Source organism: Plecotus auritus, assembly GCF_963455305.1.
Source record: "Plecotus auritus genome assembly, chromosome: X".
Classification (NCBI taxonomy): domain Eukaryota; kingdom Metazoa; phylum Chordata; class Mammalia; order Chiroptera; family Vespertilionidae; genus Plecotus; species Plecotus auritus.
The window spans coordinates 114,228,761-114,300,849 of NC_137784.1; the positions used below are offsets into that span (position 1 = coordinate 114,228,761).

At 42.0% G+C, this 72,089-nt stretch overlaps 3 protein-coding genes across 4 annotated transcripts in view; 1 reads left to right on the forward strand and 2 right to left on the reverse strand.

Annotated features, from left to right (window-relative positions):
* Positions 1-898: 898 nt before the first annotated feature.
* On the reverse strand, positions 899-1,420 carry LOC308240606 (small integral membrane protein 10-like protein 2A). The gene has a single exon (XM_080653912.1). The coding sequence runs from the start codon at positions 1,267-1,269 to the stop codon at positions 1,033-1,035; it is 237 nt and encodes a 78-aa protein (XP_080510038.1). The 5' UTR covers positions 1,270-1,420; the 3' UTR covers positions 899-1,032.
* A 12,605-nt stretch (positions 1,421-14,025) lies between these two features.
* ZNF449 (zinc finger protein 449) lies at positions 14,026-33,211 on the reverse strand. 2 transcript variants are annotated; one of them, XM_080653324.1, is made up of 5 exons: positions 33,156-33,211; positions 30,654-31,089; positions 28,566-28,758; positions 17,301-17,414; positions 14,026-17,112 (listed from the first exon to the last, which is right to left on the reverse strand). In XM_080653324.1, exons 2-5 carry the CDS (start codon positions 31,005-31,007, stop codon positions 16,229-16,231), a joined length of 1,545 nt encoding a protein of 514 aa, XP_080509450.1. In that variant the 5' UTR covers positions 31,008-31,089; positions 33,156-33,211; the 3' UTR covers positions 14,026-16,228. The 2 variants fall into 2 exon arrangements, with proteins under 2 accessions (XP_080509450.1, XP_080509451.1); XM_080653325.1 differs by having other exon boundaries at positions 33,146-33,207.
* A 35,178-nt stretch (positions 33,212-68,389) lies between these two features.
* Positions 68,390-72,089, forward strand: part of LOC308240393 (zinc finger protein 449-like) — a gene marked incomplete at both ends in the record, with an annotated part of 9,108 nt that continues 5,408 nt past the window's right edge. Inside the window, 2 exons of the mRNA XM_080653326.1 lie at positions 68,390-68,743; positions 70,707-70,902. Of these exons, the coding sequence (XP_080509452.1) occupies positions 68,390-68,743; positions 70,707-70,902 (550 nt within the window). The remainder of the gene's footprint in view (positions 68,744-70,706; positions 70,903-72,089) is intronic.

Here is a 72,089-nt window from a genome sequence, read left to right on the forward strand (position 1 = left end):
GCTCAAGGAAATCCACATTTTCCCAGATGCTTTCGTTTCACAGCGCACTCCTGGACGTTGTCTGGGGCAAAGGATAGCATTCTGTGGCAAGGGGAGGGCTGGAGATGGCAGAAGAGCAAAACTGGGGGACTGCTAGGGAGGAAGGCATCTTTCCACTCTTCCTCAAAGAGGAAGGAGGGGAGCAAAAGGGAGAGCAGGGGCAGGATTCAGGGGGCTGCAGAGAGCCCGGGGGCCTGAGTGCTGAGAAGGGGGCAGACCTGGGGTTCCAGGCTACCTATCCAGGAGGGTGAAGTGTGGTACCATGGGCCACCCCAGCCCATTCCCCTCCATTGCCTCTTGCTCAGGTGACACCTCCTGGGCCTCTGTGGATAGGGGCGGGGGCTGGCTGTGAGCGGGAGGGGACACCCAGGTCTCCATGGGTGGTGGGCTGAACCGCTGAGATGCAAGATGCCTAAGCTACAGCCACCCCTCACCCCCAATTTGGAATCATGGCAAGGGACTCCAAGAGCCTGTAACTCTGTCAGCCTCCGCTCCGCAGCTCTCTGGGCTGGCTTCCTTGGGTCCTTCCATATCCCCCCCCCCCAACAACCCCAGGGGCCTAGACGTTTAGGTGCCATGGCAACCGCCTCCCTCCAGCCTGCAGGTGCAACCTCTCTCTGGCAGCCTACCTTTTTGGTTGAGACCAGTCAAAGCAAGTCCCCGCAGCAGCATTTCTTTCTGGTTTCCCACTTTGGCCAATGTGAGGCAACAAGTCGGCCGTACTTAGATAATTTTCTGGAGCCCTACGGAAAGGGTCCGTTTTGTCAGTGTCTGTGCAATGCTGCACTGGCCGCAACGCGTGTGCGCAGGTCACGCCTGGGTCCGGGGTTCGGTGGCCCTGGTGGCTCAGTGACCAGCGTCCTCTCGTGGAGCTCTAGGGTCCAGGGGCCCGGGCCACCCCTCCTCCTTTCCGCGCCGCGTCCCGGCTGTCCTCCATGTGGGCGGGCGGGTGGGAGCGGCACCCTCCTGCGGGGCCGCTGTGGCCACAGGCGCTCACTCGATCCGCACCTGCAGGCGGACGTTGAACATCACGGAGGCCACGATGTAGAAGTAGGGGAAGTTCATGCGCAGCCGCCAGGCCAGGTCAAAGAAGGTGAGCAGCGTGCGCGTGAGCCCCTTGCAGAAGGCGCTGTAAGAGCCGCGGGCCGCGGCCAATCGCGAAAGTCGCAATGTCAGGCTGGATAGGGCCGCTGCTGCTGCCGCAGCGGACAGAGCCGCGGATACCGCCATGGGCCCAGCAGGCTCAGGCCCTGCGCACCCGCAGGAACAGGAGCCAAGGGCAGGTGTTCAGGAGGCCTGGAGCGACCCGCCAGTCCTGGAAGCCCTCCTGCCGGGCTCCGCACTCAGCCTCCTCCCTAGCAGCTCTCGGGAGGACGCTGCAGCAGCTCCTGCCCCTCCTCTGAGACCCACAGACAGCCCCGCCCCTTTGCCGGCTCCCAGAGGTGTGGCCACCAGCATAGCCCCGCCCTCCATTTTTATCAGCCTTTCTTGCCTGCAGCCACAGAGCCTCTGCAGGGAATATAGCCCAGACCAATGGCACCAGCCCTGTTGGCAAGGCCTCCTCAGGACACAGCCCAGTTGGCAAGGCCTCCTCAGGACACAGCCCAGTTGGCAAGCCCAGGTTTTTAAGAGCACAGCCTGAGGGCTTGAGCTAATTAGAAAGCGGTGCTCCCCAGGGATTACTTTTGTGGAAAGCCGTAGAGCAGAGTGGAGGGCAGAAGTTCTGGACTGGTATACCGAGTCCTTATGGAAGGCCCACCATTCACTGTCTCCACAGAAAATCTGGCCACCCAACCCGTCGTACCTTTGTTTAATTCATATTTCTCTAGTACCAATGCACTATGGCGTTCCAACAAACCCATAAAATATCCTTTCTGGTACATTTGCTGGGTCATGTGTGTTTTTCTTTATTCATGAATTGCGTCGTTGCTCTTACCTTTCACTCCATAGTGATTTCTAAGGATTCCTCTTAGTCTATCTTTGCCCTGGATATTGCAGGTCTTCTCAGATTTTCATTTGCCCTTTTCATGACTTTTTCTTGCTGGTGGGCTTAAAAGCCCTTTCATGGTTTCATCTCATCTTTATTCTAAACCAAATCCAACCCAAACTCGACCATGTTTTCACACTTCATTATAGTTATAACTTTTAAAAATCTATCTGCAAGCAGTGGATTTAGGAAGAACTCATCCAAGTTTTCAAGAGGAGGGCTGGCCTGAGTATTAAGGGCCTCTCAAAATGCCTTTCACTGTCACAAGTGAACATCCCTATGGCATCCATGTAACTATTTATAGAACTCAGCAGATTCATGTACACCGATTGAGCAATTGTCATACCTACATGGTCAAGGAAAAACAAGTTTCAGAGACACTAGATTATTGTGTGGCATCATGATTTTATCAATAACATAATATGCATGGGTATGAATGCATAAAAAACACCAGGGCAGATATATCAAATTAGTCAACATTGTTTAACTCTGGTTAAGGCAGTAGGAAGGACGGCATAACACTTTTTACTGTGTATATGTATGCATATCTACATGTATATAAGTATTACTTGTGTAATTCAATGAAAATACTAATTATTTGAAAAAAGGGGCCACAGAAATATAGACTTGTGCCACATAGAAACCCTTTGTTCTAGACTGGATTCAGCTTAATTCATTTGCAGTGCCTGTTTTCTCCAATTATTTGTGAAACCTCTCCTTAGCCTAATCTCATGTATTTTTAACATTTGATTTTGAAACAAGTAGGGACAGGAAGTTGCAAAAATAATACAAATAATACCTTGTGCCTTTCACCTAGCTTCCCCAATGGTAACATTTTCCATAGATGCAGTATAGGATCAAAACTTGGAAATTGACTTTGGTACATTACTGTTAACTAGATCACAGCCTAATTCAGCATTCACCATTTTTCTAGCCTGCATTAATTTGTGTGTGTGCGCATATGTATTACTCTAGTGATTTTTCTCATGTCAGGATTTGTGTAATCACCACTACAATCAAAATACAAAAATATTTCATCACCACATAAGAACTCCTTTGGGCTCTTTGTTCTCACTCAGTCACCCTGTACATATTTTGTTAGAGTTATATCTATTTCATTTTCTTTGGAGTGGCTGCACAAGATAGTATGTGTGTAATTTTGGTTTGCACATGTCCATTGTTAGTATATAGAACTGCAATTGATTTTTCAAAATATATTTTATTGATTTCAGAGAGGAAAGGAGATGGAGAGAGAGACAGAAACATCAATGATGATAGAGATTCATTGATCGGCTGCCTCCTGCATGCCCCACACTGGGGATCAAGTCCACAACCCAGGCATAGGCCCTGACTGGGAATCGAACTGTGGCCTCCTGGTTCATAGGTCGGTGCTCAACCACTGAACCACACTGTCTGGGCTGCAATTGATTTTTTAATTAAACTTTTTATTTTGAGATAATTGTAGGTTTACATGTGGTTGTAAGAAAAAATACAGAGAGATCCCATATATTTTTTATCCAGTTATCCACAGTGGTAGCATCTTTCAAAACTACAGTACAGTATCAAAATCAGAATATTGACATAACCAATCCAACTTGTCCAGATTTCCCCAATTTACTTGTTTTCATGTGTGTGTATTTAGCTCTATGGAATTTTATCACATGCTTAGGTTCATGCATCTGCCGCCACAGTCAAGATACAGAATAGTTCCATCACCATAAGTATCCCTCATGTTGCCTTTTTTGAACACACCCATTTCCATCTCATTCTCTTTTCTTAATGCCTGGCAACCACTACTCTGTTGTATATTACTATAACTATGTCTTTTCAAGATGTTATAGAAATGTAATCATACACTGTATATCCTTTTGGGATTGGCTTTTTTCATTGAGCATCATTCTCTGGAGAGTCATCCAAGTTTTTGGGAATGTCCAACACTAATAGTTAATTTCTTTTAATTGTCATATTCCTTGATATGGTTGTTCCATAGTTTTTGTACTATTCATTCATGAAGGACATCAGGATTGTTTCCAGCTTGAGGCTATTAGGCATAAAACTACTGTGAATATTGGTTTACAGGTTGTACAAACAAAAAATTCCATTTATCTGGGATAAATGCCCAAAAGTATGATTGCTGGATTGTATGGTTTGTTTTTTAAGACTCTCATAAAGCCCTAGCTGGTTTGGCTCAGTGGATAGAGCATCAGCCTGCGTACTGAAGGGTCCAGGTTCAATTCTGGTAAAGGGCACATACCTAGGTTGTGGGCTTGATCCCCAGTAGGGGGATGTGCAGAAGGCAGCCAATCGATTCTCTCTCATCATTGATGTTTCTATCTCTCCCTCTCCCTTCCTTTCTGAAATCAATAAAGATATATTTTAAAAAAAAGACTCTCATAAACTGTTTTCCAGAGTGGCTGTAACATTTACATTCGCATCAGCAATTTGTGAATATATCCAGTTTTTCTGCATCCTCCTTAGTATTTGGTGTTTTTAAATTGATTTTAGCCATCTGACAGATATATAGTGATATTAACTTGTTTTAATTTGTATTTCCCTAATGGTACTGATGGTGAAAATCTTTTTATGTGCTTATTTTCTATCTCTATATCCTCTTTAGTGAAATGTATTTTCTCATTTTTAATTGAACTGTTTTGATTAAGCTTTGTGAATTCTTTATATATTCTAGATATGAGTCCTTTGTCAGATATGTGACTTGCAAATAATTTCCTCCCAGTTTGTAGCTTGTCTTTTCATTCTGTTGACAAGGGCTTTCTCAGCACAAAAGTTTTTAATTGTGATGAAGTCCAATTTATTTATGGATTGTGGTTTTGGCATCATATGTAAGAACTTTTTATGAACCCTTAGATTTTCTCCTATGTTCTCTTTTAAAAGTTTTGAAGATCAATTTCACATTTAAGTCTGTGGTCAATTTTGAGTTAATTTTTGGTAAGTTTCAGAGGTTAAAGTCCAGGTTCAAATTTTGACTATGAATGTCCAATTGCTAGATCACAATTTGTTATAAAGGCTAGCCTTCCTCCTTTGAATTTATTTTTTATATTTGTCATATTTGAGCATATTGGTGTCCTCTATTATGTTGCACTGACTTAGATATCTATTCTTTCTCCAATATCACACTGTCTTGATTACTGTAGTTATATAGTATATGTAAATATTGAGAACGATTCCTCACATTTTTTTGTTTGTTTTTCAACATTTCTTTAGCTATCCCAGGACTTGTGTTTGTCTGCTTAGTTTTGGAATAAGTTTGTCTATGGGTACAAAATTCTTGCTTAAAATAGTATTAAACTTACAGACCAATTTGGGGGAGAATTGACATCATTTTTATGTTTAGTCTTCCAATGCATGAACATACTATGTGTCTTTATTTAGATCTTTGATTTCTTTCATCAAAATTTGTATAATTTTCTGTATTCAGATCCTGTACATGTTTAATAAATGTATTCCTAAGTACTCATTTTCTTTAAAGCAATTATAAATGATATTGTATTTTTAGTTTGAGTTTCCACATGCTTGTTATTATTATGTAGAAATTCTATAAATTAATTAGAATTGTGTTGCTTATTTCTCACATGTTGGGAGATTTTTTCAATCCTCACCCAAGAGCATGCTTAGAGAGAGGAAGGGGGGGGGGCGAGAAATATCGATCAGTTGCCTTCCATACGTGTGCCCAGATCAGGTATAGAACCTGCAACCCAGGTATGTGCCCTGACAGGGAATCGAACCGGCAACCTTTTGGTACACAGGATGATAATCAGCCAAGACACTCTAGATATCTGGAGATTTTCTTATCTTTCTACTAGAGGCCCAGTGCATAAAATTCGTGTATTTGGGGGGTCCCCTCAGCCCCCTTCACCCTCTCACAGTCCCAGAGCCCTCCAGGGATGTCCAACTGACAGCTTAGGCGGGGAGCAGGCCTAAGCCGTCAGTCGGACATCTTTAGTGCTGCTGTGGAGGTGGGAGAGGCTCCCGCCACTGCCACTGTGCTCACCAGCCATGAGCTCGGCTTTCAGAGAGGAAGAGTGAGGGAGAGAGAGATAGAAACATCAATGATGAGAGAGAATCATTGATCTGCTGCTTCCTGCACGCCCCACACTAGGGATGGAGCCCGCAACCTGGGCATCAGGAATCAAACCATGACCTTCTGTTTCATAGGTTGATGCTCAAACACTAAGCCACACCAGATGGGCAGTATGCTTCCCATTCTTTTAGATATTTTTAGATTTGTTTTATGACTTTACACATATGTAATACCTTAATCAATAAAGAAAAAACTCAATATAAAATTGCATGTTAAAAAATCTTTACCAATTGACTTCTATCATGTCACACACACACACAAAAAAGAGCATTCCTCTGGAGTCACTCCAGAGGAAAGGAATGTGGGTGATGACAGAACTGGATCCATGCCTTGTGATGAATGTTTGAAATGTTTGTAGTTTAGAGAACAAAACCATAAAAGAGATATGAGATTTCCTTCAAGTACTTGAAGGCCTACTATGCTGGAGAGGGATTAAACTACCACAGTACTATTCTGTGGTTTGGAATTTAGGCCAGTCGGCTGAAACTGTCTTTGGCCAATTTAAGGAATGGACAACCTTGAGAAGCAATAAGGCTCCTGTCATTTGCAGTATCTTAGCACCACTTGGAAATTATTGGTCAGGGATATTGTTAAATTAAGTTTTCCATGATGGGGTCATTAAACTAGATGGCTTGAACGAACCTTTACAATTCCAGGCTCTTTTGCTTCCAAGTTCACTAATATTTGTGTTCATTATAAAATTAAGTAATTTTATTTTGTAATATATTTGGAAAAATCTTTTTTATTTTATTTAATTATTGTTTAAAGTATTACAAATAGTAGTACATATGTCTCCTTCCCCCCCCCCCCATTAACCTCCCCCCCCTGGAAAAATGTGTTTTTTTTTAATAAGAAGCATAAAACTATGCTTAAAATGACACCCTGGCCAGTGTGGCTCAGTTGATTTCAGCATCATCTCATGCACCAAAAAGTTGTGGGGTCGATTCCTGGTCAGGGCACATACCTAGGTTGCGGGTTCCATCCCTGGTCGCTACTTAATGTTTCTCACATCGATGTTTATCTTTCTCTCTCTCTCTCTCTCTCTCTCTCTCTCTCTCCCCCTCCCCCTTTCTTCTCTCTCTACAATCAGTAAAAATATATCCTCCAGTGAGGATAAAAAAGAAAAAAAACTATGTTAAAAATAAATAAATCTTTAAAATCACATTAAAAATTAAAATGAGGTTCTTGTAGGCAGCATAGAGATGTGTTTTTAAAAATCTACTCTGCCAATTTCTGTTCTGTTATTATAATTTTTTTTTTTTGGTTAATCCTCATCTGAGGATATTTTTCCATTGTTTTTTTTTTTTTTAAGAGAGAGAGGGAGGGGGAGAGACAGAGAGAGAAACATCGATGTGATAGAGCCTGCAACTGAGTTACATGCCCTTGACTGGAATTAAACCCGGGACCTTTCAGTCCACAGGCCGATGCTCTAACCACTGAGCAAAAGAGGATAGGGTGATTTTCTTTCTTCTTGTTGCATACCAAACCTAACCTCATTCAGCAGTCAGTTTGAGACTTTTTTGTTTCACACTGATAAATAAATTCACTCTGGCATTCATCGTATGCTTGTTGTGTTAAACTGAAGCATAATCTTATTTGAGCAGCCATCTAATTGCTTGTGTTGTCCAATGAAACTTAACCTCATTCCAACAGTCATATTCAGGATTGTTTCTCACACTGAGAATAGCCTTATTCCAGCAGTCTTCATGCATGGTGTCTCACACTGAACCATAAAATTTCCTGGTTTTGTCTCACACTAACAAGTGGTTGTCTTTGTGCTTGTGGTTTCAAAATGAATCTAAACTTTGATCCAGTGTGTTGTTTCATGCTTGAATCTAAAATTATTCCATAGTCAGATCTACCTGTTTGTTATCAAACATTGAACCCTAACTTTATTCCAAGTGCCATTCATGCTTGTTGTCTCACTCTGAACCTTAATATAATTCATGTAAGTCATTTAAAAAAGTAAATGTGACTGCTTTTGTTTAGTGACTAATATTTTAAATAAATTGATCTGTCTGATTGGTATGGTAAAAAAATCTTTTTCCCATTTTTTAGGGAAAAACTGCAACACAAATGAACTTAGTAGAGAGTAGTGAAAACAGAATTACATTTAAAACATAATTTAGAAAACAAATGTACTTCCTTTAGATTAGTAACTATGATATATAATTTTTGGTACCAAAAACCAATAAGAATCAAATACAAACATTTGTGTCTTATCATGTTTGAATGCATTATAAAGACAACAAAAATAAGTTTTAAACTTTTACAAGACATAAATATGAACATAGAAATAGAAAAACTGTTCCTTGTTTATTTTAACCTCAAATTGTCTTCTATATTCAGTAACAAAAATTTTACTTTTCAAAAGTATATGACAGCTATCACTAAAAATTTCTCACTTTAATAAAAAATTCATTTTTCATTTTATAATACACAAGTTAGGTATTAATGATACACTTTTAAGTGAAACAATTTAATGCAAAACCTGTGTTGCTTTACTATAAATAGAGAAGACAAAGCTACTACTGTACATATCTTACTGCAGCATATATACCATATTGCCCTGTGCTAGTCTGATGTACTGTATACTAATCGGTATTGCCATGGTAACAATGTTAGATGGCATTTCTCATTCCTCTGATTTTTCTTCTTCAATCTTGAAAACACCAGTCACATCAGCAGAGGGAAGTTCATTCAGTACTTTTTAATAAAGTGTCTTCATAAAATGATTTCTCTACCTTTATGAGATTTGATTACACTTTCTGATTCTGCAGATTCATCTCTCTCTCCAATTGCTGCTACCTGAACAATTTGTATTTGTGGCAACTGAATAACCAATGTTTGTGGTGTCTCAATTACTCTTTGGGCATGTAGTGTTTGGCCTGAGGGCAATTACACTAGAGTTACAGCTGGGGAGCTGTTTCTGCTACCGGATCTAGCTACAGAAACCTGAGCTAAATCAGAGATTGAATTTTGACCAGTCTAAGTTTGCATATGTGCAGATTTGCTCTCTGTCACAGAATGTTACATAGAATCTGTTCTACCCTGCTGGGATTCAATTGTTTGCATGGTCATTTTACTTAATATATTTTTCCTGCCATATTTGCTCATTATTAAGACATTTGTAGTCAATGCTTTGCTCCTTCCCCTTTTCCTCCTTCATATAACCCTCTGTGATGTCATTTCTGTAATGGACCACCCTACTGATTATAGATGGGAAGGGCTGGAGATGATGAGCCCACCACCCAGCATCTTACTGCAATTGGCCCTGCGTGGCCCCTAGTCACCTCTGTTGTGCATCTGTCTTCTCTGCCTAGACGGGACCTGTAGCAGTCATTTTTTGTGCCACACACTTGGCACTAACATTATTTGTGTGTTTTTTAATCTTTATTGTTGAAGCACTAACATTATTTGAGTTTTCATCTTAATGCTTCTTGTCTCCTTTAAGAAAGGACAACGATCTCAAGGTTGGTTCTTACTAAATACTACTCTTGCTAAAATGTAATAATTTTGAAGATGCAGCTGAAACCAATGTGCTTGACTGGGATTGCAACTGGGTAAGTTTAGCTAACTGCAAAGAAGAAATCAACATGTAATTAACCAAATAGTGTATATAAGCAATGACTAAGCATCCCTTCAGGGAGACAGAGCTTTGGATGTGAATCCTCTGTCTTCTTTACCTATTATAAGTAAATAAAACTACCTAACAATAGCCATATCTGGTTCTTGAATAGACCACCCCAAGTGTCAAACCCCTTGAAATGAGTAACATCCTGATCAATAACAGTTCCAGGTATTATCATTCTTGTTGTCTCACAATAGACCTTAAAGTTACTCCACTGAACATCAGGTGCCTTTAAAGAGGTAAATCAGAATATAGTGCTGTGAGAAAATTAAGATAATGCCCTCTAAGGGGAAACTAGGCTCCAAAGCTTGGAGAGTCTATTGTTCAGAACTCAGTGTGTCAAGGAGGAGGTCTACATGGACCTGCAGATCGTTGAGCTAAATAGAGAGAGCATCCGGGTTTGAATTCATCACTTTCATGCAAGGTGTTGTAGGCACAACAAAGATTTTTTTTCAACTTCCATAGTTCTTCAGCAGCTGGAGCAGTTGAGGGATAAGGCCAAAGATGCATTCAGAAGGGTGGTTTGCTTTCTTTATTTCACGCTTTTCAATTTTCTAGAAGCATGAAATCTGGGTCAGTTTTTATGTAGGAGTCCGAGCAGGGGTTTTGGTACGGCTGAAGAGTGAAGGTATTTTGTTTTGAAAGACATTGTTACAGGATTCCATGGCAGAAGGAATAGGGAAACTGAGACAGGAAAGTTAAAACAAGGCCAAACAGTGTGGGCAATTTGCAGCCAGCTTGTAACTAACAAACCATTATCTTCCCCAGCCAAGGACACTTGAGATCAAATGGTTAAAACCACCCCCCCCCCCAATGAGAGAATACAGAAAGGGACAGTACCGGGGAAAGGAAAAAGGGGAGTTTTACTCCCTAAGCAGAGAAGCCAGCAGTCTCAAGGCTTGGCAAGATAGTTGCCAGGTGCTTCTCATGAATTCTGGGAAGGCCACAACAAAGTAAAAAGGGACCTTGGGAATTAATCTGTACCAAAATATTCAGCAGAAGAATTCTGAAACTTATAGACAGGAGGGTATATAACGCCTTGGACCCCCACCCAACTCACTCTTAAGATATGCTGAGAGCCTGTCTGCACATCATAAGCCAGATGTATATGTTTGTTTGCTTTGCTTTTTCAGTAAAGGTGCATGCTTTAATTACTTTAATAAATTGGCTTTTCACAACACAGTTAAGGTCTTGTATAAATTTGTTTATATGAGAAGACAAGGATCAAGGTTGGGAATGGCCCTCTCCCACTGACTCAGGGGGCTGTTTGGTAATACCACTCTGGTATCTGTGAGAGATACCTCTAACAGGAGTATGAAGAAGCAAGTAGTTTAAGAAATATGAGTCTGACATTCTCCCCCTTAGAATATAGCACTTCAAAATGTAGGCCATATTGAAAGGTAAAGATGGTGGTAGGAGTGTCCAGGAGGGAAGAACATGGATGGAATATGTCATTGCTCTGTTGAAAGAAAATTCTGAGTGCAGCAGTAAGAGGCAAGGTGCAGTCAAAACGGACTACTGACATTGCTTATTTCAAATAAAAATCTGAAGAAATTCTTCAGTGACTCAGTAGTTATATATCTTTTGAATGTAAACTGGTTCTCTAATATAGGAATCAAGTTTCTAGGTAATCCCTTGGTGATAAAACTTTGTTTTTGAAAATCATGTCTGTTGGGGATTGAGATGCGTTTCACTCATTCAGAAGGAAGATATACAGTTTTTAAAATATCTTTGGACTCTTAAAAATGTGAACTTAGGCCTTGCTTGCTAGATGTCTGAGATGTCCTTTCTAACAATGCAAGCTGGAAAAGGCTAGATAAAGACTAACCTATACATCATTCTGGTGAGAAAAGGATCTACCACCACACCCAACCCCAAGAGTTAAAATTCCAGTATCGGGGGCTGAGTAAACAGATTACTAATACTGAGGAAAGACTAAGGGATGAGCTGCCTTTCCATCTGTTCTATATCTGTCAAATAGGACTAGAGAAGCAGGGGCTGCTCAAGTTTTAAGTGTGAGCTTTGGTTCTTTAAAAGAATGTTCAGCCCATATGACTAGGCTAGAAATGAGAGAGGGTATCAGGAACAAAGATCATGTAGCTTCTTGGAGGTGCCCAGAATGTTTCTCTTCAGAATGTCATGATGACTGCAGATGCAAGAGGGCAGAGTGTAATGTCTTTGCTCCCAACCTGATGGTGAGCCACTTGGGGGCTGATTCACCTGTATGTTCCCTGATTACCTTGACTTTAGCCTAGACCAGTGGTCGGCAAACCGCGGCTCGCGAGCCACATGCGTCTCTTTGGCCCCTTGAGTGTGGCTCTTCCACAAAATACCACAGCTTGGGCGAGTCTATTTTGAAGAAGTGGCGTTAGAAGAAGTTTAAATTTAAAAAATTTGGCTCTCAAAAGAAATTTCAATCGTTGTACTGTTGATATTTGGCTCTGTTGACTAATGAGTTTGCTGACCACTGGCCTAGACAACGTCCTCAGCACACTGTGAAACAATCCCTGCTGATTCAGGAGGACCACTGCTGCAGAGTTGAACTATCTCACTGCTTTTAGGACAAACCACTGTGGAATCTCAAGGGAGAGCTTCCTCATCCTGATATGGAGAGGCTAGGTCTCTCCTAGGTCCTTTAGCTTCCAGCTTTAACTGCCAGCTTTGATAGCTGGGAAGCTATTAGTAATTGCTATAAGACATCCATAAAATGGGTCAAAAATATAAAACTCTTAAGAGGGGAATGGAGAATACCAGGATTCTGGTTTTCAGAATGGGGAGCAAGGTAAACTATTCTGTGTCACTTTCCCTTCATAAGCACCAAGGACACTCCTAAAGACATTAACTTAATTGAGAGGTCCAATACTGTATTCTGAACCTGTGCCTTACAGATAGAATCCTTATTTTCTAGGGTCTTTAGGATACTTACCAAATTTTATCAAATATGTCTTTAAAAAAACTAAATGAACTTTAAAAGCAGAAATAGAATGAACCATATTTTCTAATCACAATATAGCAAAACCAAAAATTAAGTGGAAAATGGCAATATTGTATAGCTCTTGGGTCAGAGGGAATATTAATGAATACAGTAATATCAATTTTTAAATTATCAATAATAACACCGTGATGAATAATCCTATATACCAACTTGACTGGGCTAAGAGAAGCCCAGAAAGCTGGTAAAATATTTCTGGGTGTGTCTGGGAAGGTGCTCCTCAAAGAGATTAACGTTTGAGTAGAGTGAGTACAGAGATCTGCCCTCACCAATGTGTGTGTGTGGGGTATCATCCAAACCGTTGAGAACCAGAATAGAACAAAAAGACAGAGAAGGGTGAATTCCATCACTTCTTATGCTGGGACCTACATCTTTTGTTGCCCTCAGATAGAGATCCTAGTTCTTTGGCTTTCAGATTTCATGATTTACATCCCCCTGCCCAGGTCTCAGGACTTTGGCTCAGTTACACCATTGGATCCCCTGGTTCTCAGGTCTTTAGCCTCTACTGAAGGACACCATTACCTTTCCTTTTTCTTCAGCTTGCAGATGGCAGATTATGGGACTTTTCAATCTTCATAACAACATGAGTCAATTCCTGTAACAAACCTCTTCCTCTCTATATATATTTTTTATTGGCTTCTGTTTCTCTGGAGAATCCTGATTAATACAAACATTATATATAAAAACTATGGAATGTGACCAAAGCCATATTAATAGGAAAGTCCATAGCCTTAAATGCTTTTATCATTAAGCAACAAAAAATAAAACACAATATGCTGTATATTCATTGAAAGCTTACACTGTGTAGGGCCTGAACAAAATATATTTCTTTTAATCTTCATAGTACTTATAAGGTGGGTACTGTTTTTGCTCCTTATACTAATTACAAGATAGGTAGGTACTGTATTTTTTGTACTGTATTTTGCCCTTACTTTTGTGAAGTAAAATTAGGGACACTCATAAAATGTTCTATGATCTCTTTTTCCAATAACTATTTCACGTATTTCTTGATTCAGTGCCTCAAAATAAATAATGGATGTTGTCTACCCTGTAAAATCCAGTTAGGTGTGTTTATGATATAGATGAGGGGGAGGATGTAGCTCACATTATGACTACAATTAACCCTACTAGCTAAAATTGACTGTATTAAATGCAGAGAGTAAAGTGATTCCAGCTTAGGGGCAGGAGTCAATTGTGGTGCCTGTTGCCACTGCTCATGGAAGCAGCTCTAAGTTGTGCAAACAATTAGTTAATGTGATTGAAGCAGAAAGAGCATATATATATTTCCACTTTATTAAAATATTGCATAGATACAGAGCAGTTGGGCACATCCACTCTAAGGCACTATTCTGGTTGGAATGCAATTCCACAAGAGAGAAAAGAGAAGCCATTACATTCAGTGTTTTTCATCTCTACATTCAGACTCCTCCCATGTTACATTTTATTGCTACTAGGATCTCAATTTTTAATCCCACATTTATAGCAGCGTCATACAGGGACTGGGGTGACAATAATTAAAGACACATCCTAGCTTTAGCACTTGGTATGATTTGGCACTTAATACAAACTCTCTTGCATTGTTCTCCGTTTCCCAACTCTTGTTTAATTAAAGATATTATAAACTCTTTATGAACCTGATCCATGAATTAATTTCTTTCCTAGTTTCCATTAAGCCTAGAACAGGACTAGTTAGGCACAAAGTAGATACCCCCAAAATACTTAAATATGACTTCTAAGAAGTTCAGTGGAATAAAAAATATATACTTTCCCTAATTCTAGTTTAAGGAAAGGATGACTGGTATCTTCATAAAGGGAAAATACTTGAATGTCCTATTTTTTGTATTTTATAACAAGGAACTAGGCTGAATATTTTCATGTATTAACAGCTTTAACTGACAAAGAATTCTTCCCTTGCTACAGGAGTTTGAGTCATTACTATGAGTATATGAGAACATTTATATAAGTAGCAATGTGTGTGTATGTGATTATAAGTAAAATTCAAAGAGATTGAGAATCACTGAGCAACTTATAAAGTATCTGAGTGAGCCTCAACTCCTTAAAATGTGTGTATGTTTATGTGTGTATTACATAAAAACGTATGTGTAAAGAATTTTTCATAACACCCTTCAAATGACTGGAGATAACTAGGCTTGGGAGTAATAAGACTATATTGATAACTATAGAAATATATGTTAAAGGCATGTGTTCCAAGAGATATTTGCAGAATACTAGTTCTGTGGGTTATTGCTTGGGTGTACATGAAAAAGGGTTCTAGGGTCAAAACATTGAGCCAACATAGTTGCTTTTTCTGCCTTTACTGAAGAACCTGTCAGAGATTCTCATATGCTGATGTGCACTATGAATCTAGAAAGGGGAAACAGCAGGGATTCCCAACCTTATTTGCAAAATATCTTACAGAACTAAGTGTTCTATGACACACACTTAGGGAGACATTGAATTAAAGAATGACTAATGTTTGAATACGAAAGGATAGTAAAACGCAATGGACACTGCCTGGCTAGCGTAGCTCAGTGACTGAGCATAGACCTATGAATTAGGAGGTCATGGTTCGATTCCTGGTCAGGGCACATGCCTGGGTTGCAGGCTCAATCCCCAGTGTGGTGTGTGCAGGAGGCAGCTGATCAATGAGTCTCTCTCACCATTGATGTTTCTATCTCTCCCTCTCCCTTCCTCTCTGAAATCAATAAATATATATATTTTAAAAAGCAATGGACACTGGCTCCTCAGTCAATCTAATTTGAATCAGGTTTTAATTGTATGACTTCAACTGTCGAATGGATTCTTCCACCTAGAGTTTACTCATTCTTTGAACAAAATAAACAATTAAATTAACAGCTCTAAGCTGCATTACCTCAAACAGCCAAATAAGCATATTAGCAAATTTTGCAAAATTCAAAAAGGTTAAAATCTTAATTTCTTAAACATAAAAATTTTCTATGGAAATAACCCAGTTCTTATGAGGCAAATGAAATCCTCTTTATCCATATGTTCCTGACACATTTTTATTCTTTGAACAAAATACACTGTCTCCTTTCTTGCCACTTGGAACACAAATAAAGCTTTAAACTAATATAACCACCTTTAATAATGACAGAATAATAATTATGATGCTGCTATATATCAGATAGACATGGTTATCCATTATATTGACCCTACCCTATATGTTTTATGCTTTCATCTATGATATGGTTGGCTTGGGACACAAACATTTTCATTAAAAAGTAAGAGTTGTAAAGATAGAATACATCAAATCTAGGAAAGTTGTAAGAGTTGCAAGAGTAGGTGGATACTCTAGAATTCACATGCCTTGGAAGACAGGTTTTTTAATAGTAAAAGAAAGAAAATCTGTTCTTATAAGTTCAAACAAAAAAGATTCTTCCAAGACAAACAGACTGCTTCAAGTTAAGATTTTTTTGAGTTAGTGCCAATTTCTGCATGACCTGTTTCCTTTAATAATTATTAAAGAAGTCCTCTAAAGTGAGTGACTTGGTGCATAATAAGGCCTGCTCTCTGTCTGAAACTTTTAGAACAATGACTACATTTGTATGGCTTCTCCCCTGTATGAATTCTTAAATGAATAACAAGGCTTGGTCTCTGTCTAAAGCTTTTCCCACAATAATTACATTTAAAAGGTCTCTCTTCTGTGTGAGTTCTCTGGTGCAAAGTAAGAGCTGTCAGTCTACTAAAACTTTTCCCACAATTGTGACATCTATGAGGTTTTTCACCCGAATGAGTTTTCAGATGTCTTTTAAGACTTGATCCATGACAAAAGCTTTTCCCACACTCAAGGCATTTATAAGTCTCTTCTTCAGAATGGGTTCTCTGGTGCCCTATAAGGTGTGAGCGCCGAGTGAATCGCTTTTTACACACAGTACATTCATAAGGTCTCTCCCCTGTATGAAGTCGTTGGTGTCTATAAAGGTCTGAACTACGAAGGAATCTTTTTCCACATTCAGGGCATTTATGAGGTTCCTCTCCTGAATGAATTCTCTGGTGCCCTGTAAGTTGTGACTTCCGGGCAAAACATTTTCCACACTGAGAACATCTGTGAGGTTTGTCTCCTGGACTCTTTTTCTTATGGGTTCTAGGGTTGAGAGGTTCTTCCAAGCTAGAGCTCTCAGGTTTCTCTCCTATAGAGGGATTCTGATGATCTACAAGTTTTGTCAAATCTGTCTGTAAATCTTCTGGGGGTTTTTCCCATTGATTTTCTAACTGTACATAATCTTTTTGCAAAATGGGACCATGATTAGCATTCTCCTCTAAAGTAACAAGAAATGGGTACATATTTTCCAGTTTTTTCTGCTTTGAAGTATCTTCTTCATTTTCTATCCCGATCTCAAAACCTAGGAGAAGAAAACAGAAACTGCAGATGTCACTGTGTCCCACTGAGAAAAGAACATGAAGGAAAATGAAGAGTTATAGTAAACCATCAGTAGGGATATAGAAATTACTAAATGGAAGCTAAAAGTCTTTAGCCTGATTAAGGATGAATTTTTCTTTTCTTCTCTAGTATCAATGAACAATTACTTACCTATCTTGGATTCAAGTAATTGTTTAATTTCTTTGGAATCTTGTAGCTCCTTTACCCATGCTTCTTCTCTATGCTCCAATGGAAAGCTCACATCAAGCTTTGGTATTGAGTATCCTGGCCATTAGAAAGGTGAAAAGCATAATTGTTTGTGTTATTAACGGTTTTTCCAGAGTTCAGGCTGATATCTTGGACATATAGCCACTTAATATCTACTTCTACCTTAATTACTATTATTTCACCAGAATCTTGTGAAAGAGCCTTTTAAAAGAAGAAAACAGAAAGGAGAGAACATCCTTTTTGCTCAATTCAAAACTATTCTCCTCTAGTCTATGGAAGGAGAGGGAATCGATTCTATGCTGAAATCAGTGTCCTAAATTACTTCTGAATCTATTTTGATATAGATTTAATTAGGTTAGAGCCAAAATATGAAGTAAATCTTCATAAAGTTTTGGCATATTAAAACAGAAATGCTACTACTGAGTACCAAGTGAAGAGAGGTAAAAGTAGGAGTTATAAAACTGTTTACTGAAATAATTTCAGTTGAGATTTTCAAATTAAAATGGAAATTGAGCCCTAGCCGGTTTGGCTCAGTGGATAGTGTCGGCCTGTGGACTGAATGGTCCCGGGTTCGATTCCAGTCAAGGGCACACACCTTGGTTGCAGGCTCCTCCCTGGCCTGAGGCCCTGGTCAGGGCTCATGCAGGAGGCAACAGATGATGTGTTTCTTTCACATCGATATTTCTCTCTGTCTTTCCCTCTCTCTTCCATGCTCTTAAAATCAACGGAAAAAATATCCTTGGGTAAGGATTTTTTTAAAAAGGAAATTGAGTGGGTTGACAACCAGCAAAAGCAGTTTTTGTTTGTTTCAACTGAAGTCTAGAAGTGGATTCTCTTGAAATTAACCCAAATATCCATCAAATAGTGTTTCTCACTGTCAATCGAAGAACAGGAGATGTTTCTATTATTGTTGCTCCCCTTACATCCTACCACTCTTCTCCTCATTGAGAGCCCCTGTAGCTCAAATCCTCTTTTCTACACCCCTTCTTTGCCTTCCTCAGCTCTGTCAAAGAATATTGGTGTGCAGTAACATGGTGTGCAGTAACATGTGGGTTGGAAACTGATGATTTGATATCTAAATGCAGAATGATCTTTACATATTAGCATTATTAAAATAACATTAGCAAGCTAGTTTGATGGAGATTTAAATTTTAGAACATTATATCAAAACAAGATTAAGTGTTGTTTAATAATCCATATTAAACAACTCAATCAAAAGGCAGGGATTTAAAAATCCAACTATATGCTGTCTACAGGAGACACACTTTAGATTCAAAGATACAAATAGAATGAAAGTAAAGAGATGGACCAGCAATTCCTCTTCTGGGTACTTATCTGAAGATTATGAAAACACTAATCTGGAAATATATAGGCACCCCTTACATTCAGTACAGCATTATTTACAACTAGAGGCCCGTTGCAGGAAGATTCCTGCAAGAACAGGGCTTCCAGCAGGCCTCCCTCCCACCACCACCACCCCTCCTGCCCCCCCACCCCCGTGCTTTCCCTTCCCTCCCGCCGCCTCTGCCCCCCACCCTGCGCTTTCCCTCCTGCCTTCGCTGCTGCCCTGTGCTTTCCCTCCCACCATAGCCCCGCACTTTTCCTCCTGCTGCCGTCACCCCCCCAGCCCCCATGCTTTCCCTACCGCCGCCACCGCCGCCTCGCTTTCCCTCCCTCTTCCTTCTATGCTGTCTTCAGTCTTCATCTGTGTATTCAAATTAACCGCCATATTTCGTTGGGTTAATTTGCATACTCACTCTGATTGGTTGGTGGGCGTAGCGGAGTGATGGTTAATTTGTATGTTTCTCTTTTATTAGTGTAGATAGTCAAGATATGGAAAAAACTTAAGTGTTCATTGACAGATGAATGGATAAAGAAGTGTGTGTGTGTGTATTTCCATTTCATATATACCAACAGCTTTACTTTTTGCTGACACAGAGTATATTCCAAACTTTAATATAAAATCATTTGACTTATTTCCATTAGTTTAAAATTTATTCTTCCACTCTGCCAGCAAGCTGTTCTTTCCACTCAGCCTAAAATAGGATGTGCTTCATGTCATACATCCATTATGTTTTCACTTTTATTAAAAAAGCAGTAAAAGTAGAATTAATGTTTAAATTATGGAATAGTAAGTGCTACGTCATTTTGAAAAGCATAATATATCACTGTAAGAGTGATGAGAAAGAGGTAATTTCCTCTACTCCTAATTGGTATATTTTACTTTTTATTTTTTTAAATATTTTTATTTATTTCAGAGAGGAAGGGAGAGGAAGAGAGAGATAGAAACATCAATGATGAGAGGGAATCATTGATTGGCTGCCTCTTGCACGTTGGACCAAGCCTGCAACCCAGGCATGTGCCCTTGACCAGAATTGAACCTAGGACCCTTGGGTCCGCAGGCCGACGCTCTCTCCACTGAGCCAAACCAGCTAGGGCAATATTTTACTTTTAAAATTCATTCTATCTTTCCCATGTTAAATATATTAGACTTTCATGTGCTTTGGAAAGTATTAAAATCAAGAGCAGTAGTATTTCTCAGCATTACATGTGATCTTCCTACCTGGCACTGTTGCTAAGCGAATTAACATGGGGAATGGAAATGCATATGCAGAAAATTTATAATTAGATATAATATTACTAGCTAATATTTGAAGATATAGTGGCTGAAAAGTTCCCAGATTTGAAGAAAGACATGAATACAAACATTTAATTAGTTCAACAGACTCCAAGTAAGATGAACTTAGAGACTCATACCAATGTATGTTATAATCAAACTCTGAAAAGTCAAAGACAGAGAGAATCTTGAAAGCAGCAGAGAGAAGAAACTCATTACATACAATGGAGCCTTAATAAGAAAATATGCAGATTTCTCATCAGAAACTTAGGAGGTCAGAAAGCAGTAGGCTGACATATTCAAAGTACTAAAATAAATTAAATATCAACCAAGAATCATATCCTATATCTAGCATAAATATCTCAATTAAGGTAAATAGATAGACAATTATAAAATCTAGTATTATTGTAACAATGATTTATAATTCCACCTTTTGTTTTCTACATGATTTAAATGACTAATATATTTTTAAAATCACAATTAATAGTCAAAGTGTAGTATTATGGTAACTTATTTGTAACTCGCCATTTTCTTTTCTATATAATTTAAGAGAATAATGCATTTAAAATAATTATTTGTTTGTTTTGGGGCACATATTCTATAAAAATGTAATTTTGTGACATCAACAACTGAGTAGGGATGGAGCTGTAAAAAAGTGGAGTTTTGGATGTTATTGTAATTAAGATGCTATAAATTCAAATTAGAACATAACTTTAGGATGTTAAGTGTAATCTCCATGGAAACCACTTTGATTACAGATTAAAAGAAAACAGCCATACAATAAATGCAAAAATAAATGATAAAAGAATTTAAGCATTTTGATATAAAACAATCAACTAAACCCAAAAGACAGTAATTTAGAAAATAAGGAACAAAAAAGCTATAAGACATATAGAAAACAAATAGCAAAATGATAGAAGTTCCTCCCCATTGGTAATATACAGGGTATCCCCAAAAATGTACACACACTTTTACAGTTGACAGCTCAATTTAAAAAATAAAATGTATTTTAATTAACACTGCCTTTAAAATTATTCAAAGCGTGTATATACATTTTTGGGGATACCCTCTATATTACCAATGGGGAGGAACTTCTTAACACTGCCTTTATAATTATTCAAAGCGTGTATATACATTTTTGGGGATACCCTATATATCTAGGATATACACTGAGTGGCCAGATTATTATGATCTCTGAATGCATAATAATCTGGCCACTCAGTGTATATCCTATATAATAAAAGGCTAATATGCAAATTGTCCCCTTGACCAGAAGTTCGACCAGCAGGCAGGCCAGCCAACCGCCCATGCATGTCCCCTCCCCCTGGCCATGCTGGCTGGACCCCACCCATGCACGAATTCATGCACTGGGCCTCTAATATATATATATATATATATATATATATATATATATATATATATATATATATATATACTGAGTGGCCAGATTATTATGCGTTCAGAGATCATAATAATCTGGCCACTCAGTGTAGACCATATGTTAGAGCACAAATTACTCTCAATTGATTTCAAAAGATAGATATACCACAACAGGATGAAGTTAGAAAACAATAACAGAAAGAAAATGGGGAAATTGACAAATATGTGAAAAACAAATAACATAGTTTTAAACTACCCATGGATCAAAGAAGGAATCACAAGGGAAATTAGAAAATACTTAGAGATAAATGAAAATGAAAACACAACATATCCAAACTTATGGGGCACAATGAATGCAGTGCTAAGGGGGAAATTTATAGCTATACAGGATGGAGCAAAAACAGGTTTATAGTTTGTATGGAAAATAATTCAAAAATTAATAAATAGTAATACAAGAATAAACTGTTTCATGAACTCACAGCTATAAACCTACTTTTGCCCCACCCTGTATATAAATACTTATATTAATAAACAAGAAAGACCCCAAAACAACATAATTTCACAATTTATGGAACTAAGAAAAGAAAAAAAAAACTAAACCCAAAGCTGGCAGAAAGAAGGAAACATTAATGATTGAGGAGAGAGAAATAAAATAGAGACTAGAAAAAAAAAATCAATGAAACCAAAAGCTGGTTTTTAAAAAAAAAATCAACAAAGTTGACAAACCTTTAGCTAAATGGACTAAGAAAAAAGAGAGAAGGCTCAAATCACTAAAATAAAAATGAAAGTAGGGGCATTACCAATGATTTTACATAACTAAAAAGAATTATGAGTACTATGAAAAATAGTATGTCAGCAAGTTTGATAACCAAATGAAATGGACAAATTGTTATAAACACAAAACCTACCAAGACTAAATCATAAAGAAGCAAAAATCTCAATAGACTTAGAATTAGCAAGGAGATTTTTAATCTGTAATCAAAAATCTCCTGATGAAGAATAGCCCTGGACCTAATGACTTCTCTGGTGGATTCTATTAAATACTAGTGGCTCGGTGCACGAAATTCGTGCACATTAAAAGGGGATTAATTAGAGGAAATAATTTAATATTGCTATTTGCCCTTTCTCTATAATAGAAGTGTCAGAGATGAAAGAAAATTAGAAAAATGTATATGAAAACCTTCCTCCTGTCAGAGTCTGGGGCACACCACGGGACCCAGAGTCAAGTCCCTGCCCACCCACATGCGCCTCAAAATCGCGTGAGACCCAGACCCGGCCGCGTCCCCCCCCATTGGGATAGATCCAGACTGGGCTAGTCCCACCCTGTCAAGCCCCGCTGTGCAGGGAACGTAGCCTCAGGTCCCCTGGCCCAGCACCAGGACGGGAGGCGTGGCCTGAGGTCCCCCAGCCCAAACCAGGGTGGGGGTGGGGCGTGCCTTGAGGTCCCCCATCAAGCCGCACCAGGAGGGGGTAACAGCCTCAGGTCCCCTGTCAAGCTCCATTGGCAGGGGGGTGCAGCCTCAGGTCCCCCCTAGGCGGGGGCTGTGGCCTGACTTCCCCAACCTAGCACTGGGGGTGCACCTTGAGGTACCCTGTCAAGCCCCACCAGGCAGGGGGGCACAGCCTCAGGTCCCCTGGCTTGGTGCTGGGGCGGGGGGCGTGGCCTGAAGCCCCCTGTCAAGCCCCACCTGGTGGGGGGCATGGCCTGAGGTCCCCCGGCCTGGCACTGGGGCCAGGGGAGCAGCCTAGAGGTCCCCCGTCAAGCTCCGCTGGGTGGGGGGCATGGCCTGAGGTCCCCTGTCAAGCCCTGCCAGGTGGGGGGCGCGGCCTGAGGTCCCCCGGCCTGGCCCTGGGGCGGCGGGAGCAGCCTGAGATCCCCTAGCCCTGCACTAGGACGGGAAATGCACCTTGAGGTCCCCTGTCAAGCCCCACCAGGTGGGGGGCACAGCCTGAGGTCCCCAGGCCTGGCGCTGGGGCGGGGGGAGCAGCCTGCACCTTGAGGTCTCCTGTCAAGCCCTGCTGTGTGTGGAAGGTGGCCTGAGGTCCCCTGTCAAGCCCCACAGGGGCGGGGGAGGGAGTAGCCTCAGGTCCTTGCTGATTGCTTGTTAAGGCTCCTTATGGGAACTTGGCCTCAGCTGTGGGTGCAGCCATCTTTGTGATGGAGTGATGGTTAATTAGCATATTCCCTCTTTATTAGATAGGATTTAGAGAAGAACTAATACCAATGCTTCTGAAATTAAAAAAAAAAATCAGAGGCAGAAACACTTCCTAACTCATTTTGTGAGGCCAGCATTACCATGGTATCAAAGCTTGAAAAAGACACTATAGTGAGAGAGACACATCAATTGGTTGTCTCCTGCACATGACCTTTAAATCTGTAGTTATCACATCAGAAATGAAGGATACACTACCTGAAATGAAGAATAATTTACAGGGAGTCAACAGTAGAGTAGATGAAGCCAAGAATCAAATCAGTGATTTGGAATTATAAGGAAGCAAAAAAACACCAAATCAGAACAGCAAGAAAAAAACAAGAATCCAAAAAATGGAGATAGTGTAAAGAGCCTCTGGGACAACTTCAAGGTATCGACATTTGCATCATGGGGGTGCCGGAAGGAGAAGAGAGACAGCAAGAAATTGAAAACCTATTTGAAAGAATAATGACAGAAAACTTTCCTAACCTGGTGAAGGAAATAGATATACAAGTCCAGTAAGCACAGAGAGTCAGAAACAAGATGAACGCAAATAGGCCCACACTAAGACACATCATACTTAAAATGCAAAAGGTTAAAGACAAAGAGAGAATCTTAAAAGCAGCAAGGTAAAAGCAGTTAGTTACCTACAAGGGAGCTCCCTTAAAACTGTCAGCTGATTTACCAACAGAAACTTTGCAAGGCTAGAAGGGATTGGCAAGAAATATTCAGTGATGAAAAGCAAGGACCTACAACCAAGATTACTCTACCTGGAAAGCTATCATTTAGAATGAAAGGACATATATAGAGCTTTCCAGACAAGAAAAAGCTAAAGGAGTTCATCACCACCAAACCAGTATTACATGAAATGTTAAAGGGTCTTCTTTAAAAAGAATTTTTTAAAAGATCAAAATATGAACAATAAAATAGCAATAAATACATATCTATCAACAACTGAATCTAAAAAATAAAAGAAATGAATAAACAGAACAGAAATAGACTCATAGATACAGAGAACATTTTAATGGTTGCCAGATGGGAGGGAGGCTGGGAAGATGGGTGAAAAAGGTGAAGGGATTAAGAAGTACAAATTGGTTGTTACAGAATAGTCACTGTGATGTAAAGCACAGCATAGGAAATATAGTCGATATTCTAATAATATTATGTCAGATAGGTATGAGATTTATCAGGATGAACACTTGCTAAGTTATATAATGTCCTGAAACTAATATAATTTTGTATGTCAACTGTAATTGAAAATAAGAAATGATCATACACCATGACCAAGTTGCATTTGTTCCTAGAATATAAAGATGTTTCAACATATGAAAATCAATCAGTGTAATGCACCACATTAACATAATGAAAAAAACCCACATGATCATCTCTATTGATGCAGAAAAAGCATTAAACAAAATTCAACATCCTTTAATGATAAAAACGTTCAACAAAATAGGAACAGAAGGACATTACCTCCACATAATAAAAGGCATATATGAAAAAAACACAGGGAACATCATACTCAATTGTGAAAGACTGAAAGCTTTTTCTTTAAGGTTAGGAAGAAGGTAAGGATGCCCACTTTGGCCACTTCTATTAAACTCAGCACTTGAAGTTGTAGGCAGAGCAATTAGGCAAGGAAAAGAAGTAAAAAGGCACTCAAAATGTAAAGGGAGAAGTAAAATAATCTCTATTAGTAGATTATATGATCTAATGGAAATCCTAAAGATTCTATTTAAAAACTGTTCTAATGAACTCAGCAACATAACAGGATACAAAATGAACATGCAAAAATTAGTTCCATTGCTATACACTAACAATGAACAATTCTGGAAAGTATGAAAACAATTCCATTTATAACAGCATCAAAAAGAATAAAATACTCAGGAACTAATTTAAACAAGTAGATGAAAAATGTACAATGAAAATTATAAAACATTGGTAAAAGAAATAAAAGAATACATACATGGAAATACATTCCACGTTCATGGATTAGAAGATTTAATATTGTTAAGATGTTAATACTATCCAAAATGATCTATAGGGTCAATGTAATCTATCAAAATCCAAATGACAATTTTTGCAGAAAAAGAAAAACCCCTTTTAAAATTCATATGGAACCTCCAGGGACCTCAAATAGACAAAACAATATTGAAAAGAAAGAACAAAGTTAGAGGACTCACATTTCCTGATTTCAAAAATTTACTACAAAGTTACAGTAATTAAACTGTTTGGTAATGACATAAGGACAGACATACAGACAAATGTATTAGAATAGAGCCCAGAAGGAAACCATCAAATATATGGTCAAATGACTTTTAACAAAGATACCAAGATCATCAGAAATGGAGAAAAGACAATCCAAGAAATGGTGCTGGAAAAACTGAATATGCACACACACACAAAAATAAATTAAGTTGTACCTTTACCTAACACCATATGCAAAAATTAGCTCAATGTGGATCAAAGACCTAAAAGTAAGACCTTAGAAGAACATAAGGCAAAAGTTTAATGGCATTTCATTTGGCAATGTTTTCTTGGATATGACAAGAAAAGCACAGGCAATAAAAGAAAAAGTAGACAAAGTACTTCATGAAAAATTTAAACATTTGTTCATCTAAAGACAGTGTCAACAGAGTAAAAAAGCCCACAGAATACAAAAAGTATTTACAAATCATATCCTATCTAATAAAAGCATAATATGCAAATTGACCGTCACTCCAACACACAAGATGGCTGCCCCCATATGGTCAAAGATGGCTGCCCCATGTGGACACAAGATGGCCACCACAAGTTGGCCAGCAGGGGAGGGCAGTTGGGAGGGATCAGGCCAGCAGGGGAGGGCAGTTGTGAGCAATCAGGCCAGTAGGGGAGGGCAGTTGGGAGGGACCAGGCCTGCAAGGGAGGGCAGTTGGGGGCGATCAGCCTGCAGGGGAGGGCAGTTAGGGGTGACCAGGCCAGCAGAGGAGGGAAGTTGGGGGCAACCAGGCCTGCAGGGAAGGGCAGTTGGGGGGGACCCCGGCCTGCAGGGGAGAGCAGTTGTGGGGGACCAGGCCTGCAGGGGAGGGTAGTTAGGCATCAATCAGGCTGGCAGGGGAGTGATTAGGGGTGATCAGGCTGGCAGGCAGAAGCGGTTAGGGGCAATCATGAAGGCAGGCAGGTGAGCAGTTGGGAGCCAGCAGTCCTGGATTGTGAGAGGGATGTCCGACTGCCCGTTTAGGCCTGATCCTACTGGAATTGGGCCTAAACGGGCAGTCGGACATCCCTTGAGGGGTCCCAGATTGGAGAGGGTGCATGCTGGGCTGAGGGACACACCCCTCGAGCACGAATTTCGTGCACCGGGCCTCTAGTATTTGATAAGGAATTAATACCCATAATAAGAGAACTTCAAAATTAAACAAAGAAAACACAACCCAATTAAAAAATGTGCAAAGGACTGAATAGACATTCTTAAGTAAAAAACGAAACAAACAAACAAAAAAACACCCCCAAAACTCACAGACACAGACAACAGTATGGTGACTACCAAAAGGAAAGGGGGATGGGGAGAGTAGAAGAGGGTAAAGGGCAGATAAATGGTGATGGAAGGAGACTTGACTTTGGGTTGTGCACACAATACAATGTAAAGATGATGTCTTATAGAATTGTACACTTGAAACCTATATAATTATATTAACCAATGTCACACCAATAAATTCAATAAAAATGTAAAACAACAAAAACTAAATAAAGTGTGTTCATCCAGACTGGTTAAAAAAAAAGAAAAGAAGATATATTCATGGTCAAAAATCACATGAAAAGATGTTCAATGTCACTAATCATTTAGAAAACGCAAGTCAAAACTACAATTAGCCCTGGCTAGGTGGCTCAGTTGGTTGGAGCAGTGTCCCATACACTAAAAGTTTGCGGGTTCGATTCCCAGAAAGGGCACTTACCTAGGTTGTGAGTTTGATACCCGATCAGAGCGTGTAAGGAAGGCAACTGATTGATGTTTCTCACATCGATGTTTCTCTCTCCCTTCCTCTCTCTCTACAAGTCAATAAAAAACATATCCTCAGGTGAGGATTAAAAAAAAAAACTACAATGAGATACCACCTAACACCCATTAGGAATGCTACTATAAAAAAAAAACCAACAATCAGAAAATAACAAGTGTTAGCAAGGATGTGGAGAAATTGGAAAGCTTGTGCACTGTTAGTGGGAATGTAAAATGGTACATCCACTGTGGAAAACAGTATGATGGTTCCTCAAAAGTTTAAAAATAGAATAATCGTATGATCAAGCAATTCCACTTCCGGTTATATACCCAAAAGAAGTAAAGGCAGGGTCTCAAAGAGATTTACACCCCATATTCAGGGAAGCATTACTCCTAACAGCTAAAACATAGAAGCAACCCAATATACATTTATGAAAAAATGGATATATTAAATATAACATATATGCACAATGGAATATTATTCAACTTTTAAAAGAATAGAAATTCTGACATATACTACAACATGAATGAACCTTGAGGACATTACACTAAGTGAATGAGACAGTCTCTAAAAGACAAACACTATATGATTCCATTTATATCAGGTACATAGAGTAGTCAAATTCATAGAGACAAAAATTTAAATGGTCGTTCAGGGGTTGGGTGGAGGTGGAAATGAGCAGTTATTGTGTAAATGGGTACAAAGTTTCAGTTTTACAGATGAAAATAGTTGTAGACATGGGTAGTGGTGATTGTTTCACAACATTATAAATATATTCATTACCACTGAAGTGTACATGCAAAAATGGTTAAGAAGTTAATATATGATTATGTTTATTGCACTAAAAAAAGTGAAAAATAAACTTCTTGAATCCCGATTAATCTAACGTGTTTTGTGGCTAGCTATTCTCAGAGAGACGTTTCCACACTTACTCTTTATCCATTTTCATCCCTTATTCCGTGTTTCTAACCAAACCAAACCCTGGATAGCTCCCGAGTTCTCAAAAAGAAATCAAGGAAAGGAAATAAAACCTTTGGCTTACCAGGGTCCAGAAAGGACTGGCCTTCCCCAGCAGCACCATAGCTCAGCTCCTGTGGGATCCATGCATCTGCGACCGGGGCCTCGGGGACAGGTCCCAGTGCTTGGAGTGGGGGTACTTCCACGTGGATGTTTGGTGGTATGTCTGCCATTCCAACTGCTGCGAGGTCTTCCAAGAGTATTTCCTGCCTATCAATCTGGGGAAAATGCCAGAACCCATCACTCTAATATCTAGACCATCAGTGCCCAGGAGCAATATAATGCAAGCCAACAAAGTCATTTTAAATTTTCCAGGGGTCATATGAAAAAAAATAAAAGAAATAATAATATAATAATATGCATTAACAAAATATACATATATAAAATAACAATTTCATAATGTAATCAGTATGAAGAATTATTAATAATATATTTCACCTACTTTATTTTTCACTTTAAGTCTTCTGAATGTGGTATGCATTTTATACTTACAGCATATCCCAATTTGGACTAGCCAAATTTCTACTGCTCAAGAACCACTTTTGGCTGGTGCCTATAATACTGGCAATGCAGGATTAGACTGCATGAAGACAAAATTTCATGTGGTAAGCCAAACAAGGAGACACAGAAAGGAAGGGAAACTATAAACTATTCTATCCTAGGGTCAGGAAACTTTGGAAGAATCCTGTTCATGCAGGCTAACTACAGAATCCCATCAACACACAAGACTCCAGTGCCACTAATGCCTAACTAGAAGCACTTCCTCCCTTCTCCAAAGATGCTGTCCTTTGCTCAGCTATAGCAAGCCCCAAACAGGTTTTATTGGGTGGTTCTGAAAGAGGGTAGGGCCACCACCCCCAGGAGTTATTTTAGATATTGTAGTAGGTGGTGGCTATCAGAATTTAGTGGGCAGAGATGGGAGTATATAGATAATGTCAGGTAGCTCAGTTAGAGTGTTGTCCCAATACACCAAGGTTGCGGGTTTGATGCCTGGTCAAGGCACATACAAGAATCAACCCAATAGCCCTAGCTGGTTTGGCTCAGTATGTAGAGCATTGGCCTGTGGAATGAAGGGTCCTGGGTTTGATTCCGGTCAAAGGCACATGCCTGGGTTGCAGGCTCGATCCCCAGTAGGGGGGCATATAGGAGGCAGCCGATCCATGGTTCTTTCTCATCATTGATGTTAGTGGGCAGAGATGAGAATATAGATAATGCACTCAGTGCAGAATTGTTCCAGGTCCTTACCAACTTTGGAGTGTCCCCCTCAAATATTCATATAGGTAAAAAGAATCTGTCAAGAACCTCACCTTGTTGGTCATATAATCACAAAATATTTTTGCAAATTTTAGCTTGACTTAACTTTTCTAAGAAAGCAATAATTTGAAAATCAAAGAAATACTATACTAATTGTTCAGATTAACCAAAGTTGTTTGTCACTTTGGAAAATCACATGACCATCAGCAACACCATTTATAGTGTTTGAGTTATATTGGTCTGAATTTCTGCTTGTTGCCTTCACAGCAAGTCTGTGCAATGAGGCAAGCATTTGACAACTTCATGAGGTCTTCTGGTATGCTCAAGCCCAGACATGTGAATGCTGAAATGCCCATTAGTTTATAAGACACCATGTTCCTTTTCTTTTATATTACTTCTAAACCCTACTTGGCTTATGGTTGGCAGACCTTTTTGGAAAGAACCAGATAGTAAATATTTTAGGCTTTCTGGGTTGTGTTGGTCTGTTGCCTATTCTTTTTAAAAAAACAACACTTTAAAAAAGTAATAACCGTTATTAGCTCATGGGTTGTATAAAAACAGACCTTGGGCTTTTTTTGGCTCACAAACCACAGAGCACTTATTATATGATGGTTTTGATTTTGTGTATATAAGTAGATTATAGTATCTATAGGACAGTAAAAGGGACACAACCAAATATTTAAAGAGTTTGGTTTAATAATTGAGAATCACTGACCCATTTGCTGATTCCAACAAAAGGAAAATATAAAAATCACTGCAGGGAGGTCCTGGGACAAAAAGACAAAATGGCTGATCTAGTACCAGATTTGTCTGCTACTTCTTTTAGAATAATTACCCAGATCCCAAACTCTTTTCTTACCTGTGGCTCTGGTATCTCAAGTTCTCTCTGTAAGTCTTCTATCAGTGATACAACTCTTTCTCTATTATCTGGGCAATGTTCCCTCACCCAGGTCTCTATCTCTGTGGGCAAAATTGTTAGAAATTGCTCCAACACTAGAAGCTCCAGGATTTGCTCCTTAGAACGCAGCTTTGGCTTCAGCCATTGACAGCAAAGCTCCCAAAGTTTGTTGAAAGCTTCATGAGGCCCGGCTGCTTCTTTGTACTGGAACTGCCTAAAGCGCTGACGGAAGACTTCAGAGTCAGTATCATATTCTTGAAACACTGAGCCCTGATTCAAGGAGGCCTGGATTGCACAACCCAGGGCAACAGCCATTGCCCCCTTCCAATTTATCTGGGCCTAAAGTCTCAGACTCCAATTTGTTTCTTTGTATATTTCTTGGGTGGAGGATCTAAAGCTGAGGAAAGGTCAAATGAGAAAGGAGAAAGAGCAGTTAACAGGGCATTCTTCTCTCCCTTAATTGCTTGCTTTTCAGCAAAGCTCTAAAGTAGCAGATGGTAATATTTTCAGTGGTTCTGAGAACCTGATGAAAGCAATGGACTAACTTCCTAGAAAAATACACATAGCACTTCAAATTCTGCGTCCAGTTTCAAAAAGTTCACTAAAACTTCAAGACCATCCATGGACCCTCTAGAATTGTTCTGTCCAATATGGTAGACAATAGTCCCATGTGGCAGTTTAAGTTTAAATTATTTAAATGTAAAAATCAATTTCCTATTCATATTATTCACATTTCAAATGCTCAGTAGACACTGTTGCAGGAAGTTCTACTGAACAGCTCTTTTCTAGAATTCCTGGACCCAGGGCTAAGAATCTCTTCCCTTAAATGAACCCATATACATCTGGTGGCCTATATCTTCACTCCTAGTCTAGTAACAATTTTCTTGTGTTTCTGAATATAGATAAGCCAAAGAAAAAATACGAGGGAGCAATACTTACAATAGAGGTGAGCAAACCTGAAAGTTAACCTAGCTTTGAGTAACCCTCAGTCACCTTCAATCACCGGCATCTTAGGGAGAGCCATGCCTTGCAAAGGCAGCAACTCATCAATCCCTCATTCTTCTCCACTTCAGGTATGTGTAGTTCAGCCAACATCACCATGAACCTCATCATGCAATGCATTCCAAATGGCTTTCTCATGAGAAAAATAAACTGCACAGGGCAGGCCATCAGGAATCTGATCTGCATTAATAATGAAGGACAGTTATCATGTTCAGCATGCTAAGTGCCAAGTGCTGTTCTAAGCCATTTAGCCCTCACCCAATGTTAGGAGGTGGGTACTAGTATTATGCCCTGAATACAGATGAGGGCACCGAGGCTTGAGGCTTCAGAGGACTGAATAGCATGTTCCAGGAACCATAGCAAATGCCAGAGAGAAATGGTGATGAGGTTAGAAACTATCGACTCCTGCAATGCTCATGTCTAAAAACATTCAAATGTCCTTAGTGCAATCTCCGAGGTCACATAGGTGGTAACATACATGTCTGCAAAGGTGTGAAGACTGGTACCTGCCCGTGTTCTATGGGTCCTCTCTGAATTTACCCACACAGCTCACATACCGGTCTCCTTTTCTGGACGCGATCAAGGGGAAAACAAAACAAAACAAAACAAAACAAACAAACAAAACCCTGAATCTCTTCCTGCCTGGTCATTCAAAAACTTCACTCTGTTCCCATTTCATCCCTGGGCTACTTTCTTAAATGACACCCTACGCCTCTTTGTAACATCCTCTTCATAAAATTGCTTTTGACGGATCCAATTGTATGGAAAGGGAACAGCAATATGCCTGGCCAAGAGACAGCTCTGCTCGGAGAACTCGTTGCTAGAAAGCTTCTATTCCCCCGAGTAGGTGCTTAAGGGTCGCTGGAGGGCATCCAGGAACCCTGATGGCTTAGTCTGGGGACCCACCTTTCGTGTACTCCAGCGTCACAGCTGGGCAGCTCTTTCCTTACTGACCCAAACCTTACCCTACGTCTCCCACGGAATTGACCCTCCGGGTTTCCTCCCATCGGCCCTTCCGGATGAAAACTCCACTTCCCCTCGGGGCTGATGGCTTCTCTCCAAACCCTCCGGAATGAGCCCGCGCTCACGGGGCCGTGGATAGAGAGGTGTGCGGAAAGAGGCACGGGCGTCGTGAAAAGAGGGCACTAGGGGAAATGATAGGGGGACAAGTCCCTAAATGTCTAAAAGCCGGTTTAAAATCGAATGCTGGTGGCAAGGGCGCGGCCCCAGCGCTCTTCCAGGCGTAGATGTCTCGCTTCCTGGAGGGGCGACGCCAGCCCCAGAGGACCCCCGGGAAGGCCCGGCCGGGTCTCAAGGAGCGGCAGCGGGGACCCAGGCGGGACAGGGGCCCGCCACCAGGTCAGGACTGGAGGCTGCAAATTTTTGTAGCCCATAAGGGAAGGGAGCCCCACTCCCCGCGCCCCAGGGACGGCCACGCCCTCCGGACGCACCGGGACTCACCGCCTGGGCGCCCACGGCTCTCCCAGCTCGCTTGGTGCAGTATCCAGTGCGCAGGCGTGGGGCCACGCAGCGGACTGCAACTCCCAGCAGGCCGCAGGCCACCCTTCCCTGCGGGTCGGGGGTGTGGATAGAAGATTGCTGACGTTAGAGGGGCTGGAGCTTTTCTTTGGAAGGGATTCCATTTCCGGTCTTAGAGGCCTCTAAGTCCCAGGGGGTTGGGTGGGGCCTGTCATGTTCTTGATCCTAGCCAGGGCTTCTCTCCCATCAGCTCAAGAATACTAGGAGCGGTTGGGAATGTAAACCAAAATAAATTTTAGACTGTAATAAAGAATAAAAGGCTTTTATTTGCCCCAAAAGGAGCTGCAGCTCAGGAGACACAAATTTAGGTAGCAACTTCTATTTTGCTCCACTGAGACAAAGGGGAGGCTGTCTTTTATAGTGAAAGTTCTTGCTCAGGTTCTCAATTATGTCTGCTTTATGTAACTGAAGTATCCAAATATGAAGTTCTGAATGGATAGGGCAGTTCTCAGTCCAAGGGAGAAAAGAGGAAACCAGTGTTTCCCTGTAGTGGTTGACTGAGATGGCATAAACAAACCAGGCAATGTGCTGGAAGCTCAGAGTTCAGTCTGAATCCCCCTGGGGAAGCCCCTGTCAGCAAATAGCTGGTAAGCTCTTATTATTTATTAAATTTGGGCCCTGGGTTGACCATGGGGAGTTCATCTCAGCAGATAAATTCCTTCTTGAAGTCCACATTGCTCTCCTGAAAATCTGTTATGATGTGCCCAGTAATTCTCAAACCTCTATATGTAGGATGAATTTCTAGGCAGAGTGTGTTAAAAAATTATATTTCTGGGACCCATCACAACACTCTGAGGCACTGGATCTTGCCATAGCTCTAGAATTCACAGTACTGGATGACACTCTAACCAACCGAGCCACACCAGCCAGGGCTAGAATTTCCATTTTAATAAGCTTTCTTTGTGACTCCATTCTTTGATTCACAGCTCATAATGACCTTGATCTAACTTTGTATTTTCTTCTCTTAAAGACCAGAGCGTCCACCTACCTAACCCTTCTATCCCTCTCACCTTTCAGCTATTACCAGAGGGTTCTCAGGTTTTGAGGTTTGTCCGATGCCCCACCTCTATTGTCTTCCAATTGGTCCCTTGCTGGTCCCACTCCTGGAGTCAGATTTTCCCACCCGGGTGGTCAGTGGTAAGTTGTAGGGCAGTCAGATGCTATGTTGTCATTTGTTAAAGTTGTCATCACTTTGGTTTGGAGCCAGTACTATTGGTTTTTGGACACCAAACTTTAGTGCTTATACTTCCTGTGTGAGAGAAGCATCCAGTCCTGCATGGGTTTAAGACAGAGAGTAGAGAGCCATCTGCCATTATGCCTTTTCATGGACCCTGATGGAAACAATATAAGCAGGTAGGTGCATCACCTCTCTGAACCCACAGAAGCCAAAGTATTGGAAACAGCTCCACCAGGGATAGAGTTGGGTTTATGGGCTGGGACGTGAAGCCTCGGCAACACTGACTCCTGCACATGCTGTTTATTGTTGCAAGAGGTGCTAAGGGAAACTTTGCCTGCAGTTGAGGTTGATTTAAAGGCCAAAATGATCCAGGAGTCTGACAATGGCCTGACTTGGGCTCCCAAGAGCAAAAAGGGCTCCTGATTGTGAAACAAGATATTCTTGCATCTGGAGCCAGGAGCTGTCCCTGCTGACCAAAGGTCCAGCATGGAGGCCTCCTTTCTGCACTTCTGTGGGTTCTGCCGTTGGCCCCTGGAGAAACCCTTAGGTGGCTCCTGGAGCTTTGCCATGGGTCGGTGGCTTTGGCCTGAGATGCACACCATGAAGCAGATCTTAGAGCTACTGATGTTGGAGTAGTTTCTGACCTTCCTGTCCCAGGAGAGCCATAGCAGGGTGCAGAGCTGCAAAGAAGCTGTGACTCTTAGAGTATGTGCAGAGAGAGCTTGTGAGACTGAGGAAATAGATGAGGGAGAGAGAGGTTTCACCTGTGGTTGGTTGGTCCCAAAGCCTGTTGATATCACAGACTCTTACTTCCCCACTCAGATTGTCTTGATTGCCCTGAGTAGACCTAACATGGCCAAGTGTCATTTTGTAGTTTAGCCTGGAACTTTCATTCTCCAGATTTCCCACCAAGCACACAGAGTGAATAGTGAAAGGTGCCTGTTTCCACGGGGAGGCAGAGTTGCTGCTGTAATAGTTAGTGTTAGCTCTGGAGTTAGATCAAAGGGGTTCAAATCCTGTCTCTGCTGGCTGCCCACTAGCTATGTGACTTTTGGCAAGTTACTATTCCTCTTTGGGCCTCAATTTTCCCTTTGGTAAAATGCTTCCAGGATTATTTTGAGGATTAGAGGGAGAATAGCCTGTATATTTTGATCACACTGCTGGCAGGTAGAGCTTAAAACTGTTATCTGTTGTTATATTAAGGTCAGCAGTCTGGTCTCATCTGCAGAGCTGGGTCTTAATGGCAAACACAGAAAAACAGTTTGAGGTCAGTGCCCCCAGGTCTCCCCAATTTAGCTTATCCAGAAGTGAGGAATGGGAGTATCTGGGAAAGGTGGGGAGTGAAAGAGGAATGAAGTACATTAGAAGATCTACAGGGTAAAGTGTGTACTGGCAAGGACCCGCTCTCCACACCCTCCACATACAATCACCTACACACTTTTTTGCTCATGGGCATGGTGTCAAAAACCCCTTCTAGTTTAAACCATCCTTTTATCTTTTTGGGTCCAAAGAAATAGACTGGTTTCCTGTTGAAGGTTTACCCTCAGATTCCCTTAATAATCTCCCTTTGTATTGGGCCATGTTATGATGATGAGTGATGGCAGTTTGGCTCCAGGTTGCAAATAATGGGCTGGGCCCTAGCTGGTTTGGCTCAGTGGATAGAGCGTCGGCCTGCAGACTGAAGGGTCCCAGTTTGATTCCAGTCAAGGGCACATGCCCAGGTTGTGGGCTTGATACCCAGTAGGGGGCGTGCAGGAAGCAGCCAATCAGTGATTCTCTCTCATCATTGATGTTTCTCCCTTCCTCTCTCTGAAATCAATAAAAATATATTTAAAAAAATAATGGGCTGGGGATAGAAGTGCTTTTAGAGAAGGCTTTGCCTCAGGAAACTGCATGAAAATTACTGAGCTTCAAGCTGGAGCCCAGGGACACTCAGGGAAGCCCTGAATTCTAGAGTAGTTGCTACTTCTTGCTCACTAGGTCCAATCAGCTTATCGTCATCAGTGTAATAGAACTTTAAGATGTCTTGTAGAAGGGAAGATTGATCAAGATCTTCACAAACTAAATTATGACATAGGGCTGGAAAGTCGATATATCTCTGATGTAGGACAGTGAAGATGTATTGCTGGCCTTGCCAGTTAAAAGCAAACTGCTTCTGGTGGTTATACAAACAGTAAGAAAAAAAGCATTTGCAAGATCAATAGCTGCATAACAAGTACCAAGGTATGTGTTCATTTGCTCAAGTAATGAAATCACAACTACAATAGTAGCTGCAATTAGAGTCACCGTTTGGTTAAGTTTATAATAAACTACTGTCATCCTCCAAGATCCATCTGTTTTCTACACAGGCTAAATAGGTGAATTGAATGAGGATGTAGTGGGAATCACCATCCCTGCATGCTTCTGGTTCTAAATGGCATCACTAGACTCAGAAATCCCTCCAGGAATGTGGTATTGCCTTTGGTTTACTATTTTCTTAGGTAAAGGAAATTATAGTGGTTTCCACTTGGCCTTTCTCACCATAATATCTTTCACCCCACAGGTCAGGGAACCAATGTGGGCATTCTGCCATTTACTGAGCATATCTACTCCAATTATCCATTCTGGAACTGGGGAAATAACCATTGGATGAGTTTGGATACTTAATGGACCCCCTATGAGACAGACCTGATCTAAAACTCCATTGATCACCTGACTTACATAAACCACCACTCTGACTGGTAGACCCCAGAAACACTTTGATTGTCCTGGAATTAGTGTCAATCCAGAAGCAGTGCTCAATACTCCTTGAAATGTTTGATTATTTTTCCCCCAATGCATAATCATCCTGTTAAAAGGCCATATGTCCCTTTGGTAAATACTGGCAGAAAGATTTACAGTATATATTTTTGGCAGTATGGAGGGGGTCCTTCCTTCGGAGACTTGGACTTCACTTTCTTTTTTTTTCTGGATGCAAGAATGATTTAATGTATGCAAATCAATCAATGTGATACACCACATTAATATAATGACAGAAGAATATCCTATGATTATTTCAAAAGACACAGAAAAAGCATTTGACAGAACTCAATCTGTTCATGATAAAAACTCTTAATAAAATGGGTGCAGAACATACCTCAACATAATAAAAACTATACATGACAAGCCTAGAGCTAACATCATACTCAATGGAGAAACAATGAAAGCTTTTTTTCTAAGATCAAAAATAAGACAAGCATGCCCACTCTCACCATTCTTACTTAACACAGAACAGAAATTCCTAGCCAAAGCAATCAGGTAGAAAAAAGAAATAAAAGGCACCAGAACAAATAAAAGGAAGAAGTAAAATAATTTCTACTTGAAGATGACATGATTTTATATAGAGAAAATTCTAAAGACTCCACCAAAAAACTATTCAATCTAATAAAAAAATTCAATGAAGTTGCAGCATACAAAATTAACATACAGAATCAGTAGCATTCCTATACACTAACAATAACTTATCTAAAAAGAAATAAAGAAAACAATCCCATTTACAATATTATGGAAAACAATATAAAATACTTAGAAATAAATTTAACCAAGGAGGTTAAAGATCTCCAAACTGAAAATTACATAACATTGATAAAATAAATTAAAGACACAAATAAATGGAAAGATATCCGTGTTCATGGATTGAAAGATTAACATTATTAAAATGTCCATACTATGCAAAACCATTTATAGATTTAATACAATCCCTATCAAAATTCCAGTGGCATTTTCTACAGAAGTATAAAAACAATCCTAGAATTTACATAAAACCACAAATGTGCCCAAATAGCCAAAGCAATCCTAAGAAGGATAAAGCGGGAGGCATCACACTTCATGATTTCAAGCTAAATTATAAACCCATAGTAATGTAAGACCAGAAATCTTAAAACTCCTAGAATAAAACATAGCAGCCAATCGATGTTTCTCTCTCATTGATGTTTCTCTCTCCCTCCCTCTCCCTTCCTCTTTCGGAATTCAATAAGAACATTTTTTAAAAAGCTTCTTGACATGGGTCTTGACAATGACATTTTAGATGACAACGTCAAGCCCCCTGAGGGTTGGGCTGTAAAGCTGACATTCAGGTTGGCAAGATGACTCTATCCATCCTTGATGACTTGCAAAATCCAAGAGGCTAAATTCTAATTTATCTTACAAAACTGTTTACTATTTGCCAGGAGCAATGTCAGAGTAGTCCTTTAGCACTCCAGCCATGTGTTCGTTATGAGTCTTAAATTGTTGTTTTTTTCTGTGAAGCAGACTTTTTTCTTTGAATAGGGGCCACTTTCTTTGGTCCGGATTCCTGCATGGAAGAAATACCCTGTCGCTTCAGATATTCTCCAATTTTCTCCTCCATTGAATCCACAGTGACACTCCTCCACAGTTTCTGAAACTCTTCATCCACAGAAAATTGACAGCTTTTATCACTGAAGAAAAGAATTTTCTTCTTATAAGGACGATTTACAGAAAATATCTGGTCCCCTAAAGCCTTGACAGCTTTCCGGGAATTTGGCAGTCCTTCCTCTATATCAGTGGTTCTCAACCTGTGGGTCACGACCCCTTTGGGGGTCGAACGACCCTTTCACAGGGGCCGCCTAAGACCATCGGAAAACACAGATATTTACATTACGATTCATAACAGTAGCAAAATTAAAGTTATGAAGTAGCAATGAAAATAATTTTATGGTTGGGAGTCACCACAACATGAGGAACTGTATTAAAGGGTCACGGTGCCGAAACTGGTTTGGCTCAATGGATAGAGCGTCGGACTGAAGGGTCCCGGGTTCGATTCCGGTCAAGGGCATGTACCTTGGTTGCGGGCACATCCCCAGTGGGAGGTGTGCAGGAGGCAGCTGATCGATGTTTCTCTCTCATCGATGTTTCTAGCTCTCTATCCCTCTCCCTTCCTCTCTGTAAAATATCAATAAAATATATTTAAAAAAATAAAAAATAAAGGTCGCGGCATTAGAAAGGTTGAGAACCACTGCTCTATGCGGTCTCCAACTTTCGGTGCTCGGGTATCAGGGTTCTCTCGTGCGAGTTTTCTGTTGATTATTCAGGAAGCTTTTCTATATTTTAGTTGTAATTCCAGTTTGTTCCTGGGAGCATGAACATGCAGCATCCACTTACTCTGCCACCATATTTAATCTCCCTGGTCTCCCCTTTCATTCAAGGGGTTCTAAGTCTGTAAACTGGCTCACGTCTTGCAAGTTATTGGGGGCCATATATCTCTGTTTTGGTGATTTAAATTAATCTTCAGTGGACTTGACCTAGGATTCTTCAATTATACAGTTCAAGTAAGAATATAGTAGACTGCCCATCTATTTCTCTTCAAGGGACTCAGTGATCAACTAACCAATGCCATAAATCTTTGTAAGTTAGACTGTTCTCATTATTTCTTTGACTTTGCTGTCTATTACAGTAACTATGCCTACCTTGCTTTTTGTCGATTAAGTGCCCTCACTTGGCACTTGTCACCCTGGGATCCAGTTATCCCCATTGCATTTAAAGATACTGGTTCAGTGGCAGTAATTACCACTATAATTTCTAACCTTTAGAGAAGAGTGATCACAGAGCTCTTCAAAGTTGTTGGGACTCCCCTCAAAAATGTATTTCTCACAGTCATGAAAGGTATGTTCTCCCAGGGTGGGTGAACAGGTCTTACATGATAAATCCACTTTTACATTCCAGTCTCCCTAAACTTTCAGATATGAGTTCTAGCATTTTAAATTTGTATAGTGTAGACCACCTTTTGGTCTATGTTTCAACCAACCAACAAAGGTGATAGCACCTTTTCTAACCCATTGAGCTGCATGTTTGAGTCCAGAATCTCTGCTTACTGGGCCCATATTCATATATTCAGCCCAATCCAACTTTATGTTATTCACATTGTTATCTCATACTCTTAATATTAGTTTCCACACAAATTCCCCAGATTTTTGTCTGTATAAATTGAAAAAATCACACAGTTCTTTTGATGTGTAGTATACCTTCTCATGGGTCACACTTTGTACTTCACATTTTGGAGCCTGCTAGGATTCAAAACTAGTCAAGAAGCAAAGACAAGTGTTGAGTAGATTATGAGGACAATCAGCAATGTTTGGAAGTAAACAACCTCAGGGGAAGCCATTAAAGGTTTTTAGGCACAGCAGGTTTAACTTTTTCAGACAGGGGTGGAAGGGCTGCTTCTATTGGCAGAGAAGACTCAGCAGAATTTAGGGGTTCACTGTCCCCAGCTTGACTGGGATCTGTCCATATGTTCCCATTTCAACATTCAGGATCTCATTTCTTTCCAATCAATGCCCTTACTTTAACAGAAGACACCTTGTGAAGTTTGGAATTTAATTTGCATTGTACTAGTAATTTAGCCACTGGCAGGATGATAGTCTGGGTTTAGTTTTCAGAAATCTGCACTATGGCTACCCCATGGTTACTATATTTTTCAGTTAGGTGATTCTCATTCAGTTCTTTTTTATAAATTCTATTTGTTTTCTGAGATTTTATATTTTTTCCCAGGAGAATTTGTAATTATTTTTATGATGGCTGCTTTAAAATTCTTGTCAGAGAATTCTGATATCTGAATTACTGTATCTCAGTGCTAGGGCCAGTCTGTTGTCATTTCTCATTTGAGTTGTGACCTTCCTGGTTCTTTGTATGATTTTTATTGTATCCTGCACATTTTGGGTATTGTTAGGAGACACTTGGTTATTTTTTTTTATTTTTATTTATTTATTTTTTTTTTACTTTAGCAGGCATTCCCCCCTTTTAGGTTTGGCATGCAGCCCTGGCCTACTATTGTGGACTATGGTTATAATGACAGTATGATTTTCAGAGATTATGTGGTGCTCTACTGGTATGCTTGGTTTATAGCATGTCTTCTCTGCTGGTGCTGCTTGAGGGAGTGAAAGGAGCTTTCCTAGGCCTGGCCATCTAGTGGTGGAGGAAGGAGTTCTATTAACTTCTGCAAGAAGAATGTTTCCTGTGTTGGGAGCTGCTGGAGGCAAGAATCCTGCTATTAGGGGGTGGGGAACATTGTCTGGGCCTGGAACTTATGGCCTGATTTCCTTTTCTGGAGCCTCCCAGCAGCAAAGTGTCTCTGGGTGGTGGAGAGCATTCTCAGGGTCAATGGTTAAGGAGAGATTTCCTGAACCAGGCACCCTTCTGAGACACAAGCCCAGGAAGGGACAGGAGAGCCCAGCTCCCTAGGATCTGCCTTACCATCACTTTGTGGTTCTTGTCCCTATCAATCCTTCTCTTATCTGCCCTCTCTTTAACAGGGAGTGGTGGGCATGGCAAAGCTCTTTTTTTTGTTGGTCCTTGAATATAGGGCCATTCTTAAGTGTTCTTGACCTTGTGAAAGAATTTCAGTTGTGAATCTACTGTGCCTTACACACCAAGACCTATCAAACCACCACAAAAAGTTGCAGTGGGAAAATATTTAGGGATGTGAAACCAAGAGTTTTATTTCCCAAAATCACTTTTGCTGCTCATGACCCCTTCCCTATTGAAGCTGAGGAATCCCCTTCAATAGAAGAATTACAAAAAGCAGCATCCAATAGACCTTAGTTTTTAAAGCTAATGTTTTTATTTGCACAAGCTGGGTTTTATTAAAAGAAAGAAGTATATGCAGACCCTCAGATAGCCAAAGCTTAGAGTTGATAGCCTAGATATATGCATTTTTAGCCATAGATAAGTAGGGTCTAGGATAGGATAAAGTGTTTGCTTCTCTCCCAGAAGAGGGAATAGGGCACTTCTAGAGCTAGGGATGGAGCTGGACACAATATCAGTATGTGCTGCTAAGCATGCTGTGCACTGCACAACTCCAAGGTGCATCACATGTGAATGGGTTCACTTTAATTACAGACTGCACAACCTGTGTAACTGTATGAAATGACCCTGGAAAGAAGCTTGGAAAGGAATGAGAGAGTATTGAGACAGGAAATGTGAAAGATTGGGAATCCCAGAGCAGAATTGAACGTGGCCCTACATTCTACCTGGAGTTCTGAGAGGGATACATCCTATCAGTGCCCCGCACCAACAGAAGTCAAGAGGAGGTCAGAAATTGAGCTCTTACCCTTTGAGACAGTGTGGAGGGACCTGGAGAGTATTATGCTAAGCAAAATAAGCCAGTCAGAGAAAGACCAGTATCACATGATCCCACTCAAATGTGGAATGTAGTGAACAAAATAAACTGATGAACAAAATAAACTGATGAACAAATAAAACTGATGATGAGACATACTGTAGAAGCATGGAACAGACTGATGAATCTGAGAAGGAATGTGGAGGTGGATGGGTGGGTGGGAAGAGATCAACCAAAGAACTTGTATACATATATGCATAATCATGGACACAGACAATAAGGTGATGAAGGTCTGGGATTGGGGGGTGGAAGCGGGTTATAAGAGGTCAATGGGGGATAAAGGGGACATATGTAATGCTTTCAACAATAAAGATTTATAAATAAATAAATAAATAAATAAATAAATAAATAAATAAATAAAATGAGTCTGGCATTTAGGGAGGAGAGATCCTGAGACAGTACCCTTGAGTTCCTGGGGGCTTATGAATAGCATGAGTGAGTTTCAGCTATAGGCTCAGAAAGAGACTCCATAGATATGCTGAGAGGACTGGTAACAAGACACGGCCTGGAACTTGGAAGAAGATGACCCAAAGTGTACAACTATACGGATTGGACGCCATGGCAGCAGCCATCAGCACTGGCAGCAGATGCTAGTGTGTGCCAAAGGCCAGGAAGGATCAGTTACACCCATCCACGAAATATACGAGGGGTGGGGATCACAAATACTCAAAGACTAAGAGAGGTGAGAGAGAAAAGGGGACAGGTCCTTGCTGTAGTCATCTGTAGCTAAATGATTTCTTGGGGAAGAGGGAGAGGGGAAGGAAGAGTGAGAAGCAGAAGAGGAGGGGGAGGCAGAGAAAGCAATGATTGGGTAGGGAGGAAAGAGAAGGGGATGGGAAAGGAGGAGAAAAGCAAGGGGAGAAGTGGAAGAGGAGTGAGGAAGAGGGGGATGAGGACTAGAAGGAGGGAGAAGGAAAGGGGGAAAAGCAAGAAGGGGACAGGGACATGGGGGAGTATATATAAGAGGAGAAAGCAGCCCTTATAAGGATATTGGATTTTAAATTTACACAATTGAAATGCAGAACAAAATAAGTAATTAATTGCACAAGAGAGATTAAGTTTTAAACTAGAAGAGACTGAGTCACCTTCAAGGGACAAGGTTCAATAATTTCTTCCATAAGTAGAAATGAGAGTTCGTGAGCAGGTTGACCTAAGATATCTTATCTAACAAAGAGGGAATATGCAAATTGACTGTCACACCATCACAAAAGATGGCTGCGCCCACAGTGGAGGCCGAGTTCCTGTAACAAGCCTTAACAAGCAATCAGCAGGGACCTGAGGCTGCATGGCGCTGGGCCCCCTGCCCGGTGGGGCTTGACAGGGGACCTCAAGGTGCACCCCTACCCCAGTGCTGGGCTGGGGAACCTCAGGCTGCTCCCCCTGCCCCAGGCCAGGGGACCTGAGACTGCGCCCCCCACCCGGCACCAAGCTAGGGGACCTGAGGCTGTGCCCCCACCTGGTGCCGGGCTGTGGGACCTGAGGCTGCACCCTCTGCCCAGTGGGGCTTGACAGGGGACCTCAGGCCGCATCCCCCACCTGGCAGGGCTTGACAGGGGACTTCAAGGTATGCACCCCACTCCAGTCTAGGCTGATGGACCTCAGGCTGTGCCCATCAGTACCCAGTCAGGGCTTGACAAGGGTGGGGCCAGCTTGGTCTGGGTCTTGCACGATTTTGAGGTGCCACGGGTGGGTGGGGACTTGACTCTTGGTCCCATGGCGCATCTCAGACTCTGACAGGAGGAAGATTTTCATATACATTTTACTAAGTTTCTTTAATCTCTGACACTTCTATTATAGAGAATGGGCAAATAGCAATATTAAAATATTTCCTCTAATTAATCCCCTTTTCATGTGCATGAATTTCATGCACCGGGCCACTAGTAAGGATATAAAGGAAGTTACATTTCTGAATGGCTGAGCTACTTGAAATTACAAATCTGTTAGAAACTGCCAATATCCTCAAGACTTCTAAGTGGTATCAAAATGCTTACATGTCAGGAGAAACCAAGATGGCGGTATAGGTAAACACCTAAACTGCTGCCTCGCACAACAATTTCAAAACTACAACTAAAAGACAAAACGGACCTCATCCAGAACCACAGGAAGGCTGGTGATAATTCTACAACTAGAAGGAAAGAGAAAAGTACACTGAGACTCAGAGCAACTGCAGAAGGCAGAGGGACTGAGGCATGCGTGTGGAGAGGGCTGGCAACTGAGTATACAGCTGGCTTTCTTAACTGGGAGGGAGACAAAAGCTCCCGACGGCTCTGAACTCCAGTTCTGGGCAAGACTCTGGGGACCCAGACTCATTCGGGGAGAAACTGGACTGTCTGACAGCGGGCGGAACTCGAGGGCGGCTTTCTCTCAGAGGTGCTTGCAGTGATTACCAATTACTGTAGGACACCGACTCCCAGGGGCCTCTTAGGGGAGGGCTGACGGGAAGCCATTGCTGTCTGCTCCACTCTGAGATTTCGCCCCATCCAAGCTGAGCACAGAGGCTTTTGCAAGTCTTGTCTCATAAGGGTGCATCCAGCACAGAAGTTCTCCCAGTGTAGACACAGCTGATCCTCACAGCCAATTGGCCTGTAGGTCAATTCCTCCCAGTGATACCAACAACAATCAAGGCTTAACTACAACAAGACTGTGCACACAGCCCACAAAGGGGTGCACCAAGAGTGTCCACCTCAGGTAACTGGGGAGGCTGAGCCACTGAGCCCTATAGGACACCTAGCACAAAAAGCCACTCTATCAACTCAGGGAAGCAGCCAAAATGGGGAGACAAAGAAACAGGTCACAAATGAAAGAAATGGAGGAAAGCAAACTACTGGATATAGAGTTCAAAACCACGGTAATAAGGTTTTTCAAGAATTTTCTAGAAAAGGCCAATAAATTTAGCGAGACCCGTGAGGATATGAAAAAGGACCAATTAGAAATTAAGCATACACTGACTGAAATAAAAAATATTATACAGAGATCTAACAGCAGACTAGAGGATCGCAAGAATCAAATCAAAGATTTGAAATACAAAGAAGCAAAAACACCCAACCAGAAAAGCAAAAAGAAAAAAGAATCCAAAAATATGAAGATAGTGTAAGGAACCTTTGGGACAACTTCAAGTGTACCAACATCCGAATTATGGGGGTGCCAGAAGAAGAGAGAGAGCAAGATACTGAAAACCTATTTGAAGAAATAATGACAGAAAACTTCCCCCACCTGGTGAAAGAAATAGACTTACAAATCCAGGAAGCACAGAGAACCCCAAACAAAAGGAATCCAAAGAGGACCACACCAAGACACATCATAATTAAAATGCCAAGACCAAAGACAAAGAGAGAATATTAAAAGCAGCAAGAGTAAAACAGTTAGCCGAAACCGGTTTGGCTCAGTGGATAGAGCGTCAGCCTGCGGACTGAAAGGTCCCGGGTTCGATTCCGGTCAAGGGCATGTATCTTGGTTGCGGGCACATCCTCAGTGGGAGGTGTGCAGGAGGCAGCTGATCGATGTTTCTCTCTCATCGATGTTTCTAGCTTTCTATCCCTCTCCCTTCCTTTCTGTGAAATATCAATAAAATATATTTAAAAAAAAAAAAGAGTAAAACAGTTAATTACCTACAAGGGAGCACCCATACGATTGTCAGCTGATTTCTCAACAGAAGCTATGCAGGCCAGACGGGATTGGCAAGAAATATTCAAAGTGATGAATAGCAAGAACCTACAACCAAGATTACTCTAACCAGCAAAGCTATTATTCAGAATTGAAGGTCAGATAAAGAGCTTCACAGATAAGAAAAAGCTAAAGGACTTTATTACCGCCAAACCGGTATTATATGAAATGCTGAAAGGTATTCTTTAAGAAGAGGAAGAAGAAAAAGGTAAAGATAAAAACTATGAACAACAAATACATATCTATCAACAAGTGAATCTAAAAATCAAGTGAATAAAAAATCTGATGAACAGCCCAAACCAGTTTGGCTAAGTGGATAGAGCGTCAGCCTGCGGACTGAAGGGTCCCGGGTTCAATTCCAGTCAAGGGCATGTACCTTGGTTGCGGGCACATCCCCAGTGGGATGTGTGCAGGAGGCAGATGATCGATGTTTCTCTCTCATCGATGTTTCTAACTCTCTATCCCTCTCCTTTCCTCTCTGTGAAATATCAATAAAATATATATTTTTAAAAATCTGATGAACAGAATAAACTGGTGAATATAATAGAATCAGGGGCATAGAAAGGGAGTGGACTGACAATTCTCGGGGGCAAAAGGGTGTGGGGGGTGCGGGAAGAGACTGGACAAAAATCGTACACCTATGGATGAGGACAGTGGGGGGGGGGGGAAGGGCAGAGGGTGGGGTGGGAACCAGGTGGAGGGGAGCTATGGGGGGAAAAAGAGGAACAATTGTAATAATCTGAACAATAAAGATTTATTTAAAAAAATAAATAAAATAAATGTTTTCATGTCTATTGGGAAGTTTCTGTTATTCTGTAGCTGAACTTCATGAAACAGTTGTCTGCTATTACATGAATCAAAGCTCTCCATGCTAGAAAAAAAAGCAATAAGAAAATCTGAGTTAAATAAAAATATGTATTTGCAGGATTTGGGGGAATCTTTGGTATCTGACTCTACCCACTGACACAGCCTCCAGGTGGAAAATGCCCTCAGGCTGCTCTGTATGCTGAGAGTCCACACTACTCCAGACCTCAGTAACAATTCTGACTCTATCTGTCTTATGCAGCAGAACACAGCAGGAAGGGAAAGGAACATTCTCTCAGGGAGCAACAACTCCATTTGGCACACCTTTCCACAAATACTCCCAGTCCCAAATGGAATAACTACTTGCTCCTTCCTCTGTTCATTGTGTCCTTGATCCTACCTGACCCACTTGCTCTGGGTCTTGCCACATCAATGATTCTCCTTCTTCTTGCAAAAACTCATTTACTCAGAGACATTCTTTTCTCAGGTTGGGAAATAAAAACACCAAGGGTTCTTGTGTCAGTTTAGTACAGGGGATTTTTTTACTTACTGTGGGGTCAAAAAAGAGGTTAGGGGTGAAGCAGATTCAGGCTGAGTATGGGGAAGGTGCTATCACTATCAAGAGGGCTAAGAGTAGCAGAGAACAGGGAAGATGAGGAGTTCTGTTCTGGGCTCCTAGCCTTCTCTGCATCCAGTCCTCCGTCATAACCATAGTCCTGTGGCTAGATGTGAGATTAAAGAGAAAGTGTTTCAGCCACTGAATACCCTGGTATCACACACATGCACACGTGTAAGTATACATAATGCACAGGCAGTGTGTGCATGTACATTAAACACAGCTCCAGCATTCCACTGGAGGGTCTCTGGTCATCACCCAGAACACAGGCCCCTCCACACATATCAGTGAGCCCCTTTTTCCTCTTTTTTCCTCCAAGCTGGCATTAACTTGGAGTGGAATAGGGGGATTAAGGCAGCCAATAAAAAAAAGGGAGGGAGAGGAAGCAATATCTTCCTGGTTTCAAATCCACTTCTTGTTCCTATTCCTGTCCCCAGCCCAGAAAGATCAAGGAGGGGTGGGCATTGTGACCCTATCTTTTAGAGCATTTGGGAGTGATTGAGGATCTTCCTGAAACACTTGGCATTGGTACTCCATGCACTGGACAGTGGATGTGAGTCAAACACTATAGGAAGAAAGAGTCATATAAAAGGAGCACTGTGTGCCCCTAGAGTACAAACCAAAAGGGCAGAAGTTTCCTAAGGAGGATGGGTGTGGACATGGCTGGTCCCTTGCAGCACTCCCTGGTTTCTGGTCAATCTTCCTTTCTCTCTCTGTCTCTCTGGCCGCCATTTCCCTTTTGAATATCTTATTTGTGATTCTGACTTCTGGAGAGACAGATCAAGCCCTCTGAGTGGACATTTTGAGACCTCATCATCACCATAAGTGAAGGGTATTTTCTTCCTGTAAACTCAGCACACTACTGAGCCTCTATGAAGGGGGCCTCTCTGGTCTTCAACCCACCCAGACTGTCCCATAGGAGTTCACACCCTCCCTTGGCTGAGCGGTCAGAGTTCACATGATCTGTGTGAGACTGCCTTCATTACCAGTCCTCCACGGATGGTAGGCATCCCCTGTGAGAAGTGGAGCCATCAATACCAATTTTTGGGGAAGTCAGCCAAGTGTGAGGTAATACAGAGTTCAACCTGGACCTCCTGCCCCACTGGTGTGGACACTTTTACTATGTCCCTATACTAGTATATCCAAGACTGGCTGGCCTGTGCTAGTCACCATTGCTAAATTTCTCTGTGCTGCTGGTTCTGTCTCTCAACAGGATGATTGTGAGATTTATCCATGTTGGTTCATGGAGCTCTATGTTGTATTGTGTTTTCCCTTAGATGCCAGTGGACTGGCCATATGGGTCCCTGATCTCTGGTTTGTCTCCTCCTCCCTCTACCAAGCTCCCTGGTTTATCTCCTCCTAGCTATACCCTCAGGTCTTCACCTCAACTCTTCACGTTCCCCCATGCCACTGCCTTTATTTGCTCACAAGTAGGAGGTTAACAGTCATAGCTCAGCAGTGCTCAGATACCCTCCCCTCCATCCCACAGCCATACCTGACCCTCTGAGGAGAGACTGGCTATACTCTGACAAAGCCAATTCATAGCATGCACAAGTGAAGGAGGTATGAGCAGGGAGGGATGTGCAAAGGACATGGAGAGGTTAAATTGTCTGCATAATAAAGAGCTGGGAGAAACTGGGCAAAGGAGACAGAATGACAGCCCCTGAACTATAAGTGGGGGAGAAGGACAAGAGGGTGTTGTGGAAATGGTTTACAAGTTGTAAGGGGAGAGCAGAGAGGGTAAGGGAAAGGCTTCTTGGAGTTTACTTTTGGATTTCATTTTACAGGAGAGTCATGCCTGGAATATGTGATAGTATGAACTTTTCATCCTTATTTTAAGATAATCTTACTGGTCATTTTGGCTTGCCCATATCCACCACCCCTCCTACCTCTTAGTTCTCCCTGTCTTCTCTTCAGCTTAGCTCTCACTTCTGAATGCCCAATTTGCCACTTAATACCCATTTCCAAGTTCTTTTGTGTGTGTGTCTGTGTGTTGATCCTCACTGGCAGATATTTTTTCTCATTGATTTTTAGAGAGAGAGAGTGGAAGGGAGAGGGAGAGACAGAGAGTAACATCAATGTGAGAGCTACACATTGACTTGTTGCCTCTCACACACGCCCTGACCAGGTCCCTGGATTGAGCTGGCAACTGAGGTACATGCCCTTGACCGGAATCGAACCTGTGATCCTTCAGTCCACGGGCGACGCTCTACCCACTGAGCCAAGCTGGCCAGGGCCAATTTCCAAGTTCTTGAGTGAGTATTTGCCTTTCCCAGCAATTCCTTTGGGGAACTTTTTTTTCTGGAAGCCCTTGCACTACTGGTCTTTATGACCTATGGACTGGCTTCACTTCAGTCAAATGAATTCTCTTCTGTCAATAGTGGCCTGAACAGGTTTACTCAACATGGCGAAATAAAGGGACCTGGGGGGGTTTTCCACTCTTTGGGGACAGTGAGAATAACAATGACCTTTAGAAGGCCCTGAAGGTTTGGTATTTTCATATTAAAATCCTGTGATCTATTTTTTTTATATTTAGTAGAATAAACAAAGAAACACAGCTGTAGTTTCTAAATGATGTTTTCATAGCATCAGATTGATAAAAAAGAGTGTCCTAACCGCCCCACCCAGCTCTTGGCCTCTTCTTAATGTCTTCTCATCAGGGTTAGCAACTAGGCTTTAGAGGTGAATACAGTCGCTGTCTCTCCAGAATGCCCAGGGAGAGGAGTCCTGGGTCCTGGAGTGACCTGGTACTACATCACTATTCCCTTGCTTTTTCACATTAAAGGTGGAAGAACTCTGACATCCAGCATGATCTTGCCATCTCCAGTATCTGAGAGCTGCTGCTTAGTATGTGAGAATGAATGGACTCCCCATCAGTGTAAATCAAGAAAGTTATGCAGGAGTCCTCAAACTGCGGCCCGCCGAGGACCTTTATCGAGCCCGCCGGGTGCCGCTGCCTGTCTTGCTTAGCAGCCGACTCGTCCTGGGCCCGCAGTGCGCATAGGAATTTGTTCATAGTTTTTTTTAAAAACTATAGTCCGGCCCTCCAACGGTCTGAGGGACAGTGAACTGGCCCCCTGTTTAAAAAGTTTGAGGACCCCTGTATATGGCATAAATTCATATCAAATCAAAAGGAGTGAAAATACAGTTTTATTTTAACAGCTGTCAAAAGGAGGAATCTGTTATCCTAAATCATTTTTTCTGCATTTTCAAAAGTCACAGGCAGGCATAAGCAGGCAAGTCACATGAATTTTTTCAAAGGCCAACTCTACTCTGGTGTGGCTTATGTCAGCATCCACAGCCACTTTGACAGATCCACATCATTTCTCAGAATCCCCAGCTGCCTACCAAGTAAAAAGGTCAGCACGTTTCTGGAGGCCACGTTGAGTTTTATGTGTGTATCTTCCCTTCTCCTGAGGATTACTGAGGGCTTGCTGGGAATGACTTCAGACTGGTCTTTATCTATGACTGTTCAACACCACAGACTGCTGCAGAAGAGTGCAAAAACTAGAAAGTGTGGAAAAGATGATGAAACCCAGTTAATCCAGGGGACCTAGGGGCCTCTTCTCCCAGCCTCCTCCCCAACACACACACACACACACACACACACACACACACACACACACATACACTCCCTTGATTCCAGAACGGGTCATAAGAGATAACTTTGGGATATCATCTGACTTCAAATGCCAACCTTATCATTTCTTTCATTTTGTTATGTACATGTGACTGTGTCTAGAATCTGTGTTCTTTTACACTGACATATTCTCAATTCCTATTTTAATTGCTAAATCTATAGTGCAGATATTCATATATTGTAGAGAAAGCTCGATATCATGGATACTCCCACATGTGTTCTCTTCAAGTTTACTGAATAATCAGTTCAATTAATGGCAAAATCTTGTTGAGAGTCATGACTGTGCTTGCACTGAATGCATAGATTCATTTTGGGAAGAATTGATAAGATAACAATAATTATTTTTCCTATCTAGCAAGAAATGGTATTTTTAGTGTCAAAACAGGAAACACACAAAAAGTTTCATGCAAATTTTCCACTATGTAAAAAATTATATTCACAAATGTTTTGTGGCCAAGTGAACTGGCTATAGTATTTCTTTACTTTCATATTTTATTTTTAGAGGAGTATATAATGTCTTCTTCTGTGTGTTCAAAGTGCATGCAATCTTACTTTTTGTAAACTATCTGAATAATTGACTTGGTTATTCTGAAGAGTCATTCACATAAGAAGCCATAGGCAATTTTTCAATTTCTATATGTAAAGAAATTATAGCATATCAATAATCTATCCTATCTAATAAAAGAGTAATATGCAAATTGACTGTCACTCCAACACACAAGATGGCTGCCCCCCTGTGGTCAAAGATGGTTGTCCCCATGTGGACACAAGATGGCCACCACAAGATGGCCAGCAGGGGAGGGCAGTTGTGGGCAATCAGGCCAGCAGGGGAGGGCAGTTGGGAGGGACCAGGCCTGCAAGGGAGGGCAGTTGGGAGGGACCAGGCCTGCAAGGGAGGACAGTTGGGGGTGATCAGGCCTGCAGGGGAGGGTAGTTAGGAGTGACCAGGCCTGCAGAGGAGGGCAGTTGGGGGGAACCAGGCCTGTAGGGGAGGGCAGTTGGGGGGACCAGGCCTGCAGGGGAGGGCAGTTGAGGGCGACCAGGCCAGCAGGGGAGGGCATTTGGGGGGGACCAGGCCTGTAGGGGAGGGCAGTTGGGGGGAACCAGGCCTGTAGGGGAGGGCATTTTGGGGAGACCAGGTCTGTAGGGGAGGGCAGTTAGGGGCAATAGGGCCAGCAGGGGAGGGCAGTTAGGGGTGACCAGGCTGGCAAGAGAGGGAAGTTAGGGGTGACCAGGCTGGCAGGGGAGGGCAGTTGGAGGTGACAAGGCCTGCAAGGTAGTATCTTCTCTCACCTCCAGCACCGCTCACTCACCATATTCAGCCATGATCACGCAGTAACCCAAGCAGTGGTGGTCAGTGCTTGGACCTTGTAAAAGGTTGTGGTTACTATGTCCTAAAGAACATTTTGAGTTGTAATGACACCTCTTTATGCCTAATCAGTTGGGTTTTGAGACTCAGGAAAAGAGTGGGAGGAGGGGAAAGGGAACATCTTTCTCTCCTTGCCTTCCATTCCTGATCAATTGTTGTTTCTGCAGGACATGTAGCTGCTCAGTGGTCTAGGAAATAAAACATCCAGATACACCAAGATAATGTGGCATCTTAATCTGCCATCAACAAACTAATTGAAATGATGAACTCCAACCCTGATGTGTAATGACAGGATGAGGACTGTCATTTCTCTAAGTTAGTAAAAATACATTATATACAGAAGTTATTATGAACATGGGCTCAAGAGAAAGGTGGTCTGATTTACCAGTTCTGTGTGTGCTTGGGCAAATCCCTTAAATTCTCATCCTTAGGTTCTCCGTTGGCGAAGTAGAGATGACAATAGCAACCCCACTTGTAGAATTTTGTGAGGATTAAATGAGATGATAGTGTAGTATCCCCAGAACCTTTATGCGGTTTGGCTCTCACTGGTTTCAGTTACCCTCAGTCAACTGCAGTCTGAAAATATTAAATGGAATGGAGAATTTCAGAAATAAACAATTCATATATATGTTAAATCTGTCCCCTCTCCCAGTCACTCATTGTATCCATCCTTGAACCAGAAGTAACCCAGGTGCTGGTGGCTGGTGTTCAGAACTTGCCATTGAGTCTGGTAACAATGTTCTGAGAGCCATTGTAGGGTTATCATGATTCCTCTAGGTCAAGCATGTCAAACTTTTGGCCCTCAGGCCTTATGTGGCCCACAATGAATATTTTTGCAACCCAGCCAATATAATGATATGTAAGAAACATTTTAATAAAAATGTCATAACTTAATTTTTACAATATCTTGTTATACATAATCTATAATAATAAAAGGGTAATATGCTAATTAGACCGGACATCATTCCGGACGTCCTTCCTGACCAAGCTGGGGCAGAGGGAAGCCAGCCCGGGTCCTGGGTCCTGGGTGCCTGCCTGAGGCCGGAGGAGGGAAGCCTGGGTCCCAGGTGCCAGAGGGAAGCCAGTGCAGGCAGCCAGGTGAAGGAAAGCCTACTCTTGCACAAATTTTTGTGCATCAGGCCTCTAGTTATTAATAATGAACTACAAAGTTTGCTAATGACTGATTACTATAATTGTGTTGCTTTCATTTCCCTTATGGGCCTTATGCTTAGGTGCACCATTTCTCTCCACTAACACTAGCAGTGAATATTTTAGCAGCCAATTGCCATGTCATTACTCTTGTACTGACTTGTTTGGTGTGCGCAACAGTAAATATTTCACTTTTGGAGAACAAGAAAAATGGGTTTATTTGCATTATGCTTACTAATTTGTGCAGTTATTCAGTGTCTGGTAAGTTAATGGTCAAGAAAAAATATTAACTTTTATTAAAATGTTCTGTTATTTTATGTTAACGATTACTCATTTATTTCAGCCCTTTGTATTCATCATGTCTCTATCAAAATAAACCTACATTTCTATGAAAATTGAAGCTTTTGTTTTTTTGCGGCCCATGTAAACTTAAACCTTGTTTATTTGTCCCGTGTTAGCCTTTGAATTTGACATGCTTGCTCTAGGTGCTTAACCAAACAGGCCCCGTGGTTTACAGAAAGGCAGTGGGATAAAAGGAATTTTTCCTCCCTTTCTTTACTCTCTCCTCCAGACCAATTGTTACTCTTGTGGGAAATGTGGCTGATCAAAATAACTCCTGTGATCTGGATAAAACAATCAGATACATCTAGTTAATTTAGCATTTTATCTGTTATCTACAAAATGAATTGATTTATGAACTCGAACCCTGCTTGGTAACAACTATGTGGAGGACTAGTATTTGCCCATAATAGTAGAATCATGTTGCATACAAAAGTGGTTAGGAGCACAAGCTCAAGAGACAGGCTACTTGTTTTCCAATCCCTGTTCTGCATGATGTTGGACAAGTCTTTTAAGCTTGCTGATACACACATTTCCCCTTTGTAAAGTGGGGATGACAACACTTCCTTCCTTAGGTGTTTGTGAGGTCCTTGGCTATGCAATTACACAAGAGCGAACATTCCATTTGTATCCATGAAAGTTTTGCCAGCATCAGCTGCTGAGAGCCTCAGCTGGAATAACTCGGCATGCCAAGTTGTTATAACTATAACCCCAGAGAGCTAGGACAACTTCCCTTGCAACCATGCATAAGCTCAATTCCAGTTCTCACTGAGACTGGTGAGCCCAGGACCTGCCTGGAGCCCAGATGGGTGCCAGTCTGGGCATCTAGGCTTGAAGCACTGCTGCTGATGGTATTTATGCTACTCAGAGAGGTCCGCAGGCCAATGCTCTACCCACTGAGCCAAACCCGCTTGGGCTGTTGTTGTTTTGTCCTTCCATTTTTTTCACCCAGGCCCCCAACTCTCCTCCCCTCTAACAGTTGTCAGTCTGTTCTCTGTATCTATGAGTTTGTTTCTATTTTGAAAAGGGCATAAGTCATTTTCCAGAGTTCACAGCCCAGTGTAGACCCAAGGTGGTCCCAAAGCTAACAGGAAGTTATATGCGGGATAAGCTCACTTCTCACTTAACTGTATCTGTTTTCTGCATGCCCCGATTTCCCCTCCAACTTTTGTTTTAAAGCTTTCAAACCTACAGAAAAGTTGAGATAATAGTACAATGAACAGCCATAAACCATTTACCTAGATTAAAGAATTTTTAAACTTTACTATACTTGATCCTGTCTCATTCTCTCTCTCTCTCTCTCTCTCTCTCTCATAGTTTTTAGAATTATCATTCTACTATCAGTCCATAAAAATCCTCAATTAACCCAATGTCATCCTTTGTACCTTGTTTCTAATAAAAGATTATACATTTACTTTTCATGTCTCCACAGTCTAATTTTATTTAGAACACATCCACATATTTCTTGGTTTCTTTTCTTACAAAAGAGTAGTGTTTTTGAAAAGTTCATTTCAAGCAGAATGTCTCTATATTTAATTTGTCCAATTTTTCTTCATTATTAGACTGAAGTTAAACATTAAAGTGTCTCAAGATTTCTCTATTGTAATTAATGGAGAATTTCCTCTTTATAATAAATAAATAATCTTAGAGTGTGTAGATGCCTTATTTTCCTACATTCTTTCACCCAATGATTTTTGCATCCATCAATACTTTTGCCTAAATAAATTATTATAAGGATGGTTAACAATGGTGATAGATTATGATGTCACTCTGCTAAAGATGGTAAGACAGCCTGGATCCCTAGAGGACTAGACTGTCTCAGTTTGATTCTGTCAAAAAGTGACTTCTATTCAAAAGTACTTAAATGGTAGAAATTGAAACAAACAAAACCCCCCACAAGCCCTAACCGGTGTGGCTCAATGGATGGAGTGTCGGCCTGTGGACTGAAGGGTCCCGGGTTCGATTCTGGTCAAGGGCATGTACCTTGGTTGTGGGCACATCCCCAGTAGGAGGTGTGCAGGAGGCAGCTGATCGATGTTTCTCTCTCATCGATGTTTCTAACTCTCTCTCCCTTCCTCTCTGTAAAAAAATCAATAAAGTATATTTAAAAAAACAAAAACAAAAACAAAAAAATCCACAACATCTCTAAGCTGAATGGTTCAGGAGAAGTGCAGAAAGTTTGAACCATGATGGAAAAATGATGCCAAATAATGGAAAAGAAAAAGACCTCCTTAAAAACAAGTTGGTAACAACGGGTTTATAATATCTAAATAATAAATACATTTCTACATTTTTCCTTAGCTTACACCTAAAAGTATAGTTCTTACAGGCATGGTACACAGAGCATCTTGATTGACAGAGGACAGAATGACCCAAATTACTGGTACATGCTAGCCAATATATTAGTGAACCAGATCATAGCTAGACAAGGATTGGTGAACATATTGATAGAACAAATAACAGATATGTGAAAATCTCAGGTTGAGCAAGAAAGATACTGGGCTCTCACCACGACCAGCAGGCACTGTAAGGACCCTAAAGGCAGCTGTCTCACAGTCAATCTCTGGTATCTGAGACAAAGGAAAATATGGACTAATGATGGGACCATGTCACAAAAGTTACACACAGAAAACTGTGGGCTCCTGGAGTTGCTGACTTCCTAATAACAGGCCAGGGAAGTCTTCTGAGTAGAGTCAAAAGCACCTACAAGTTAATATGAGATGATTAAGAGGAAAGCAGAGTTTTCTAGTCAAAGCAGTATATGTTGACAATTGCATCAAAAAGAGTAAATTAAGGAAACCAAGATGGTGGCATAGGTAAACACCTAAATTTCTGCCAAGCACAATAATTTCAAAACTACAACTAAAAGACAAAACGAACATCATCCAGAACCACAGGAAGGCTGGCTGAGTGGAAATTCTACAACTAGAAGGAAAGAGAAAAGCACACTGAGACTCAGAGCAACTGCGGAAGGCAGAGGTACCGAGGCGCGTGCACGGAGAGGGCGGGCAACTGAGTACGCGGCTGGCTTTCTCAACCTGGAGGGAGACAAAAGCTCCCAACTGCACTGAACTCCAATTCGGGGCAAGACTCTGGGGACCCAGACTCATTCGGGGAGAAAATGGACTGTCTGGCAGTGGGCGGGAACTCGAGGGCGGCTTTCTCTCAGAGGTGCTTGCAGCAATTACCACGGGACACTGAGACACAGGGGCCAATTAGGGCAGGGCTGACCAGAAACCAATGCTGTCTGCTCGGCCCTGAGACTCCGCCCCATCCAAGCTGAGCACAGAGGCTTTGGCAGGTCTTGTCTCATAAGGGCATCTCAGCGCAGAGGTTCTCCCAGGGTAGACACAGCTGATCCTCACAAGCAATTGGCCTGGAGGTCAATTTCTCCCAGTGATACCAACAACAATCAAGGCTTAACTACAACAAGACTGTGCACACAGTCCACAAAGGGGTGCACCAAGAGTGTCCACCTCAGGTAACTGGGGAGGCTAAGCCACTGAGCCCTATAGGACACCTAGCACACAAAGCTACTTTACCAACTCAGGGAAGCAGTGAAAATGCGGAGACAAAGAAACAGATCACAAATGAAAGAAATGGAGGAAAACAAACAACTGGATATAGAGTTCAAAACCACGGTTATAAGGTTTTTCAAGAATTTTCTAGAAAAGGCCGATAAATTTAGCAAGACCTGGGAGGATATGAAAAAGGACCAACTAAAAATTAAACATATACTGACTGAAATAAAAAATATTATACAGAGATCTAACAGCAGACTAGAGGATCGCAAGAATCAAGTCAAAGATTTGAAATACAAAGAAGCAAAAAACACCCAATTGGAAAAGCAAAAAGAAAAAAGAATCCAAAAATATGAAGATAGTGTAAGGAGCCTCTGGGACAACTTCAAGCATACCAACATCTGAATTATGGGGGTGCCAGAAGAAGAGAGAGAGCAAGAGACTGAAAACCTATTTGAAGAAATAATGACAGAAAACTTCCCCCACCTGGTGAAAGAAATAGACTTACAAATCCAGGAAGCACAGAGAACCCCAAACAAAAGGAATCCAAAGAGGACCACACCAAGACACATCATAATTAAAATGCCAAGACCAAAAGTCAAAGAGAGAATATTAAAAGCAGCAAGAGAAAAACAGTTAGTTACCTACAAGGGAGCACCCATATGACTGTCAGCTGATTTCTCAACAGAAACTATGCAGACCAGCCAGGAGTGGCAAGAAATATTCAAAGTGATGAATAGCAAGAACCTACAACCAAGATTACTGTACCCAGCAAAGCTATTATTCAGAATTGAAGGTCAGATAAAGAGCTTCACAGATAAGAAAAAGCTAAAGGAGTTCATCACCACCAACCCAGTATTATATGAAATGCTGAAAGGTATTCTTTAAGAAGAGGAAGAAGAAAAAGGTAAAGATAAAAACTATGAACAACAAATACATATCTATCAACAAGTGAATCTAAAAATCAAGTGAATAAAAAAATCTGATGTACAGAATAAACTGGTGAATATAATAGAATCAGGGGCATAGAAAGGGAGTGGACTGACAATTCTCGGGGGGAAAGGGGTGTAGGGGGTGCGGGAAGAGACTGGACAAAAATCGTACACCTATGGATGAGGACAGTGGGGGGGGGGTAAGGGCAGAGGGTGGGGTGGGAACCAGGTGGCAGGGAGTTATAGGGGAAAAAGAGAAACAATTGTAATAATCTGAACAATAAAGATTTATTAAATTTTTAAAAAGAGTAAATTACCCAGGGATGGGTCCAGCTGGGTCTGGGTCTCACGCTATTTTGAGGCATGCACAGGTGGGTGGGGACTTGACTCAGGGACTCGCAGCTCTCCCCAGACTCTGATAGGAGGAAGATTTTCATATATATTTTACTAATTTTCTTTTTTTAAAAAAATATATTTTATTGATTTTTTACAGAGAGGAAGGGAGAGGGATAGAGAGTTAGAAACATCGATGAGAGAGAAACATCGATCAGCTGCCTCCTGCACACCTCCCACTGGGGATGTGCCCGCAACCAAGGTACGTGCCCTTGACCAGAATCGAACCTGGGACCCTTCAGTCCTCAGGCCTATGCTCTATCCACTGAGCCAAACTGGTTTTGGCTTTACTAATTTTCTTTAATCTCTGACACTTCTATTATAGAGAAAGGGCAAATAGCAATATTAAAATATTTCCTCTAATTAATTCCCTTTTAATTTTCATGAATTTCGTGCACCGGGCCACTAGATAGTTAATAATGAATCCACAAAATAACAGCTTTTTATCTAGGATAAGTACATTACATTCAAAACCAATAAATGTAATCCTCAAACTTTATTTCTACTATCTCTCCGAACAATTTTGAAAACAGTATTTTGGAAAGAATTTTGAAGCTTATGAAGAAGCATCTTTGTCCCCTATAATCCCTCAATAAAAGATTTTTTGAGTGATGAAAAAAGAAAAAAAAACTAATTCAAAAAGATATATGTACTTTTATGTTCATTGCAGCATTATTTACAACAGCCAACATATGGTAGCAGACTAGGTGTCCATCAAAGATGAATGCATAAAGAAAATGCAACACACACACACACACACACACACACACACACAGGAATATTATGCAGCAATAAAAAAGGATGAAATCTTGCCATTAGCAACAACACAGACAGACCTGGAGGGCACTATGCTAAGTGAAATAAGCTTGGCAGGCAAAGACAAATACCTTATGGTTCCACTTACATGTGGGATTTAAAAAACTAAAACAAGCAAAGAAAATAAAACAAAAATAGACTCATAGAAAAACAGACCAAGAGAATGGTATCCAGAAGCGAGGAGGTGTAGGGAAGGGGGGAATGAAGTTGGGGAATATAGTCTATAATATTTTTATTAGTGTACACAGTGAAAGGTGATTACTAGAATTAGTGGGGTGATGACATTGTAAGGTATAAATACGTTGACTCACTATATTGTACACCTGAAACTAATACAACCAATATAAGATTGTATAGCAGCTATACTTAGAAAAAATAAAATTAAACAAATTTAAAACAGGATATGTTGAAACAGCAGAGGTACTTTTAGAAAGAGGGCCAACTAATCTCCAGGTGATTTAATTTATTGCGAGACAAAATAAACATACCATAAATATCGCTCTCTAAAATGTAAAATTTTTTTATTTTAGTATATTCATAAAGCTCTGCAACCATGTAACATCACTACCTATTCCAGAAGAAAACAGATACCCATCAGCAATCATCACTATTATCGCCAACACCACGAACCCTGGCAACCACAAATCTCAGTTTTGGCTCTATGGGTTTGCTTATTTCGTGCATTTCCTACACATGGAGTCCTACAATGTATAGTACTTTGTGACTGGCTTCTTTCAGTTAGCACACTGTTTTCAAAATACGTGTGGTAGAAGGCATCACTACTTCATTCTTTATGTGGCTAAATACTCCCCCATTGCACGGATATACCACTTTGTTTATCCAATAATCAATGGATGGACATTCGTGTTGTTTCCTGGTGTGTGTGTGTGTGTGTGTGTGTGTGTGTGTGTGTGTGTGTGTGTTAATCTTCACCATTGACTTTTTTTAGAGAGAGAGGAGGGGGGAGTGGGGAAAGACAGAAAGAGAGAAACATTGATATGAGAGAGGCACATGGATTGGTTGCCTGCGGCTGGCGACCAGGGATCGAGCCTGCAATAGAGGTACGTGCCCTTGACTGGGATGAAACCAAGGACCCTTCATTCCTCGGGGTGATGCTCTAACTTCTGAGCCAAACCGACTAGGGCTCTGTTTGGCTCTTATTAACAAAGCTGACATGCAGATTTGTGTACGATTGCTTGCATGGACATGTTTTGAGTTGTCTTGGATATACAGTATATGTACTAGGGAGTGAAATTGCTGATTCACGTGGTCACTACATTTTTGAGACATTTAAACATTTTTAATAATTTAGTAATTCTACCTGGTTCATTATTTCTCTCAAGTTTGAGGTCTCTCGTGTTTCATAAACTCCAAAGGGTCAAAACACAAATTTTAGAACAACAACGGGCCAGTCAAATCGCAGGAACACTTACTAAAATGTCCTTAATGCGAGTGTCAGGAGCTCAGGGTTTGGGGGTGCGGGTGAGAAATCTGAGTTGTTGCTTTTTAAATATTTTTATTGATTTCAGAGAGGAAGGGAGAGATAGCAACATCCATGATGAGAGAGAACCACTGATTGGCTGCCTCCTGCACGCCCCCTACTGGGGACCGAGCCTGGAACCCGGCTCGAGAATCCGGGACCCTTCAGTCCTCAGGCCGACGCTCTATCCACTGAGCCAAACAGGCTGGGGCAGACATCTGAGTTTTGAACCAGCTCAGCTCTCCGGGGAATCTCTTGCCACAGAGGGTATAGAATCCTGACTGGGCCTCAGGAAACTCACAAGTGTTCCTACCCGACCTGCTCCTCTGTGAGGAGCGCCTAGCCCGCCAGTCGCAACTCTAAGAAGACCCTGCTGACCCCGCCCCCAGAGCCATTCGGAGGAAAATGCCGGTCTGCCTGCCCGGTGGCACACAGTCGGGTCCTGGCGAAGCCTAGGCTGAATGGACGCCTAGGACCTAGGACGGCCAGCACCAGGACCTGCCCGGAGAGCGCAGCGGTCGGCGTCGGGCAGAAGTGAGTCCCTAGTGTCGGGGGTGGGGGTGGGGGTGGGGGTGGGGGTGGGGGTGGGGGTGGGGGTGGGGATGGGGGGGGGAGACTCCAATGGGTGTGCGGAGCGGGCTCCCTGGGACGCTCCTGCTCCGACGGCTCGCCTGGAGCACGGTCCTGGCTAAGGGACTGGGAAGAGGCGCGGGCGAGGGCGCGGGCGCGGGGCCGCTGTTCCTCAAGGTGCGTGGGAAAGTAAGTGGCGGGCGCCCGACCCGTCCCAACACAGGCGCGGGAATGGAAGGAGCGGCAGGCGCCGGGTCCCGTCCCTCCACCGACGGCCAGGAACGGAGGGGTGGGCGGCGAGCAAATGGGCTTTGGTCCCTTTCAAAGTCGGGGGCGTGTGGGGACAGTGGCGGGCACCCCACCCCCAACCAGGAGCAGGACATGAAGGAGGTGCTGGCGGTGAGGCCCGAATTACCATCCCTTCACAGGCGGGGGATGTGGAAAGAGGGACGGGCACACGTCCTGGACCCTGAACGGGAGCTGGAACTGAAGGAGGGCGTCGGGGGACACTGGGCTTCGGTCCGTTCACGGGCGGAGGGGTGTGGGGACACAGTGGCGGGCCCACGCCCACCCCCATCCCCCACCCCCGACCTAAACAGGAGCTGGAAATGACGGGGGGGGGGGGCGCCATCCCTTCACGGGTGGGGGATTTGGACAGAGAGACAGGCACACACCCCAGACCACAACCCGGAGCAGGACGTGAAGGGGGGGCGAGCACCAGACCCCTTCCCGCCTCTAAAAGAGAAAATGGAAGGAGCCGCAGGCCCACGCCCCAGACCCTAAACTGGAGCAGGACGCGAAGGAGCGGGCTGGAGGCACCGGGCTTAGGTCCCTTCACGGGCGCGCGGGGGGTGGGGGGATGTGGAGACAGTGGCGGGCACCCCCTCCCCCCACACACACATACACCTTAACCGGGAGCGGGAAATGGGGGAACTGCGGGCACCAGGCCCCCTTCCTGCTGATCAGAGAGAAAATGGATCCGAGACAAAATGGAAGGAGCGGTGGCTTCCTTCGCACCCAGAAGCCCACGTGGCTCTAGAGCGAGGACTAGAAAAGGCGGCGGGTCCCGAAATCACTTCAACCAGCGAGGCTTCCAGGGCCGGAGGCGCCCTCCCGGAAGCGGGAGCGAGACATCTTCGCTGCGAGAGCGCTGAGCTGGGCGCTCGCCACAGGCGTCGGACTTTATTTACTTCATTTTTGAAATACTTTATTGTTAGAGAGATAGAGATCCATGTGCGAGCTCGCCACCCACCGGCTGCCTCCCGCACGCCCCCTAGTGAGGAATTGAGCCAGCAAAGGGCCAGAATGGAACTGGCAACCATTTGGGGCAAGGGAGGTGCCCAAGCAGCTGAGCCACACCCACCCCCACCAGGGGCTGGCCTGGGATTTTAAACCGGCTTTTAGAATGTTTGGGTCTCCTCCCCCTATCCTTTCCCCTAGGGTCATCTTTTCAAGACCTCCAGTGCCTCTTTCCGCACACCTCTCTCTTTCTTCTTTTTTCAACCCGAGGATATTTTTCCATTGATTTTTAGAGAGAGTGGAAGAGAGGGAAAGTAAGAGAGAAATATTGATGTGACAGAAACACATGGATTGGTTATCTCCTGCTGGCGCCAGGATCAGGGGCCTCGCCAAGGAGAAGCCTGCAACGGAGGTGCCCTTGACCAAATTGAAACCGGGTCCTTTCAGTCCACAGGCCAATGCTCTATTCTCTGAGCCAAACCAGCTAGGGCTCCGCACGCTTCTTTAATCACTGGACTGTGAGCACGGGCTCATTCTGGAGGGTTTGGAGAGAAGGCATAAGGCCTGTGGGGAAGTGGACTTTTCATCCGCAAGGGCCGATGGGAGGAAACCCGGAGGGTCAATTCCATGGGAGACCTGGTATAAGGTTTGGGTCAGTAAGGGAAGAGCTGCCCAGCTGTGACGCTGGAGTACATGAAAGGTGGGTCCCCAGACTAAATCGTTAGGGTTCCTCTTAGGTGCCTAGACTGGAGGGGGGGGAATAGAAGCTTTCTAGCAATTAGTTCTCTGGACAAGAGCAGTCTCTGTGCCAGGCATACTGTTGTTCACTTTTCAAGAAATTGGATACCCCAAAGGCCATTTTAAAAGCAGATGCTACAAAGAGAGGTACTGGGTGTCATTTAAGAAACTAGCACAGGGATGAGATGAGAACAGAGTGAAGTTTTTTATGACTGGGTAGGAAGAGAGTCGTGAGTATTTTTATTTTTCTTGATCCCGAGCTGTGTGGGCAAATACAAAGGTACTGTGACTGCTTATGTCACCTCAGAGATTTCACTAAGAACATTTGGATGTTTTTATTTATTTATTTTATTTGATAATTTTATTTTACTTTTTGTATCCTGCTACTTTTCCAAATTCATTTATTAGATCTAGTATGCATATTTTTAGACATGAGCACTGCAGGAGGCTAAGTTTCTAACCTCATCACCATTTCCCTCTGGCATTTGCTATGGGTTCTGGGACATGTTATTCTGTAATCTGAAGCCTCAAGTCTCAGTGCCCTCGTCTGTATTTAGGACATAAAACTAGTACCCACTTTCTAACATTAGGTGAGGGCTAAATGAATATATATATATACTACTGACCCGGTGCACAAAATTTGTGCACATTAAAAGGGGATTATTTAGAGGAAATAATTTAATATTGCTATTTGCCCTTTCTCTATAATAGAAGTGTCAGAGATGAAAGAAAATTAGTAAAATGTATATGAAAACCCTCCTCCTTTCAGAGTCTGGGGCACACCACGGGACCCAGAGTCAAGTCTCCGCCCACCCACATGCTCCTCAAAATTGCGTGAGACCCAGACCCGGCCGCACCCCCCCCCCCCGCATTGGGCTAGATCCAGACCCAGCCAGTCCCACCCTTGTCAAGCCCTGCCAGGCAGGGGACATAGCCTGAGGTCCCCCATCCCAGACCGGGGCGGGGGGCATGCCTTCATCAAGCCCTTCCAGGTGGGGGACATGGCCTGAGATCCCCTGTCAAGCCCCGCTGGGTGGGGAGCATGGCCTGAGGTCCCCCATCAAGCCCCACTAGGCAGGGGGGGGGGGCACAGCCTCAGCCTCAGGTCCCCTGGCCCAGCACCAGGAGAGGGGCACAGTCTCAGGTCCCCTGTCAAGCCCCACTGGGTGGGGGGCATGGCCTGAAGTCCCCTGTCAAGCCCTGCCAGGTGGGGGGCAGGGCCTGAGGTCCCCTGTCAAGCCTCACCTGGTGGGGGGCATGGCCTGAGGTCCCCCGGCCTGGCGCTGGGGCAGGGGGAGCAGCCTGAGGTCCCCTAGCCCAGCACCAGGATGGGAAGTGCACCTTTAGGTCTCCCGTCAAGCCCCGCCGGGCAGGGGCATGGCCTCAGGTCCCCTGGCCTGGCACTGGGGCAGGGGGTGCAGCCTGAGGTCCCCCAGCCTGATTCCAGGGCGGGGGGCATGGCCTGAGGTCCCCTGTCAAGCCCTGCCAGGTGGGGGGCGGGGCCTGAGGTCCCCTGTCAAGCCCCACGGGGGTGGGGGAGGGTGTAGCCTCAGGTCCCTGCTGATTGCTCATTAAGGCTCCTTATGGGAACTTGGCCTCAGCTGTGGGTGCAGCCATCTTTGTGATGGAGTGATGGTCAATTAGCATATTCCCTCTTTATTAGATAGGATATATATATATATATATATATATATATATATATATATATATATGGCTTGGAATAGCACCTGGTACTTAGCATGCTGAACATGATAACTATCCTTCGTTATTAATGCAGACCAGATCCTGATGGCCTGCTCTGGCAGTGTGTTTTTGTCATGAGAAAAACCCTGGGAATGCATATGAGGTTCCTGATGATGTTGGCTCAACTATACATACCTGAAGTGGAGAAAAATGAGAGATTGATAAGTTGCTGTCTTTGCAGAGCATGGCTCTTGCTAAGATGCCCATAACTGCAGGTGACTGAGGGTTACTAAAAGCTATGTGAACTTTCAGGTTTCCTCACTAGTATAATAAGTATTACTCCTGCAATGTAGCTAGGAGATGATATGCTATTTTATTTTATTTAAATATATTTTTTATTATTGATTTCAGAGAGGAAGGGAGAGGGAGATAGAAATATCAGTGATGAGACAGAATCATTGATCAGCTGCCTCCCCCACTCCCCACACTGGGTATTGAGCCCGCAACCCAGGCATATGCCCTAACCAGGAACCAAACCGTGACCTCCTGGTTCATAGGTCGACGCTCAACCACTGAGCTATGCCAGCCGGGCGCAGTGCTATTTTAATAAATTTCAATGTAAATATCCACTGGCTCTAGTGCCTGCCATATTGGATAGCAGTTCTAGAGGTTTTATGGATAAGTTTGGACATTTTATAAACTTTTTAAAAATTGGATTCAGAATTGGAAATGTGTGTGTAATTTTCTAGCAAGTGAGTCCATTGCTTTCATCAGATTTTGTTGTTGCTTTATATTGTAAGATGTCTCACAATATGTCAAAACTTTTCCTACATATAAATAAGTATATTTCTGGCAATATGAGTGATTTTTAAACAATATGTCTAACATTTTCATCCAAATAAATCTTTTTTTTGCCAAGATCACTTTTATTTAAATCATTGCATTTACATTTTTAACATATGTTCATTTTCCTTTTTACAGTTTACATTCAGCATAGTTTTGTATTACTTTCCATTGCAGAGCATAGTAATTAGACAATCATATATTTTAGAAAGTGTCCCTTCCCCAAATTTCCAGTACCCATTTAGCACCATACATAGTTATTGAAATATTATTGACTATATCTCTGTGATTATTTTGTAACTACCATGTGTACTTCTTAATCCCTTCACATTTTTCACCCAGCCCCACAAACTGCCTCCTGTCTGGAAAACATGAGTCTGTTCTCTGTTTCTATGAGTTTGTATTTTGTTTGTTTATATTGTTCTTTTGATGTCACATAAGTAAAATCATATGGTATTTGTCTTTCTCTTACAGACTTATTTTACTTAGCATAATACCCTCTATGTCCATCCATGCAAATGGTAACATTTTCTTCATTTTATGGCTGAATAATACTCCATTATATATGTACCACCACTTTTTTAAAAGAATAGTTCACTGATTTTTTTCTTTTAGAGAGAGAGAGAGAGGAAGGGAGAAGATAGGGACATGGATGGGAGTGCACAACATTGATCGGCTGCCTCACGCACCCCCCGCAACCTGGGCTCAAGCCCACAACCCTAGCATGTGCCCTGATGTGGAATTGAACAAACAACCTTTTGTATGCAGGATGACACCCTACCAACTGAGCCACAGCAGCCAGGGTGAACCACCAATTTTTGTATCCATTTTTCTATTGATGTGTACATGGGTGCCTTCCATATCTTGACAATTATAAATAATGCTGCAATGAACACAGTAGTGCATATACTCTTTCAAATGAGTGTTTTGGATTTCTTCAGATATATACCCGTATGTGGAACTGCTGTATCATAAGGCAATTCCATTTTTAACTTTTTGAGAAATTCCCATACTGTTTTCCATAGTGTGTGTACCAATCTGCATTTGCACCAACAGTACACAAGGCTTCCCTTTTCTCCATAGCCTCACCAACATGTATTGTTTGTTGATTTATTGATAATAGCCATTCTGACAGGTGTGAGGTGATATCTCATTGAGGTTTTAATTTGCATTTCTCTGATGATTAGTGACGTTGAGCACTTTTTCATATGTCTATCATCTGTATGTCCTCTTTGGAGAAGTCTCTATTAAGGTCCTCTGTATATTTTTAATTGGATGATTTCTTATTTTTTTGGTGTTGAGTTGTATGTGTTTTTTTAATATAAATTTTGAGTATTAACCCCTTATCAAATATATCACTGGGGAATATCTTTCCACGTTCAGTAGACTGTCTTTTCTTTTTGTTCAAGGTTTTCTTTGCTGTGTAAACACTTTTTAGTGTGATGTAGTCCCATTTGTTTATTTTTTCTTTGGGTTTCCCTCTCCTAGGAACTATATCAGAAAATATATTCCTAAGAGAAATGTCCAAGATTTTACTGTCTATGTTTTCTTGTAGTAGTTTTAAGGTTTCGAGTCTTACATTTAAATGTTTAATCGATTTGGAATTTATTCTTGTATATGGTGTAATAAGGTGGTCTAATTTCATTTTTATTGCATGTATCTCTCCAATTTCTCCAACATCAAGCCCACAATCTGGGCATGTGCCCCGACTGGGAATTGAACGTGACCGCCTGATTCATAAGTGGACACTCAATCACTGAGCCACTTCAACCACTGAGCCACTCCAAGAGGGCCTTTTAACATTTTTGTCAGATTCTTAAAACTACCCAAAAGAATATAATCTACTACTTTAGGGCTTTGCTAAAAAGCAAGCATTTAAGGGAGATAAGGAACCCCTTTGATAAGCAATGCTGCTTCTCTCATTTGCACTTTCCTCAGCAGTAGGTGTCTACCCCCAGGAAATACGCAAAGAAACACATTGGAACCTAGGAATTTAGACAGCAGGTAAATTGTACATTGCTGGAAGGCAGCAATGATGACTATCTTGGGTTCTGCAATCCATGCCTCCTTGAATCCTAGCTCAGTGTTTAAAGAGTATGATAAAGAAACCGAATTCTTCCGTCAGCGCTTCAGGCAGTTCCAGTACAAAGAAGCAGCCAGGCCTCGTGATGTTTTCAACAAACTCCTGGAGCTTTGCTCTGAATGGCTGAAGCCAAAGATGCGTTCTAAGGAACAAATGGTGAAGCTTCTAACTTTGGAACAATACCTAACAATTATGCCCCAGGAGCTAGAGACCTGGGTGACAGAACAATGCCCCGAGAGTACAGAAAGAATTCTGTCACTCCTAGAAGAAATACAGATGAAACCTGAGACAACAGAGACAAAGGTGAGAAAAGAGTTTGGGATCTGGGGAACTAGACCAAAAGGGTATCAGAGGCAGGTGGGATTGGATCTGACATTTGTCTCTGTGTCATTCTTCTGCCCCAAATTTCTGCACAGTCCTTTTCATGTCTCTTCTGCTAGAGAAAACATATGGGTCAGTGGTTTCCAACCTCAGCCAATTCCCCTCTGTAACAAATACTTTCTAATGTCCCAGTAAATATGCTTAAATAAAATTCATGGATCACATGACCTACTTACAGTCATTCATCAAAAAACACTGCTGTTATGCTTTAGGGCCTGCAGACCAGATCCACCCACAGCGTGTTTTGTATACCCCTAAGCTAATAATGGATTTGACCTGTTAAAGCATTGTTCAAAAAAAAAAAAAAAAAGAGGAAGAAGGAATGTGGCACGCAAAGCCTAAAATATTTACTACATGATCATATTTACAATATGATCTTTGCAAACCAAGTTGGCCAAATCTGAGTCAAGTGGAATCAAGAAGAAATAGAAAGGAATAGGTAGGTAGTTTATTATAAACTAAAAAACTTTTCAGTGTCCACATGTCTGGGCTTGAGCACATCAGAATATCTGATAAAGTAGTCAGATGCTTGCCTCTCTGCATAGACTCACTGTGAAGATGACAGGCAATTATTAAAATGAATCCAGCTTAAACACAATGAACAGTGCTGCTGCTGATTGTACGATTTTCCAAAGGGGAACAAAATTGATGAATCTGAGTAAATAGTAGTATAGTCTTGTTTTGAAAAACTTCAAAAAATTTCTTTTATGTAAATTATATTTATTGAATGACTGGTCAATAGGGTCATATAGGTTTCAAGTGTTCATTTCTATGATACGTGCATGGTAAGTATATTGCATTGTGTACCCATCACCCAAAGTCAAATTTTGTATTCAATATTGTTTTGTATTAGTTTCAGATGTACAGCATAATGGTTAGACAACCATGTACTTTACAAAGTGTTCCCCCTGATATTTCCAGTACCCACATGGCACCGTAAATAGTTATTACAATATAATTGACTACATTTCGTTTGCTGTACTTGACATCACCATGATTTGATTTCCAAAGGAGTGCTTTTCCAGAAAATGCAAGTCATGCTAACATTTGCAAAAATATTTTGTGATTATATGACCAACAGTGTGAGGTTCTTGACAGATTCTTTTTACCTACATGAATATTTGAAGGTAGGTGGGGCACAGGAGCAATTCTGCACTGTGCATTATCTATACTTCCGTCTCTGCCCACTAATTCTGCGAGCCACCACCTACCATCATTTCCAAAACTCCTCCTGGGAACGGTGACCCTGTCCTGTGAACAGAACCACCTACTAAAGCGTTTTGGGACATATGATAGCTGAGCACAGGGCAGCATCTTTGGAGATGGGAGGAAGTACTTCTTGTTTGGCATTAGGGGCAATGGGGTCTTGGGTATAAATGGGGCTCTGCAGTTAGCCTGTATGAAGGACTCTTCCAAAGTTTCCTGCCTCCAGGATGTAATGCTTTTATGGTTTCCCTTCCTTTCTGTGTCTCATTGTTTGGCTTTCTACAAGAGACTCTTTTCTTCCTGTGGTCTAATCCTGCATTGTCAATGTGGTAGGCACCAGCCAAGGGTGGGTCTTGAGTACTAGAAATGTGGCTAGTCCAAATTGGGATATGCTATAAGTATAAAATGCACACCCCATTCAGAAGACTTAGGGTGGACAATAAAGTAGGTGAAATATCTCATTGATAATTCTTTATACTGATTACATTATGAAATTATGATATTTTAGATATACTGGTTTAAATAATGCATATTATTAAGATTGACTTTATCTACTTATTTTATTTTTCATATGACCACAGGAAAATTTTTATTGACTTGGGTGGCTTGCATTATATTGCTACTGGGCACTGCTGGTCTAGATAGATTTTAGAGTGATGGGTTCTGGCATTTCCTCCAGACTGATAGTCAGGAAAAGCTCTTGGAAGATCCAGCAGTAGTCGGAATAGCAGACATGATACCAAATACCCACCTGGAGGTACCCCCATTCCAAGCAATGGGAACTGTCCCCGAGGCCCCACTGGCAGATGTGTGGATCCCACAGGAGCCATGCTACGGTGCTGCTGGGGAAGACCAGCCCTTTCTGGAACCTCTTGGTAAGGCAATGATTTTATTTCTTTTCCTTGATTTCTCTTTTGAGAGCTCAGGAGCTCTCCAGGGGTGGGGTTGGTTAGAAACACTGAGTAATGGATGAAAATTGATAGCTCTTATAAACAGTAGTAGTAGGAAACATCCCTTGGGGAATAGCTGCCCACAATGCCCATTGTTAGATTGAACAGGATTCAAAATCTCTTAAGATAATGAGCCCACACAGGAAGGAGTCTTTGACCAAGAATATTATAAAGGAAATTGAGGGGAGTATGTGTGATATGAATAAAGATTAATTTCCCCAGCCAATTTTTATCAGTGGAATCTGTGGTGTTGTGGGTCCCACGGGCCTCAGTTGTAATTATGGCATAAGAGTCCCATTCAAACATGATACTTTATTAATATACTCACTTCAGATCCTTTAAGAGGATTTAATTGCTTGCTGCAGTAAAAGGAATACGTATCTTACCCATAAAAACCTAGACCAGTGTTTCTCCAGGAATGGTAAGCAGATCCTCCATATCAGGATCACCTTCGGTGCATTTTTTAACAGGAACTCCAGGTGAGTGCTGTACATACTACCTTTTGAGAACCACTGCTCCAGACAATACAGGAGTTAGTTCAGGGTGAGAAACTGCAGGGGAAGATAGGCTCATAGAAGTTCATTGATGTCTTGAGGGTGGTTGAGGTCTTTCCAGGATTTTACTGAGTGATAAAGCACAAGGTTCTCTGGGCAGACCCTGGGAGATATCAGATTAGAAAATATCATTACGTATGAATTCGAAAATCTGTTAAACTTTCGGGTACCTTGCCTGGGTTCCTTGCTTTCCCATGTCCTACATGCATGAGAATGGATATCCTTGACACTTGGACCCATTTGCTCTTGAAGGCAATAGGAATTCTAGCTGTGGTGCTTGCCTATGGTTTTCCTTCTCTCTTGTGATTTCCATTCCAAGTGCCATCTCTCTTCTCTGAGTGTCTGGCAGACAATGGGGAAGGACACATGTGAGACTCTGCCCTGTCCTTGGAAAGGATGGCTTGCTCCATCCCAGGCCTAAGAGTAGGACCACATGTGAAGTGTGCATTGCCACCACCAGCATAGAATTCATTCAACTCATAACATCACCGTGTGGTTGTTTGGTCATGAATTTGTCTCATTTTCTGCACTTATTCAATTTGTCCAGGTACCAAATTT

Coding starts and splice junctions, on each gene's coding strand:
- ZNF449 (XM_080653324.1), bottom strand. CDS start 31,007: ATGGCTGTTGCCCTGGGTTGTGCAATCCAGGCCTCCTTGAATCAGGGC. Junction 28,759..30,653: donor TTGAGATACCAGAGCCACAG/GTAAGAAAAGAG, acceptor CATTTTCCCCAG/ATTGATAGGCAGGAAATACT. Junction 17,113..17,300: donor ATTACTTGAATCCAAGATAG/GTAAGTAATTGT, acceptor TTCTTCTCCTAG/GTTTTGAGATCGGGATAGAA.
- LOC308240606 (XM_080653912.1), bottom strand. CDS start 1,269: ATGGCGGTATCCGCGGCTCTGTCCGCTGCGGCAGCAGCAGCGGCCCTA.